General features: G+C 40.6%; 2 protein-coding genes across 4 annotated transcripts in view; both read right to left on the bottom strand.

The window, feature by feature from the left end:
* The window catches only part of SERPINB12 (serpin family B member 12), a 12,263-nt gene extending 10,274 nt beyond the window's left edge, over window positions 1–1,989 (bottom strand). For 2 of the 3 annotated variants that reach the window (XM_004422607.3, XM_087438833.1), the window contains exon 1: window positions 1,816–1,983. In XM_004422607.3, coding sequence (XP_004422664.1) covers window positions 1,816–1,983 — 168 coding nt within the window. Of the gene's footprint in view, window positions 1–1,815 lie in introns of all 3 variants that reach the window. The other variant, XM_087438834.1, reaches the window with a different exon arrangement.
* A 41,902-nt stretch (window positions 1,990–43,891) lies between these two features.
* Window positions 43,892–70,081, bottom strand: SERPINB5 (serpin family B member 5). The gene is made up of 7 exons (XM_004422606.3): window positions 70,026–70,081; window positions 62,535–62,709; window positions 58,846–58,983; window positions 56,134–56,251; window positions 53,945–54,087; window positions 48,495–48,662; window positions 43,892–45,648 (listed from the first exon to the last, which is right to left on the bottom strand). Exons 2-7 carry the CDS (start codon window positions 62,700–62,702, stop codon window positions 45,256–45,258), a joined length of 1,128 nt encoding a protein of 375 aa, XP_004422663.1. The 5' UTR covers window positions 62,703–62,709; window positions 70,026–70,081; the 3' UTR covers window positions 43,892–45,255.
* Between the last annotated feature and the right edge of the window lie 2,008 nt (window positions 70,082–72,089).

Raw genomic sequence — 72,089 nt, 5'->3', positions numbered from 1 at the left:
GGACGCCGCCACAGCATGGCCCAACAAGCGGTGCATCGGTGCGCCGCCGGGATCCGAACCGGCAAACCCCAGGCCGCCACAGCAGATCACGCGCACTCAACAACTTGCGCCACCAGGTCGGCCCCTGGCTACTAAAGATTTTAATTAAATACATGGCTTAAATTATATTTGCATTAGATAGCGCTGATCTGGAGCTTCAAATCAATCAAGCGAATGAGGACAGCAAAAGACAAGTTATTGCAGAAAGGTAGGAGACAACTGGTGCATCTTGCACTGCTCAGGTAGATTTTGAGCAGGTAAGGTTAGGTTTAGTGTTAGGGTGACAACCAAGTGCCTGGAGAAAGAATATCTGAAACCTGAACTGGAGGGTACCAAACACACTCTAAAGCTAAGTTTTACTAATGGAATAATATACGAAATCAAAGTAAATGAATAAAGGTAGAATAACCCTAAACACATTCTGCCTTAATCCAAGAATTCGCTCCTCCATATTAGGGACAGCAGCCATGGTCAAGCATAATCCCTGTGCTGTGTGCTAGATCCAGGGAAGTATAAGACCAGCCTCAGGAGCCTGTAGTTTGTTTGCGGAGTTGCTCTTGTCACTTTCATTCATTCATTCTTCAAATCTGTATTGAGTGTCTACTGCTATAATCCAAGCACTGTTCTGGGATAAAGAATCCTGCGTCTAAGAGATTATATTCTAGTGGAGAAGGCATGCAAAAAGCAGTGCACATAATAATTAATTACGGTATGCAGTATGTTAGATGATGGAAAATGGCATGTGGGGGAAATTTAGCTAGGATAAGAGGGAATCTTACAAGGTTGGGGGCCAGGAAGCAGTGTTAGATTGAGAGGTCAAGGTAGGCCTTATTAAGAAGGCAAACTCTGATCAACGTCCTGAAAGGAGAAAGTAAGTTATAGATCCCCTATCTGGGGGAAGAGCCATCAGACAGAGGGAATGGAGCTAGGGCCCTAAGGCAGGAGTGGGAATGGCTTAGCCAAGAAAGCTGGGAGGCCAGGGTGGCTGGAGCCAGTGAGGAGGGGGAGGGGAGAGGTGGAGTCTCCGGGTTATCTAGAATTCAGATCCCCAGACCCTCATAGGCCATTGTAAGGACTGGGTGTCTATCATTAGTGAAATGGGAAGTCTGGGTTTTGAGCAGATGACAAACAGGATCTGTCTTAGGTTTCCTAAGGATCTTTCTGGCAGCTGGGTTGAGAACAAACTGTCAGTGGAAGGAGAGACGCCCATTAGGAAGTTGTATTCATGTTAGAAGGGACGGTGAGGGGTCAGACCTCAGGGAGACGGTGGGAAATGCCTGAGTTCTGGATATATTTCAAAAGAAAAGCCAACAGGCTTTTCTGACAAATCTGATGTGAAGTGAGAGGGAAAAGAGAGGAGTCAGGGAGGATACCAGGATCTTCAACCGCTGGATACATAACTGGTGCTTACTAAATATATATTTAATGGAATGAGTGAGACAAAAAACACATACAATATCAAAAATCCTTAGCAATGTTAGGATCAATAATTATTGAGAGAAAGAGAGACAGACATACAGACAGACAGAGAGAGAGAGAAAACGAATGAGAAAAGTTTTCAGACTAGTGAGGTTGGAGAGGCTTCATAAAGGAGGTGAAGGTTTAATTGAGCCTTGAAGAATGTTTGGACTGAAAAGAAAGCAAGGCGAGGATATAAACTAAGGCTGCAGGGCAGACGCGAATCCAGGCAAGCCCAGGGTGCAACGAGCAGGTTGGCTTGCCAAAGCACGATTAGGGTCTGACTTTGCTCGTGGATGGGAGTTACTGGACCCGCACCTGGTCGATCTGATGTGCACTGTCACTTCTGGCCCCCAGTCGAACCATGCCAAGGGCAGCCGAGAGGCTCAGAGGACAGAAGAAGATGTTTTTATGACAATCAACTTTGATGATCTCTTGGAAAAGATCAAAGCAAAATTTGGTGTTTGCTGCAATGAGAGAATCCATCGTGAAACCGATGACAGTCTAAAACTAAAAAAACAAAAACAAAAAAGAGAGAGAAAATGATGATCAGAGGAAAATAGGTAAACAGATAGTACTCATTTTAAATAACTGAGATACAATCATATACAATTATTCAACATGTTATTAAAAACTGGAAGACTAAGGTCACCATCATCCTAGACAGATATTGATGTCAGTATCGATATTGATACAGATAGAGATCTATTTTCATTTAGTGGTATAAATTAGTTCGCTAAAACTGCCGTAACAAGTTACCACAGCTGGGTGGCTTAAACAACAGAAATTTATTCTGCCTCAGTTTTGGAGGCAGGTATCCAAAATCAAGGTGTTGCCAGGATTGGTTCATTCTGGAGGCTCTTGGGGAAAATCTGTTTCATGCCTCTCTCCCAGGTCTAGTTGTTGCCAGCAATCCTTTGCTTTCCTTGGCTTGTAGAGGCGTCACTCTAATCTCTGTGTCCGTCTTCACAATATTGGATGACTATATGTAAGCACTTATAAAAGGAAAATCCCTCCTGGCTTTATACAAAACTCTAAAATATAGAGAAAGTGAACATTTAACAACTTGATTAAAATGTCATCTGGGTTTTTTTTTTCTTTTTGAGTTTTTAAATTAGAAACTGGCTAAATCTGACAGTAACCTAATTATTCAATAAACATTTATGAAGTTCTCCCACTGGGTTAGTCACTGCATATAAAAAGATGAACTGAACGAGATGCAACCTCTGCCTTCGAGAAATCCACGACCTAACCGAACAGATACTGCAATATAGGCAGCTACAGCAGAGAGTCTAAGGAACGTGGAGGAGAAAGAAATTAATTTACAAATGAAATGGAAAAGGCAAAGGAATATTATGTAGGAAGATTTTTTTAAACAGCACTCATCCAAATGTAGTTATTCTAATAATTCAGATTCAAATAGACAATTTAAAACCATAACACTTTTAACATGTAAAGCTTCTTAACACTGTTTTTATTCACTAAAGGTAAACTTTGGGGCCAGCCCAGTGGCATAGTGGTTAAGTTCAAACACTCTGCTTTGGTGGCCTTGGGTTCACAGGTTCAGATCCCAGGCACAGACCTACACACTGCTCATCAAGCCATGCTGTGGCAGTGCCCCACATACAAAATAGAGGAAGATTGGCTCAGATGTTAGCTTGGGGACAATCTTCCTCAAGCAAAAAGAGGAAGATTGGCAACAGATGTTAGCTCAGGGCTAATCTTCCTCACCAAAAAAATAAATAAACTTTGGTGGTCAGTAAAAGTCATCTTATGATGTGTTGCTACAACAAAATATCAAATCAAGAGATTTAAGGTCAGTTTTCTCGTCCTTATCAAAAATCCCTTTATATCAGTACTAATTTGAAAACAGTAATGACTACACCATAGTTTCCAAATCCATTGGATTTACAAATAGGACCAACTTAGCAATAAATGGAAAAGGTAGAGATCTAATCATCATAATACTAAAATGTAACTGTAAGATATTTTTCTGAGGTATGTAGCAAAATAAGTCTCAGATTTTAAAAAACTGTGTGTAAAAACATGTTCATAGCAAGCCTTTCATAAGAGCCAAAACTCAGAAACAACACAAATGTCCATCATTGGTAGGATAAAAAAATAACTTCTGGTTTAGTCATGCAATGGAATATATACCCAGTGAGACTGAGTGAACTATAGTCAACATGTAAGAACATGGATCTCACAGCGTAATGTTGAGTGAAAGAAGACATACAGGAACACTTTCATATGGTGTGATTCCATTTACAAAAGTCCCCAAACTGGCAAAACTAACCTGCAGTTTTAGACATCAGGAGAGGGGTTACTCTTGGGGGTGGATGGGGGGAACTGTGGTTAGCAACTGACAGGACAGTCGTGGGCTAGTGAACTGACTCTCCAAAAGGCAAAAAAAGCCATGATTGGAAGTGTTTGCCAATGTCTATGGTGTAAATACCACACTGTGGTCAATTTCAAACTACCAACAAGACATCACTGCAGAGCTGGGAAAAGGTGAGCAGAATCTGCTCTCATGAGCTGGTAGGAGCTGGCTCCAGGACCCCACTGGGCCCAGGCATCAGACAGCCCTCTAGGAAGCTAATAATGTTTGGTTCTTGATCTGGGTGTTGGTTGCACAATAATGTACTTATTTCTTATGCACTTTTATATATATAATGTTATATATAACATATATGTTTATATATGTTATATACAACTATTTGTAAATATATACATTCATATACAGATATAGAACATATAATATATAGTTATAAAATTTATATATAACTTTTATATATGTACAATTACGTATATGTTTATATATATAAATTTATATAAAGTTTACCTTTAAGATGTACTGTAGATGTATTACTAAACGTGGCAGCTAATTTTAAAGCATTTCAAGTTTATTTGTGTTTAACACACGAAATAAGATTATACTGGACATTGAAGAACAACTTCTCGCAATGAAATTTAGGCTCCACATACAATTAGGACATGTTCCCCCAGCATTAACAGGAGGTGCTTTACATCTATTCTGGAAAACTTCCGCTTCACAAAGAAGTTACCATTTAGCTAGGTCTAAGTTTAAACCTAAAGGCTGATGGGTGAAGTAGGCTGCCTCTTAATAAGCTACAACTTGCAAATTTTGTACATAATGTACTTCAGTCATCACCATTTTCAAACAGACTTGAAATAACCTTTTAGAATAGTAAGGTCCCTCAAAAACGTATTCAGCTTGAGGAATTAGTACTACCTCAACCCACAATGACTTTATAATTAGAGCTAGCATTTAATTTGAGCCTACGATGTGCCTGGCATTTCACAAATATTGTGCTATAAGCTAGAAATTATCTTCATTTTACATCCAACCATTAAGTGATACAGCTGGTGTGCAAATCGGTCAATTCAGTCAGACTTCAAAGCCACGGTATTTCCTCCTACCCCACACTGCCATCTGGAGCAGATAATACCTGTGCTCTAAAAGCCCGTGCCCAGAATAACCCACGTACAGCTCTACGGCAGGAAGGTGCCTCCAGCGGGTACATGTTTTATTGGTGCCTCTGGCCAACAGCCATGGGCTGTAGAAAGGACTTTCCAACATTAAGCATCCGTCAGGACAGCTCTGAACTACCTCTCTGCCAAGGGGCATCTCAGGTACCAGTTTGTCCTCCCAAGACTCCCATGATCCCCATGGGGATTGTTGCTCTAGATTGAACATTGACTCAAAAATTGTTTTCAAATTGCATTGAAATCTATGCAAATGTATCATAAATATGGATTGGAACTTCAAGATTGCAAACAACCTTATCCCAAATTAGGGCTGACTTACATAAGTTCATATTTACTGTCCCCAATATCACCTCCTACTGACCACAGCTATAAAGGGAGGAGCTAATTGGCAATTTTTGTTCAGAAAAAATTCACTTGGATGTCAATAAAAATATTATTATAGTTTTGCCAATACTTCCCAAATAAGTGATTCATTATTTAACCTCTAACGAAGCAAAAGGAGGACTTTGATTCTCAAATTCAGATTTTGCTCTCACAATACTGACAAATCAACTTCCTTTATTTTTCCATGTGCTTTCTAATCTAGCAATCATAGCATATATATATATACACATAGATGTTCGTATATACATATATACATGAGACACACAACATTCATATTTCTATTTCCCTTATCACTTTGTAAGGTAATTGTTTTTTATATTTCTGTCTTTACTTCCAAAGCATAGTTCTCTTGAGCGTAGGTTCCACGTTTTTTATTCATCTTTGCATTCCATCAGTAAAGAATACAAATGGTAGCATATAAGAGCACTACTAAGTACTTATGGATTATTTGCTATCATCCCTTTTTCATTGTAAATAATTCTAATGTTTGAAATCTTAGATGATAATTTAATATTTCATATTAACTCTGTATACATTTTGCAAGCAGCTGTAATCAATAGAGATGTTACATAGTGAACTCAACTTTGGGTTTTCTACTATATTAGAAATAGTTCACTTATTAAATTGGTTTCCTTTATAGTGAAAATGTAAAAGTTTAGACTAGATAGGTTTTCTAACAACCCAAAATATTCTGGGTGAAATTGTTCTTTCCTAAATAGTAGGAAGAAAAACTTATATCCCAAAATATTTCATATCTTATAATTTCCACAAAGCTATTAATAACCCAAGAATGAAATTCCAACTTTACACAGGTAGATGCTATTCTGCTGGAATAAATATTCAAACCTGGTTCTACCTAACTAAATGAAAACAATATCTTAAAACAAAGAAATACTTGTGAAAGAGGCAATCAAAAGCATTTCCAACTTACGTTGCAAAAGAGAAATGTAAACTCATATTATTTAAAATATAGATATTCTAAATATTTTACCATTTTATATTTCAGAAATAATTAAGAAAAAGATGAAATACAATCTCTCAAGTATGTAAAGATTTAAAAATTATTCAAACATCCACATTTTTAAAAAATCAATCAGAGACATCAGACATCTGAGCAGGTGTTTGGGGGCTGGGGGAGGTGACAGATACTGACAATATCTCCTAGCAGGTATTGCCACATTTAAAAAAAATTCAAAACATCATAAAACAAATTGTTCTTTTTTTAAAAGACATTTAACTTAATAAAAATAGCATATCCTTTGGTTTCAATCAAATCTCCTTTGGGTTTCTATTATTTAAAGTAATTTTCCAATGCAGTGTTCATTGTTTAACATAAAATTAGACAATGCTAGCATTTACCTTCTTGCCTTCAGAGTTGCTGCTAACAGCTGGCCAGGTAAGTTTCAATCCACACCCTGTAGGGAATGGAAATATATGAACTTTGCCCCTCCCACAGTGACACTTTTCCAAGTGCCATTTTGGAATCCAAGATAAAATTGTCATTGACTGATTAAAGGAAAAAAGAGAACAGAAAGGGAATGTGTGGCATATATGTTTTTAAATAAATTCTCATACTAAATGTTTTCAACTAAATTAAATATTTAACTTACTATGTTTATATTTTCTTTGCTCTTTCCAATTGGGTCTCTTTTTAGAGGCCTCATAATAATATTTGACCCACACCTTTCAACCCAAATCCATAAACCAGATAAAGAGAAGCAGAGAATTATTTTACTTCATATACCAATGGTCTTGGACATTCTCTTATACTTGAATTTCTATATGATTCTACACTTCTTTTGACTTATTACATAGGACTTACAAAATACACTTTAAGCTATTTTCAAAGTTTTTTTCTTCCTGCAGCAGCCTTGGGGTGGGGGTGGGGATTACTAGTTAAATTGTCAACTAGAATAGCTGAATACCAATCAGGAGATAGAAATTATCAGGACCTACTGACAGAGAGATGGGGGAGGTGGGGGTACTTTCCAGAAGAGAACTAATTTTCTGGGAACCAAAGGACTGATCAACTGTGTACCAATATCTCCAGAAATTCTGTCTAATTTCACTTCCTGCAGTATGTGACCTTCTCATTTATTTATCTTATTTATCTATTCAAGGGATTTTAGAGCCCCACATACCCCTACTTCCTTCCTTTCCTCTTCCTTCCTTCCTTCCTTCCCTCCTTCCTTCCTTTCTGTTTTTCTTATCAAGCTTCTGATAAAGCTTTCATGGGACAAATATTTTCCACAACCCAAAAAAACAAAAGTTTTAAAGCGGACCCAAATAATTTTTGGTATTGCTTTTAGTTCTAACATTCCACAATCCTGATTTGTTTATGACTATAAACATGGGGGTCGGTGAAGAGGGCACAAATGTTGTAACTAGAAGAGAGTCAGGAAGAGTAAAAACTGTGGGAATCGACATGATTGGTGGACAAAATGAGGACTCCTCTCTGGCCCCCCTTTGGGCAGTTTTGTCTCCCTTTTCTAACTTCTTGTCTGACAACAACATTATCTGAGCTCCAAGTCCACAAATATGATTATATTAGACACAGGGAACTTCAAAAGCAAACTTGAAAGTGGGGGATATTGCCATTATGGAGAATACAAGCTGCTTATATATACTATACGTATATGTATATTTATATGGACAATGTAAGCTACTCATGCAGCTAGTGTATAAATGAAACAAGGAAAACCCAGTTTTATAAGGTAAAATATCAACCGACGGAAATTAGTAGCCAAGTATCAAGAGGGGCTCTCAATTATCAGTAGTAAACATAGAAAACAAATGCACTGTTAATTTTCTTCACTTTTTCATTTGAAAATGCTTGTGGTTTTTTTCTCTAAATGCTTCCACAAAATTCTAAAAACCATCATTTTCCTGTTGAGTTTGATCATTGGTTATGAATTACAAGATATTGGAAAATTTTACTGTGTGAATCAATTAATACTTCATGCCAGTTGATCAATAACTACTTCATGTGGTTGCTGTCCAGCATTGCCTTTCAAAAGGGTGCTATCTACATTTAGAACAGGTGACTTTTTTACCAGCTCCCTGGATTTCCGGTTGTCACGTTTGTTATTGTCAGCTGGTGATATTTACATGGCGCTAGGCTTCTGGATGCTCGTTTGAATATCTTTAATCTAGGATTGCATCTGTTTATCCTCTCAAATAATCCAACAGAGATCTGACTACAGATGCCTGTGCCCTACAAGCCTAAAAATTTGGTGTGGTATGATTATTCAACCAGCAATGATGAAACCCACCAGGAAATATAGCTAAATATTAAGATGATGTGATAAATCACTCAACAGGGCATGAGAATTCACAGAGCACTCACCATGTGCCAGGCACCATTTGGAACTTTGCATACATAGTCTCATTTGAGTGACTGAGGAAAATCAATCTCTCTAATATCAATGACTTAAAGCATCAGAGAATTACACTAGAGTTTGAAGGAATTTTGAAGGTCAACTAACCTGACAGTGCTATTCAAGGCAAGCTAAAAAGTTTTTCTGTGTCAACAGGCTGTAAAAATAGGGTTTCATCAAGTGTAAAGCCAGATGACTCCTAGATATATTATGACTCATCAGTAGTTATGAGCCAATCATTTAACCCTTCAGTAACTTTTTCTGCCTGAAATTAAAAATTCAGGGATGCCAGAATGACTCACTAGACAAAGTCTTTGCCAGTTGGTGATGCAAAGCAATATGATTAAAATTCTCCTGTGTGGTAAAGGCAGTATTTTTGAAATATTGTGAAGAAGCTCTTTTGCATCCAATTTTACATCACAATACTGAAGAAACACAATGTGTTTATGGGGAAAATGTCAGCACAGAGACTTTCGATCTAATGAAAAATGTATCTTTTATCTAAAGTAGACAGTTGACCTGATGTCCATCATTTTATCCTCCAGACTTAAAAGCCTGGGTAACAACATATAAAATCAAAAAAAAAAAAAAAAAGATTCCATTGAAATGACAAAAAGCAACAATAATAAAGACTAAAACACAGTAAAGTTGTTTTAAAACTTGCAATCACCCTTAAGATATCAACTACCCTTTCCATAAAAGACCTCAGTTCTCTTGGATCCAAAACTGAATCCTGAAGGCTTGGAAACAGTGCCAACTGCCTGCCTCGAGTGACAGAGACACAGGGACCAAAGACAGCCAAAGCTCTGAGATGGTAAAGAATACATCACAGAAAGAGCGGTACATTCACAATCAGAGGATCCAGCTCCTGGTCTGACTCTTACTAACCTGAGGTCTGGAGCAAATACCTCTTGAACTTCAATTTCTCACCTATAAAAAAATAAGGATAATAATATGGATTTTCTTGCTCTAATATGTTATACAAATGTGAGTATTATTATTATAATTACATAGAATTAGTACTGCACTAACTTTTTTTAATTTCTTAGCCAAATTTATATAACATACGTCTATTTCTTCTATAATTGTAAATCAGGGCTTTGTCCTTCAAATCAAGGTTCACAAACCATAGCCCACAGGTCAAATCCAGCCTATTGCCTGTTTTTGTAAATAAAGTTTTATTGGTACACAGCCATACCCATTCATTTACCACTGTCTATGGCTGCTTTTGAGCTACAATGGCAGAGTTGAGTAGTTGTGAAGAGACCATATGGCCTGTGAAGCCAAAAATATTTACTATTTGGTCTTTTCCTGAAAAGTTTGTTGATCGTTGCTTTAAATGATGAAACATAATTTTTAAAGCCTATGAAATTTTTATATCCTTAGATGTATAACCTTTCCTTACATAGAACAGTTGTTATAACACACATAACAAATACAGTTTTTTAAATTAAAAATATGCATTTCAGTTTGATCCTAAGCCCAGGAAAAACTCTATGACCCTTAAATATTGCACTAAAATAATAGCCCAGACATTCATTTGGTGAATAACAGTTTAATGAGTGCCTACTCTGTGGCAGGCGCTGGGTGTACAATGAACAGGAGTGTGATGGTCCCCGCACTCATGGCGCCTAGAGCAGTAGGAGCTTACAACCCAGACTGTATTACCAGCCTCTAGATATCATAAACATTCCTGAAGGACCTAATATGTAACAGGCCCTTCCACACCCATTATCTCACTCAGTCCTTCCAATAAGTCGGGGGAGAGACATTATTATCCCAATATGACAAATGAGAAAGCTGGGACTCAGACAAGTTAAGTTGCTCACAGGCTCACAGTCACAATGCTAGAAAATAGCAAGATGATAACCTTAGCACCTTCCTGTCTCTCTGATCCCAAGAACAAAGATCTGCAACACATATAGCTTCAATACCAGGACAACTAGCCCTGAAAGGGACCCCTGCCAGCAACAGCTTGTCCACCTCCCAGCACGTACCTGGAAGCCAGTGAGGACTGTCCCCAGCTAAAGTTGTGCTTTGATGAAGTCAATTCAATATCACACAGAGGAGGGGACAGTTGAGCCCTACAGCCTGTGGAAACTGGTAAGGATAGGTGTTGAGCAAGTGACTCGGTGACTTTTTATGACCATGAATCAGAATAATTAACCTATAAGGTAGGGGTCAAAAAAACATACATTTATGGTCATTAACTCAATGGATTTTAAATTATAGTAATTATCTCTAAGTCTCTCTTATCATTCCTTTAGAACAAAGCATTCCACTAGCACAGCCTCTCTTCACAAGCTATCCCACAGCCTGCTGTTTCCTGGAAGCCACAGGTTAGAGAGGAAACCTTTATCAAGGGCTGCTAGAACAGCCTGGACTTTTTATCTCTGTTCTTTATTCTCCCTAAACAACTTACAGAGCCCTTTAAGCACCATGAAACCCCATGAGTTCATAGTTTGTCAATGGAATATACAAAACCCAAGAGGAGTGGTTTTCATAGTGTGTCCCAATCCACTCCCAGCAAATGGACTGAGTGGTGACAGAACTGTATGGTCTGAGCCAAATGTGAAGCAAAGTAAACTGTAGCTGAGAGAGAAGATGTCAGGAATTGCAAATTTTCTCCATGCCCCTACACCTACTCAATCGTGACTGTAACTCCACAGCTGTCTAGGACAACTCACTGAGCATCCTCACCAATTATTTTTCCTTCTGGCATATCAGACAAAACCTAGGAAATGAACAAATTCTCTCCCCTCTTCCCTTGTCTCCCTAGTTCCTTCTCTTCATCTCTGTCTTCCACATCTCCTCATTCCTGATCCCTCATCCCCACCATACCCATTTCCCCATGGCGCACACTCGCACTCTTGCTCTCTCTCTAATCCTATTTCAGAGGAATTAATTCACCTGCAAAACATCACATACTACTTATCATCATAGAAGAATATTGACGCTTTTTCAAAACATGGTTCCTATTTCATTAAGGAAAATAAGCATCCTTGGAGGATTTTTGAGATATTTAGAGGACAGTTAGCTCGTTTTGCAGCCTTAGATCAAAGCTATGACACTGAATTTCCATTGGAAGGCTCTTCTTTTTCATGTAAATTTCAGGACTTTACACTGGATGTTCTATGGAAACCCCGGGCCATGACTGAGTGAGAATCATAATTTGAGGAGCACACACTGTCTGTAATTACATTAAAAATGAAGACCTATCCCACTACATAAGAAAAACCGGGGCCGGCCCCATGGCTTAGCAGTTAAGTGCGTGCGCTCCGCTACTGGCGGCCCAGGTTCGGATCCTGGGCGCACACCGACGCACCACTTGTCCGGCCATGCTGAGGCAGCGTCCCACGTACAGTAACTAAGAAGGATGTGCAACTATGACATACAACTATCTACTGGGGCTTTGGGGAGAAAAAGGGAAAGAAAAGGAGGAGGATTGGCAATAGATGTTAGCTCAGGGCCGGTCTTCCTCAGCAAAAAAAAAAGAGGAGGATTTGCATAGATGTTAGCTCAGGGCTGATATTCCTCACCAAAAAAAAAAAGAAAAAGAAAAAGAAAAACCGACTGTTCTGTGGGATGTTCAAGTTGTGAACTCCTAACCTATAAACCAGAGAATCTAAAGGAACTTAAAGTAGCATATAACTTGCACATATGAAATTGGGGTGAGTCAAATTTAACTCACAGAATAATAGTATAACTGAGAATATAACTGTAAAGGCAATAACAGTTTTGAATTAAGGAAATGGCCAGAAATTTTGGGTAGTATGGTATAAATGAATTTTAAATAATACATGTCATTTGAGAAAATTCAAGATATTTAGCAATATAGATAAAAAATAAAGATAATTCCAGCCCATCAAAATCTAGAGTTTCCTTTTTTTCTATACACTCTCTTTTTACATAATTGAACTTATACTACATTTGTAATTTTCTTTGTTGTTTTTTTTCATTTAATACCAAAACAGCATGGTACTGGCACAAAAACAGACACACAGATCAATGGAATAGAATCGAAAGCCCAGAAATAAACCCACACATCTATGGACAGCTAATCTTTGACAAAGGAGCCAAGCACATACAATGGGGAAAAGAAAGTCTCTTCAACAAATGGTGTTGGGAAAACTGGATAGCCACATGCAAAAAAATGAAAGTAGACCCTTACCTTACACCATACACAAAAATTAACTCCAAATGGATTAAAGACTTGAATGTAAGACCTGAAACTATGAAACTTCTAGAAGAAAACATAGGCAGTACGCTCTTCGACATCGGTCTTAGCAACATCTTTTCAAACACCATGTCTGACTGGGCAAGAGAAACAATAGAAAAAATAAACAAATGGGACTACATCAAACTAAAAAGCTTCTGCACAGCAAAGGAAACCATCAACAAAACAAAAAGACAACCTAACAATTGGGAGAAGATATTTGCAAACCATACATCTGATAAGGGCTTAATCTCCAAAATATATAAAGAACTCATGCATCTCAACAACAAAAAAACTACCAACCCAATTAAAAAATGGGCAAAAGACCTGAACAGACATTTCTCCAAAGAAGATATACAGATGGCCAACAGACACATGAAAAGATGTTCAAAATCACTAACTATCAGGGAAATGCAAATCAAAACTACAATGAGATATCACCTCACGCCCGTCAGAATGGCTATAATTAACAAGACAGGAAACAACATGTGTTGGAGAGGATGTGGTGAGAAGGGAACTCTCATACACTGCTGGTGGGAGTGCAAACTGGTGCAGCCACAATGGAAAACAGTATGGAGATTCCTCAAAAAAGCAAGGATAGAACTACCATATGATCCAGCTATTCCACTGTTGGGTATTTATCCAAAGAACTTGAAAACACCAATTTGCAAAGGTACATGCACCCCTGTGTTCATTGCAGCGTTATTCACAATAGCCAAGACTTGGAAGCAACCTAAGTGCCCATCAAGGGACGAATGGATAAAGAGGCTGTGGTATATATACACAATGGAATACTACTCAGCCATAAGAAATGATGAAATCCAGCCATTTGTGACAACATGGATGGACATTGAGGGTATAATGCAAAGTGAAATAAGTCAGAGGGAGAAGGTCAAATACCGTATGATTTCCTTCATTAAGTAGTAGATAATAACAACAATAAACAAACACATAGGGACAGAGATTGGATTGGTGGTTACCAGAGGGGAAGGGGGGAGGGAGGAGGGTGAAAAGGATAATTCGGTACATGCGTGTGGTGATGGGTTGTAATTAGTATTTTGGTGGTGAACATGATGTAATCTATGCAGAAATAGAAGTACAATGATGTACACCTGAAATTTTTACAATGTTATAAACCAATGTTACTGCAATAAACAAAAAATTAAAAAAAAAATACTTCAACTTAAATATTTTTCCATATTTTAAAATTCTATTCATAGGGATTACTTTTAATGACTATGTTGATGTGCCATAAATTACTCATCCATTCCCTTATTAATTAAACATTTCAATGGTTTCCAATTTATATAAGTAGTGCTATTAAAAATCTTTGTTTTGGGGCTGGCCCAGTGGCATAGTCGTTAAGTTCAGCATACTCTGCTTCGGTGGCCCTGGTTCACAGATGCGGATCCTGGGTGCAGACCTACACCGCTCATCAAGCCATGCTGTGGCAGCGACCCACATACAAAATAGAGGAAGACTGGCACAGATGTTAGCTCAGGGCCACTCTTCCTCAAGCAAAAAGAGGAAGATTGGCAACAGGTGTTAGCTCAGGGCCAATCTTCCTCACCAAAAAAAAAAAAAAAACCTTTGTTTTTAGCCTTTTTATCTGAACTTCTGATGGTCTCCTCAGCATAGATATCTAGGTGTTGAATTAGTGGATATAATTCATGACCATTTTTAAGCTTGACTACATCATGTCAAATGTACTCCAGAAAAATCCCACCAATAATGCATGGAAGGGGCTGCTTTTCTGCTCTGTTATTTACTAACCAATTTTTCTCTTCTAAAACCTGGTGATTAAAACTTTTCTTTCCTAAGAAAGGTCCCTGAGAGAGGAATGAAAAAGATCAGCATTCTTTATGACTCCTCTAACATAAATCATGGGTGACTATTTACACCATTTATAATTCTTTCAAGTCAGGTTTTGAACATCCTTCAACTAGTCTCTCACCTTGGGGTGGCGACAGGGGGTGACCACCTAATTTTCTGAGTATTCTTAAGGGAACTCCAAAAACAAGTTGGAGCGTACCTTTCTTGTATTTTTCCCTGTGGCTCTTTTACCTTGTTGCAATTCTTTATGTCCAAGTATTAAGTTTCTCCAGTGGCACCCAGTAATGACTTACATAGGATGTGCCATTGCAAAACTTAGAATACAAGCATCAAAAATGTAATTTATCTGGTTATATTAGTACACAAAATTAGACTGAAAAAAACAAAGAACATAGATATTATCCATGTGGCAAGTGCCCCTGGCTAACGTCCAGCTGGTTCTCCCTTCTACCACAAGGATTTCTGGGAGAGCCTTGCCCCACCACCATCTGTCTGTCTCCCAGTGTACTTGGGGAATACAACTCACTTTAGAAAAACCCTACACTGGACATTGATGTGAGTACCCAAACAGAATGACAGGACATTGCCTGTGTTTTACTTGAAAGTGGAGGGAAGGGGGCCTGGTGAGTGGAGGGAAAAGATGGAGAGGACAGACGTTAATTCCTTGACACAGCCAAGCAAGAAAACAAAGCCTTTGGCATCTTCCCATGTCCCTTTCTGCTGCCCTCTATTCTCCCACGTGCTAGAACCTCTCTTTCCACTTTTCTGAAGGTAATAGCAATAAAAACATTGTGCAGCCCCTCCTAGTGCTTACTCGGCTTTGTTGAAGAAATGTGAACATTTTGTGCATGCTTTCTTTCCCTTTTTTTTTTAAATAGATTTTATTTTTTTAGAACATTTTTAAGTTTACTGCAAAATTGCACAGGAAATGCAGAGAATGTGCTTTCTGGTTTCACACTTCCTTATCAGCTCTAACTGCGCCTTTGGAAGGGCCTTGGCTGTGGCTGCTGATGACAATTACAGGAGCCCTTGAGAAGAGCCATGGTCATGAGGAGTAAACAATGTTAGGAGAGAGGAAACGACTCTGGTAAATCTGGAACCTTGGTTCTCTTTTTCTCGTAGAGAGAATGGCTGAGAGTCCCAGCCATCTTAGTTAAATGAGTGTCCATAGTTTAAATATTGGCCAGAAATGAAGAGGAAAATCTCAAGGAGAATTCATTTCAGTTACCTTGAACTTTTGAGAAAAGAGTAAAGAGCTATGTGCCAAGTCAGGGGATTTGCCTCATTTTCTTTGTCTCACGTGAACTTCATTGTTTCAGATAGTGTGAGGTCCACAGACAACATCGGGTAAATCTAGGGCACAGGGCTATGCATAAAACCCCAAGAACAGAAAATATGTGTATCAGTTCAGTTTAATAATTATGCTCAAACTTAAGGGAAGGATCAAGATATTTGCAGAAAATTTTCTGACACACTGCCTCATGTAACATTGACCTAGTCAGTAAATCTCATTAAGTCTGTTTCTTCACCAAAATTTATTGAGTCTTCTGATTTCTTCAAAGCCAGATGTTAAAGGAATGTACAAAGTAGACGCACAATATATGTCAGCTCCAAATTTTGGCACCACCAAAAATAAGGTCACTAACAGTGGAATTTAGGGTGGCAAAGGAGAGGGCAACAAATCAAAGTTGGTGGGACAGGGACCAGGGAACCCCACATCTCTGTTTGGTCCTTCATGATACAACGAGAGCCTTGAACGATTGCCTTGCCGAAGCCAAGATGTATTTGTCCTTGTAATTCAAGAAATCCAATCACAATAAGAAATTAGATTCTTTATGGCCTGACTTGTTCTCTTCCTTTTCAAGTCTACAATTATCTATTTATTCATTTTTAAACCCCTTTATTGAGATATGATTGACATACAAAAGAGCTGTACAAATTTAATGTATATAACTGGTTGAGTTTGGAGGTAAGCATACACCCTTGAAACCATCACAACAATCTATGCCTTAAACATCTCCATCACCTCCAAAATTTCCTCCTGCCCTCATCAGTTATTAGGCCTGACTTGCTCTTAGAAGATTCTTGGTGGCTCAATGACCCACTTTCTTTCCTAAAGGCAAGCAAGCTACCTTATAATCTCTCTGTACTTTTTCTGGGTATACACATCAGCCTTATCATTCTCTCATTTCTTCAAGCTTTACTTCATTCTGGCTTTAGACTTCTTGGGATTTTTCTTATAAGTTGGTGCAACACTCACTTTGGCTTATAGAAGCTGCCTTTTGTCTGTTGCACATGGTACTTTAAAATCTGAGCTGATCAGCAAGCTCTTTTGTAGCTGCCCATGTTTCTTTAAATATTTTGTTCTTTTTCCTTTCATCAGATTTCCTGGTTATTATGAAGTGAAAATTTTATTTTTAGTGCTCTTGAGTCATAATCCTTTCTAACGTCTCAGAATAAACGGTAATTTTTTTGTTTTTTTTAAATGTGCTTAGAAAGTCCTTGCATTCTTCACCTTTGAACTCTAACTTTTGTCCTCACATTCCTAGGGCTTCCATCATACCAATTAGATCTTTTCCTATTTGTCAAAATTAAATCCAGAGTATTGATTCTCCTTCTTTTATTCCTTTGTTCATTATATTAACATTAAGCCATTGCTATGTCCCACCAATGATAACATGAATATTTGTCCCTTAAAGAGTTTATCCACCTAAAAGATTAATTTACCCTTAAGGACAATGAAAAATGTATCAGCTGTCCCAGCACCATGTGTTGAAAAACTACTCTTTCTCCATTGAATTGTCTTGGCACTCTTGTCAAAAATAAATTGACCACAAATGTGAGAGTTTATTTCTAGAGTCTCAGTTCTACTCCATTGATCTATATGTCTATCCTGATGTCAATACCTCATTGTCTTGATTACACAAACAATAAAGTTGGACCCTACCTGACACCGTACACTAAAATTAACTTAAAATTGATCAAAGACCTAAGGAGATATGTAAATGGCCAATAAGCACATTAAAAGATGCCCAACATCATTAGTCATTAGGGTAATGCAATCAAAACCACAGTGACATACCCCTTCATGCCCACTAGGATGGTTATAATCAAAATGACAGACAATAACAAGTATTTATGAAGATGTGGAAAAATTGGAACCCTTATATGTAGCTGGTGGGGATAAAAGATGATGCAGCTACTTTGGAAAACAATCTGGCAGTTCCTCAAAATCCTATACATAGAGTTACCATACGACCTAGCAAGACTACATATGTCCAAGATAGGCAAATCCATAGAAACAGAAGGTAGATTAGTAGTTGCCAGAATGAGGGACAGGGGGAATGGAGATTGACTGCTCATGTACAATGTCTTTTGCGAGTGATGAAAATTTCTAAAACTGATTGTGATGATGGTTACAAAACTCTGTGGGTATGCTAAAAACCACTGAATCATATACTTTAGAAGGGTGAATTTGACCACATGTAAGTATATCTCAAAACAAAGCTATTTTTAAAAAAATATTAGACATGTTGCTTTCAGCAGATCAAGACTTCCAGCACAAGTCCAAGTGCTTGAAGTGCTTTCATTCTTCCATATTTTGTTTCCAGTTACTTTTATACTAAAGTATCATTCAACAAATAATCATCAAGCATCTATTATACACTAAGGTGGATGCTTCTAGAAATAAGCAAGACAGATCCAAAGTTGACATCTGATGGAATTCCATTATGTATTAGAAAAGCATCAACCATAGCCTCCATCTCGTTCCCTTTCTACTCACCCAAATGTGCTGCCTTGTGCTCCAAACCTCATCTCTAAGTGCACAAGTGTAATACTATTTTTAAATAATAGTAAAATATTTCTAAAGACTAGTCATTAAATGTAAATTGATACATGTGACCTATCTTCTTGGGGTTTTTTTAACCATGCACAAGGGGGTTTCCGTATGATAACATTTAATTCAGATAATGTTATAAATTGATTGCTTGCAGTTGCCTCTCTAGAAAATCAGACTTTTATTGATTTGTTTTAGTCTCCCAAGCTTCCAATAACAATTTATGGGGCACAAAAGAATAGTCATACAATTCACCCACATTCCTAATGAATTTAGAAATATGGGTGTAGAACTCTGTCAAGCAAATCATCTTTAAAGCACTAAACTCCTCCAGCTCTGTCATTACCCACGTTGTGTCATCAGTCTAGAATATGCCTGTTGTGCCTTTCTGTTATTCTCCTTTGGCCACACCTGAACATCATTTCTTCGTTTATTCGGTCTATCAAAACAGAGATCAGAATGCGTATGATGGACCAGGTCAGTACGAGACGCTAAGGACACACGGTGAGCAGAACACAGTCCCTCCCTGGGGGAACAGGTAGTTTAGTAGGAGAGACTCAGAGGGCATTGGGTGTCAACCTGCAAATCTCTGCACACTAGTTCTCCAACAGAGCCTTAACTCTTTTCTCCAAATAAATCATAGTTGGTGATCCGTCCATGATATAGATACGGACTGGTTGATCCAGATAAACATGCTTCTTTATGTGATAAATAGATCTTTTCCTTGATAATTTCTTGTTATCTTATATTTATAAAGTATTTCCCCTTCCAGAGAACAGGTGATTATTCATCTACGGTGTTCTGTAGGTTTTATTTTTAACTTTTTCTTTTTGGTCCATTAAGAATTTATTTTGGTCTATGATGCGGGGTAGTGATCTAAATTGAGTTTTCTCCCTAAATACCTAGCCAATGTTCCCAGCACAACTGGTGGCTTACCAACTCCTTCCCCTTTGATTGGAATTGCTTCTCTTTTCATCTAATTAGTTTTAATATATGATAAAGCTAAAACATTGATAAAATACAAATAATAATAGTACCAACTTTATAGAATTGTTTTAAGGGTTGAATGAAATAGTGTATGTGTATAATGTACTCCATATAGTGTCTAGTGCACAAGAGTTCTCAACAAAAGACATTGATTAGGTTAGCCCAATGGAGATCAGGTTCTGTTCAATCTAACAATCCTCATTGAGTGGAATGGGTCGGGAGTAGAAAGAGATGAAAGTTTTAGTGCATCTATGCTTCCTTCATGGGAGTAGAAAAAAGGAAGCCCCCAATTTCTCCTAACGTTACCTATTTTTATAAATTTGCCAAAAATGGTAAAAATGGAATCACCCTTGTTTTAATTTAATTTGCATTTCTTTGATTAGTTATAAATTAAGCATGTATTCATATTTATTGCAATTTGTATTCTTTTTCTGTTAAATGCATCTTTGTATCCATCACACTTTTAAAATTTGAGTTATTTATATTTTCTTATTGATTTATAGACGCTCATTTGGTCTTTTATATATATATATATAAACTCTATCTGTTGTTTTTTTCCATTTCTGTCATTTGACCTTTAAATTTCATTGCTATTTCTTTCAGAGTGTAGTCATTTTTAATTTTTATTATATCAAGCCTCTCTTTTTCTTTATAACTTTTCCTGGAAAACTTTTTCTTTTTTTTAACTGTTATTTGGAACTAATTTCAAACTTGCAAAAATTGCAAGAATGTAACAAAGAGTAACTATGTACCTTTTGCCCAGATTTACCAATCACTAATATTTTGTCTCATTTGCCTTGTAATCCTCTCTCTCTCTCTCATATGTAAATATATATACACACATACATATATTCTGAGGTATTGGTGAATAAGTTGCATACATTATGCCCTTTTACCCCAAAATATTTTGTTATATGTTTCCAAAGAAAAATTACATTCTCTTACATAACCACAGTACAATTATTGAAATCTGAAAATTTAACATTGATACAATACTTGATCTATAATCCATATTCCAATTTCACCAATTGTCCCCAAAATGTCCTTTATAGCAATTTTTCCTGGTTCAAGATCCAATCCAGGATTACATGCTGCATTGAAGAGTTATGTTTCTTTTGTCTTCTAATCTGGAGCAGTTCCTCTGCCTTTCTTTGACTTGCGTGGAATTGACATTTTGAAGAGTGCCAGCCAGTTATTTCGTAAAATGTTTCTCAATTTATGTTGGTTTTCTTTTTTTTTTTTAAGTTTCCTCATGATTAGATTCAAGTCATGCATTTTTTGGCAAGAACAATACCTAAGTGATATTGTGCCCTTCTCAGGGTATCACATCAGAGACCCATGATGTCCATTTGTCCCACTACTACTGATTTTAACTTTGATCATTTGGTTGGGTGATGTCGTCTAGATTTATCCATTTTAAAGTTACCAATGTCCTTTTTATTTTATAAAAGAAAAAGGGAAATATTTTGAGACTGTAAATATTTCTGCCTCCATCAAACATTTTCAAATTTTAAAGATTTTATTTATTTAATTTTTCCCCCCAAAGCCCCAGTAGATAGTTGTATGTCATAGCTGCACATCCTTCTAGTTGCTGTATGTGGGACTCGGCCTCAGGATGGACGGAGAAGTGGTGCCTCGATGCGCACCCGGGATCCGAACCCGGGCCACCAGCATTGCAGCGCGCGCACTTAACCACCAAGCCACAGGGCCGGCCCAAACATTTTCAAATTTTAGCACCCATTAATGATTCTTGCTTAGATCAATTGTTACAATAACTGTTTCAAAATAGTGATTTTCTAATCAGTATTCCATCTATATTTATTAGTTGGTATTCTAGGAAGCCATTCTTAAAATCAGTTAACCATTAGAAAAAACTCTGATTGAGCATAGCTTATCTATATTTTGCTTTCAACCTCTCATCCGAAATTTTTTAAGAAAAAGAATGTCGTTTTGGGGGACATTGGCCCTGTTAATAGAAAATCTACAGATGTCCCACGTGATTATGTGACTCTGGTCTGCATTACTTCATTGGTCTTAATGTGACGTGAATGAGTCCATGTTTTGCAGTTTTCATTTGCAAGTAAGTTTGATCGCAGGCACTCACCTTCCTCAGCCACCCAGTCGTGATAGCAGGAGAAGCCATTAAGACGAAAGCACTGTTGTAGTCTTACCAATACTGGAAAAGCAACTCAGGACAAGTACTGATAACTAAGATACAGAGACATCGTATTCGAATATGAATGAGTACAAATTACTGGAGATTTTACTTGGCTGGGTTTCTCCTAAACATCTATACTTTCTGCTAGGAGAAAGAGGGAAAAAAAAAAGCTCCAAGTTCTTTCCATGTTCCATTAGATTTAATCCTCGGAATATAAGTGTGCCATCAAAATCAGTAATGTCTAGCTCTTCTGTGCTGGCCAACGTCGTGCTTGTTCATGGAAGATCACAAAACAAAACAAGTGAGTAGTAAGTAATTTGGAAAATCTGTTCCTTTTGTGTAATTGATCCTACTCTAAGGCAGGAAGGACGCAGTATGAAAAATTCAGAGCCTTCTCACTTTAGTAAGTCCCTGCAGGTCTCCACAGATAGCTTTGTTTCTTAATGAGTTGTCTCCTTCAAAAATAGATTATCAATAACTATGGATTTTACAATTGCTTTTGATGACACAAAAAAACCATGAGCTCCTATAAATCAGGTCATCTTCCTACCAAAATTATGTTCAATCAAATGGATCTTCAGACTAGTGTCTCTTCCTTCTACAGTGAGTTTCTCAGTTATATCAAAATATTTTTTAAAAACGTATCTTTTGCAACTTTAGCATCATTTTTCAAATAGCTTTTGGAAATAAATGCTTTGAAATTTAAATTTTCAAATCAGAATTTAGGTGAATGGTTAAAAAAATGGAAATTAAAGCAAAAGTTTGACCTAAAGCATAAGCTTTAAACAAATAAAAACACAATAACTCAAAAGAACCTCAAAATCATCAATGGTTGTGGTTGATATATTGCAATCTCTGGACTTCCCCACGTGGAAACTGACTACCAAGTAGGTGAGAGGGAAGCACAGTTGTAAATCTGAAACTGCACTTAGAGGCTTATCTTTAAAACTAAATTCTTACTATATAGATACAAAGAAATGTGAACCTTGGTGTTTCTTTTGTGGAAAAAATACCCTATGTCATATGGTGTTTAAACGTACCTTAAATGTATAAAACCACTAGTCTTACAAAGACATTTAAAATTCAGTCATCACATTATGAAGGAAAGTGTTTAGAATTTTTTTAATGAAGATGAGTCTTAGCTAGAAAAAAAATGCAATAAAAAAATACCATCAAATGAGCAGTGAAAGACTACTTGGAGATTCCCTCAAGGTCAGGTTCAAAATCAACTGGAAGGTGAAACTCATATATATGATTGAAAAAACCGTGGTAGGCCCTGAGCTGAAGACGTGGTCAAATCCACTTGAGGGTCAAAAAGAGGCTGGAGAAGTATTTCCATCAAAGAACACATTTTAATGTGCTCAATAAATAAATAACTGATTTAGTGGCTAAAGTAAGCCCAATTTTTTAACATATAGTTTGATGAAACATAATCGGGCCATTTTTTTGGGTTTTGTTCTTCATTTAGATACTGAGAATGTTGGTGAAGACACATTAAGTTGAAAATACTGTTGAAGAATTTTTCAAGAAGGCGCATGAATTTAGCGATCAAAGTATCAACTTAAAATATCATTCAGAAAAGGAAAAATGGGACAAAGTCCATGATGAGGAAAACTAGAAGCAACAGCCTGTGTCACTGTGATTCCAAGCTCTGAACACAGCGGTCTCCCTGCACATCTTAAGACCACCTAACCTCACAGACTTTTTCTCTAGAGGTGATATACACAGTGGAGAAATTACTGAAGAATTCAATCCATTCTCATTCAGCCACTATTCTCTTTATCTAAGCCTATTGTATAGCCCAAAAATTTCAAGAGGCCGTAAAAATTTAGACGTAGAAAGACATTGGGGAGGAAAAAATAGCCCCCCTCCTCCAAATATGTGCATTTCCCATGGATCTGTGCAGATTGCTATAATTTTATCCTTGTAGATATGTTCTTTTGGCCATGGAAATCCAAGAATTGGGAGGGTGCACTGGAAGGTGAGGGGAGAGGCTGCCAAAGTGACAAATATGTCATTATAGATGGAGTTGTGCAAACTAATCTTTAAAACCCCAGCTCTGGGTCAGCAATGAACATTAGCACCTATTCATTACAGTCATGAGGGACTCTGGAGTAATATGTTTTCAAAAGGATTAAAACTATGCCTCTGTTTCATTTTCTGTAAAATTAAAGGGTTGGACAAAGGGAACTATCAGCTCTGACATTTCGTAATTTCAGACTTGGCGTAAGGTACAATAGGGTGCCATATTTGTTCATAGGATAATTGAATAGGAGGACAATGACTGGATTGACTGGTGATCATACCAAGATATCAAAGTTGAAAGACCTCATTAAATGCCATATTCATGAGTCAACCACCTTGCAAACCTCAACCTCAAGACCTTAGCTTTTCATTCGTTTATTTAATAAACATGTATGAGTGCTTACTATACCCCAAGAATTTATGTCATAAGGAGTTTCTGGTGCTCCCAAGGTCAACTTTTTTGGGCTCAGGAAGGTTTAGGGACACACTACAAACATATCCTGGTCCCTAAAAAGCAAGAATGGTGATGGGGTTTGCTGTTGCTGCTGTTATTGGTGGTGTTGCCATTGTTGTTTTCCTTATTTTTCATCATCCTCACTTTCAAACACCATCCAGCAGCCAGAATTTGTACCACTTGATTTGTAGACACACCCTTAGAGGCAGCACAGTGTTGTTCATAATAGCAACCATTTAGCAAACTCTTTCACACTGAGCTTCAGGAATCATTTGCATCTACCACGGAGACAATCTCCTGCATCTCAAGCAACCCTGGGTTTGAGGATCAGTACAGGGTGGGGTGAAAGACAACACTGTAGACTAGGCAAACTTCATCCAAGGCGTTCATCTCCACCTCCAAACTCCCCACTGCTCCTGGGGACACTCAGCCCAGGACTCCACCAGGTCACACCCATTCCTTTACTCAGCTTTCTCCTGCCGTATCCCAAACCCCCAACATTCAGGCCTCAACCGGAAACTGACCTTTCCATCACTCCCTTTGAAAAGGAAGGTGTGTCAACTAGCTAGTTGATAAACTAGTGCTAAGTGGAACCTTTCCTATAATATATGTGACCTCTCTAGATAGCCTGGCTTTGATGGACAGCTATTAATATATCAATGGGAGTATTTTGAAACCTGTGAAAGAGGATGTCAGGGCTCCGGCAAACTTGTAAGTAAAAGCTGGCGATAAGCAAGCCCTGAGTGTCTTGAATTAAAATGTGTGATTGAGTCCTATATCTGTGTAGGGTGTCTGCCACCAAAAGGGTGTCTTCAGTCTTACCAGGTAAAATATAAGGAACAAGGAGGTAAAAGTGGAGGTTAGAGGACCTTGAGAACCATCTGATGGGTTTGTATTAATTACAAAGATACTATTCCCAAGATCTCAAAAATAACTTTTTAAATCAGTGGGTATTATGTGATTACATGGTTACCACATCATATGGAAGGGCACCATTCTCAAATCACACTGGCTGGAGGTTCTCGAGCTGTGCTCCCACAACGTCCTGGGTGCCATATTTGGATCAAAATGTTCCTCGACTACAATTAAATAACAATGTTTCCCCAGTTCACAGAAATGAAATACTAATAGATATAATTGTTTAAATTTAAACAATTTCTGAGCCAGCTCTGATGGTATAGTGGTTAAAGTCCAGCACGCTCCACTTTGGTGGCCCAGATCTGGTTCCTGGGTGTGGAACCACACCACTTGCTGTCAGTAGCCATGCTGTGGTGGCAGCTCACATAGAAGAACTAGAAGGACCTACAACTAGAATATACAACTATGTACTGGAGCTTTGGGGAGGGGAAGAAAAAAAAAAGAGGAAAATTTACAACAAATGTTAGCTCAGGGCAAATCTTTCCCAGCAAAATAAAAAAAAAATTAAATGATTTCTTCAAGTTATTTATATTAGAAATAGGTATGAGACAGTATTTAATTTAGGGACTAGAAAAAGCAGAAGTAACAAATACTTGTTGAATGTTTACCATCACCAGGCACTAACCTAGGTATTTTATTAGTTTATCTCATTTAACCCTGAATAGGAGATAGGACATATTATCTCTCTGTTTCAGATTAGGAAATGGAAACTTAGAGAGGTTAAGTGACTTGCCCAAGGTCACTGAACTCTAAATAGTGTGATTCAAACCCACACCTTTCTTACTCTGAAATCTGTGTTGCCTCAAAAACTATATGCCTGGATTTTGCATCCAATAAAGAATGTTATTTGAGTTTAATAGTGAAATTGCGTGGTGGTCCATCCCTGAACAAGTTTAAAAACCATAGACTTGGCCCATATCTTTGGCAGTTTTTCTTCCCTCCATGTGAAGTTGGCACAAATTACTAATCAATATATTGACTAGAATTTAAGAAAGCCTTCAGCAATTCAAGCTTAAAGAGCCCAGGATCAGTAAGGTGAGAGAAGATTAAAGAGAACACTCAATCTATTTGTGTGCATGGATGCATTATTACCAACAAACACCGACTGAACTCTCCCAAGTATTGGGGGTTAGGCAAACCCCAGCTGCCAGCCCTGGCAGACCCTGCACATTTGGGCCAGCATGCTATGCCCTTCAGGCTACAATTTCATAATAAAAGATCTAGGTCTATAGTTCCTTGGGGAACCCTAATGATTTTAAAGAATTATTGTTTCTCCCTGACATGTAGCATGTACCTAAGCATGAATTCCATTTCTTGTTACAAAAATAATGTATGTGGAAGTGCCTCGCACTTTTAGTAGCTAACCAGTACATGTTTATTAAATATAATTTGAGTTTCTGAACTGGTCAGAGTCTACCGCCTCCATAAGGCTTTACCATCTCATTCTCCCCCTCTCTAACCCACCTCTCCCATTTAAAGATACTGTTCTAATTATTGTCCTCTTTGGACACGCACTTAATTATACACTTGTCCCTGTATATCCTTGAGGGAGGGCCTGAGCCTATAAGAGCGATGTGTTACGTAATCTGTGGGAATCTGATAAGTACTTGCTGACTGATTATGTTGACAGATGTAACTTGATATCAGGCATTGAGGGCAACTCTTTGGAGGTAAGACATATTTTGAGGGCAGCAGCATGACAGCAATTTCTGATTTCACTAATATTGTTCTGATTGAAATCTAACAAGTTGAGTAGAGAATATCATTCATCCTAGGACAAGAAATGAAAGCAAGACCTGAATCCAAGGGAAGGGGGATCATCCTCTGCTTCAAAGGCTGAGACATGGAAGTTTGGGGAGAAGGGTAGCTCCAAACCTGGCCATCCTATGACATCCTCAAATGGCTGTGAGTGTGTATAAATTAACAAACAATAAGGACAGCCATAAAATGGCAGTGTAACTGAAGAGAGTCCAGACCAGTGGTGCTGTGGTCTTCACAACTGAGAAGAGTAATGGGGGCAAAGGCTTCTCCCACCCCATGCCCAAAACACTGTCACACCAGCAATGGTAGCTGCAGCCTTAGGCCATCAAAAAGCTTTGCTTCAGTGGACAGGGGTGACCTACCACTTTAAGGAAGGTAACCTGGCTCGTGCTTTACATGCCCAGGCCCCCTAGATCATTTGGTGATGGGTGAAGTAATGGCACCCAGGATGCCTGTATTTCAGCAGGGACGGTGACCATGATGACAGAATGGGACTCCTCTACAGACTTAGATGGCTTTCTTATTCTCTTTCCTCAGTGGTACAGTAACCAGAAATGACTCCTTGGAGTAAGTAAGCATGCTGCAGGTTTTAAAATTATTATGGGAGGGAGTACGTGAAAAAGGGAAGAAAGACATTCCTGTAATAAGTAAGATGACTAATAACAGAGTCTTTTAATTTGAATAGAGTTTTTAAAAAACGGTAACCTAATTTTGTGCCCCAAATTGATATTTTTGAATGATAAATTATTTTATTTTTAAATTGGCACAGTTGTGTTTTCACTGACTTGGACTCCTCCTCCCACAGCAAGCCGCCCTCCCCTCCCCCCATACACGCACAGCACTCCATCCTCTATGCTCTTATGAAAGAACATTCTAATATATGATTGTATTTTGAAGAGCTGATGTTTGAGCCAGTAGAAAACTGTCAACACATCAAATTCAACATCCAAAGCTGAATCCAATCTATTTCCTCCAAACTGGCTTTCCTCGTATGTGTCTTATCTTATAGAACGGCCTCACTGTCTGTTCATTCACTGAAGTCTAATATCTTGGAGGTTTTGTTAATTCTCCCTCTGTTTTATCCACCCCCACCTTCAACTGGGCATCAACAGCCTTTGCTCCTGCCTGCCAAATTTCCCTGCATTCTCTCCCTTGCTCTCTGCTCCTTCCAGCACTGTCCTGGCTTAAGCCTTCATTATCTTTAGTCTGTACTGTTGCGACAGCCTCCAATCAACTTTCCTGTCTCCTCCTGATTCCCCCTCATTCACTCAGTCTCCCCCTTTTCCTCAGCATGTTCGTCTGCAAGTGCACACCTGCTCACCCCCATAGCCAGCAGGAAGTATGGGCTTCTGTCCAGGCCCTTCCCATCCAGGCGCCACCCCGCATCTGTGACCTCATTCCCCACCCTTCCCACACACGTGCACACTCACCACACAGGCCTCTCCCATGCTCCCCAAAAACACGTTTGCCCTTTCACTATGCTTGCATTCTTCTGCCAGAAGTAGCTTCCACCCCACCTTTATCCTGCCTGAGAACTACTCCTCATCCTCCTGGGCTGGGAGGGAGCACCGCTTCGGTCATCATTTTCCATCCCGGTAACTCTGGTCCTGTGCTTGCTCCACAATTAAGGCGTTCTGTCACTACTGCACCCACACCATGGGTGAGGCCATGCCCTCCGTCACGTATAGGGGATGAGTCTCACCCAAAGGATGAAGTTACTCATGACATCCCTCTGAAAGCAGAGCTGAGAGGGAAGACGTTGGTCTGGATGACAGAAAGCCCCCCAGGGGTAAGACCCAGCCCCCTGATGGTCAGCTTGACGTGGAGTACCTCTCATAGAGCGGGGCAGGGAGCTAGGAAGCAAGGTATCTGTGAGGATGCACCAGCCCCACGGGGCTAACACAGCTTCTAGACACGCCATCCTCAAAAACTGCTTCAGAATCACTTGTGAGGCTTGTTTCAAAATACTCATTCTTGGGCCGGCCCTGTGGCTTGGTGGTTAAGTGCGCGCACTGCAATGCTGGTGGCCCGGGTTCGGATCCCGGGTGCGCATCGAGGCACCACTTCTCCATCCATCCTGAGGCCGAGTCCCACATACAGCAACTAGAAGGATGTGCAGCTATGACATACAACTATCTACTGGGGCTTTGGGGGGAAAAATTAAATAAATAAAATCTTTAAAAAAAAAAAAAAAAAAAATACTCATTCTTGAGCCCCACCTTAAATAGTAAATCAGAACCTACAGGAATGGGGCCTCAGAACCTGCATTTTAACAAGACTCTCAGGAGATTCTGATGCACACAAAACTTCTAGAACTCCTGGAATGAGCAATAGGACATCTCATGACAGCAAGCGAAATAAGACAAGCCCACCAACACCCAGCCTTCCACTCCGGATGCTGCCAAGGAAACCCAGTTCCCTGACATAAAAGGACTCATTATTTTCATCAGTGAATTGCGATAATGCACCAAATGGCACTGGAATCTAGGGAACAAAGCTGGGAAGGCAGTCATTGGTGTGTCAAGAGGAAGCAAAGGCCGATTAGCAAGAGATCAAAATACAAAGTGAGGATCAAGGTACCAGTTCCTGCCCGATAGGGTTTTTGTGCTACGAATAAAGGCAGTCATGCATAGAAAGCATTTGGCACATGTCTGGTACAGAGCACATTCCCAACAGATGTCAACAGCCCCAGGATTGTTTCCACTGGGTTTTCCTTTCATGTGCGTTTTGCTGAGCCTGGAGAAGGTGCAAAGGAAGCAAAACCAGATGGGCATCATCCCCAGCCCCACATATCTGGTGCTCACGGAGCTGCGTCAGGCAAGTGGGCCTGAGTTCACTGGTCCCGCCTGTAGATGAATACTCATGCAGAGGGGCAGGCTCTTGGGCAGAGCATTGCTCCTACTCATTAAGGCCCAGTGCCACTGGCCTCTGCAAGCCACTCTACCAAATATTCTGGTCTCCCCACCCTGAATTGTGGAGGTAAATCAGAGTAAAACAGGATGCAAGATGAGGGCCAGAAAGACTGAAAGTAAAGAAGCTGCAAAATCAAAAAGGGATGTACACAGAAGGCAAAAGATGATGGCGCTCATCACAGAATGGGTCCTGGAGCTGTCTTCCAGCTCTCCTTGGTGGCAAGTGGCTCAAATATGACAGGAGGAGGGTCGGAATAGGTTTTCACATCCCTCATGGTGTGCATGACCTGTTGGCTGGGGCTCCCTTTGGCCTAGCACAGGGTGATCTGTAGGTCTGTCTAAGTGATTCAAAAGTGCTTCCAAACACCACTGTACTGGGCTGAGCACCTTGAACACAAAATGTCCCAAGCTGAACTCATCTTCTCCCCTAAACTTGTTCCGTCTCTAGTATTGCCTTTTCTGGCTAATGGCATCACCATCTGGCTACTGTGATCCAATCAGAAATCTGAATCGTATTCCCCTCTTCTCTTCCTTTTTCTCTTCTATCCGAAACATCCTGTCAGTGTTAACCCTTATTAAATGTTACGTCTCTTTCTCCTCCCTACTTCCATTGTCACTGACTTAGTTCACGTCCTCAAGATTTCTCAGCTAGAATACTGCAATACCCTCCTGGCTGTATTTCCTGCTTCTAATCTTGCTCCCCTCTGATACATTTGCTACAGAGCTATGTTAGTGATTTTTCTTAATAAACAAGATGATCATACCCTATCTCCTGCTAAAAATCTCTACTATTTTCTTTACATTGTTTACTGTACTGGCATCCAGACAAAAATGCATAAGATGATCTTTGTATTATATCTCTGGTGGTGTGGAATACTGTGTACTCTGAAGGTCCCTCCCCCTACAAAACAGCTTGCTCCTATAAAGCACACTTTTTAATGCATTTTTGGGCTCCCATCATGTAAAAGTGATGTTCAAGAACAGCACTGTCCAGTAGAAATGTCTGCAGTGATGGTAATGTTCCATACCTCTGCTGTCCAATGCAGTTTCCACTTACATGTGGCTATTGATCTCTGGAAATGTGGCCATTGTGATTGAGAAACTATATTTTTAATTTTACTTCATTTTAATAACCACATGTGACTAGTGGCTATCATTTTAGAGAGCACAGTTCCAGAATCTAAAAAAAAAAGAAACAAAACAAACAAAAAAAGCTTGTGACTGAAATCTGAGCTTTAAAGGATAAGGAAACTCAAAAAAGTGGGAAATCTGATCCCTAGACTCCCACATTAAACTCTGGACTCTGAAAGGATGCTAGATCAATCACAAAACAGTAGTACTCCCTGGCTCTCAGAAAAGGAAAATGCAAATCATTTGAGGACAAAAGCATCATCAATTTAGGCCTCCAGGATTCCCACAAATGAACATCAACCAACTATGGTTTTATAACAAAATCACCAAACATACTAGGAAATAAGCCACGATGAAGGAAGGTCAGCAGAAACAAAAACAACAGATTTAGACATCCAAGATTTTCAGCTATCAGAATTATCATATACAGAATATAAAATAACCATGTGTGAAATGTTTTTAAAAAGCACAAAAGTTAGAATCCCAAAAATGAACAAGTACTAAGACCATCATATATGACCAGGCATATTTGAAAAGGAACCAAAAGAAATTTTAGAAGTGAAATATATATAAGTATTGAAATAAAACTGAATAGAGAGTTAAACAAATTAGACACAGCAAAAGAAAGAATTAGTGAAATAAAAGACAGATATAAGGAAGTAACCAAGAATAAAGTGTAAAGATGTAAGGAGATGGAAAATATAAAAGGAAGATTAATAGATATGGAAGACAGAATAAGAAGTTATATGTCTATTTTGAGTCCCAGAAACAGAAAACACAGAAAATGAATGAGAGGCAAATTTGAAGAGACAGTGGCTGAGAAATTCCCATAACTCATGAGATACATGAATCCACAGATTCTGAAAGCACAGCCTTATCAGCAGAAACAGACCTAAGCAAAATTACAAAATGAAAGTTTTTCTTCTCTGTCTCATCTATTCTTGGAAATGCCTGTCTTGTTTTCAAGGATCCTCTGCCAAGTTTCCAAATGCCTAGCCTCCTCACACTGCCTCCAGCCTATTCAAGTTTATTATACACACACCCTCATCCGAACTAGCGTCTTCAAGATATCAGAGGATGATAATGAAATGATCAGATAAACCACCTCGTGCTTATGTACTTTCTAGCTAATGAGTTGCCTCTCCCATTAGATAATGTTTTAAAATAATTTTACATTACAAAACTCCCTTGAGGAGTGGCACCATTATTGGAATTCAAGGCACAGTGCCAGAAAGACATTAGGAGGATAAAAAGACCTGAGTGTCTTCAAGTTACCTCAGTTGGAGGGCCCTGCCCACTGGATCTCTCCTGAGATAGATGAGTGCCTAACTGACCCACACATAAGATTAGCAACCCAATGTGGTGGATCCTTTGTCATTGAAGAGAACTGGCTTCATATTTATTATCAAAATGAGGAGGGTGGAAACAGTATTCGACGATGTCTCTCAGAGCACCCCCAGCCCTATAAGTAGCATATCTGACCAATATCTAAGACAACCAATGTACAGCATTGCCCTGGCCACAATTATTGGATCAGCAGGGAATTCGTCCATTCAACACATACTTATTGAGCACTTTCTATGTATCAGGCACTGTTGCAGGCACTGGGGATACAGCACACAACAAAATGGACGAGATCGCTGCCCTCCCTACACTGGGGTGAGGAGAAGATAACATATAAATAAATATATATATTTATATACATTTCTTTATAAATATCTCTTCATACAAGAATATATATAAACACATATATGCAGATATGTATACATATAGCTGTGTGCGTGTGTGTGTGTGTGTGTACACATGTGTATCTGTGTGTGGCTGCAGTGTGGAGAATGGATGGAGGAAAAGAAAGACAGGAGCCAGCTTAGGAGGCTGTTTCTGTTATCCAGAGGAGAGACCATGGCGCTTGGATCAGGATAGGAGCAGCAGAGAAGTGGGTGAATTTGAGAGATGTCAGGAAGTAGTGATGATTGTGTGGAGTGAAGGAGGGAAACTTGTGGAAAATGATCTGGGTCCAGTTTGGACCTCTGGGTTGATGGTGTGGCCACATGAAAGAAAGCGAACAGGAAAAGAGGAGGTGAATTCAGCTCGGGTGTCTGTGTCACACGTAGGTGTTCACCGGGCAGCTGGATATGTGGCTGGAACTCAGCGGGAAGACCTGGGAGAAAAAGGTTCGAGAGCAGTCAACACAGGGCTAGAACTGAAGCCAGGGAATTGTATCAGTAGCAAAAGGCGGCCCCAGAATAAAACTTAAAGGAATGTTAACATTTAAGGGGCAGGCAGAGGGGGAGCAGCAGTGTTGTGTCTTGGCGGCAAGGGGAAGAAAGCTCTTCAAAAACGTCGGAGAGAAGCAAGGGCAGGAGGTCTAAGGCACTGCCGGAGTTGATGCATCTTTTTTTTTTTAACTTGGTTGGGCTTATTAAACATCATTGAAAATGAAGCTAACGCACATCACTAGCATTATAATCCTACCACAGTGCATTAAGCTGCGTGATATTATATTAACACATCACATTAAGAAAGTTGGACCTGTGACTTGAGGTCTTTTGGAACTTCCTTTTACTTAAAAAAATACTACCTGCACCTACAGATTACAAACGACAGACCTCAGAAACACACATGAGTTCAAAGCTCAATTTTAAATGCAGTCCCAGGTGGCCCTTGAATGAGTGGAAGACGGAGCGGAGAAACACCAGCACGAGCACCGAGGCAGGTGGTCTGTTTGGAGAAACACCCAGCGCTGAGCCTGGCACGTAACAGGCGGCATTCAGAGCACGTTAAGTTACGCTTCCGTTCATCCGCTGCTGTCCGATGCAGTAATGCAGCCACCACCACGGCATGTTTGGGCTTCAAACACTTTCCACTCTTACCACTGTTCACCCTCCCGGGACACCTGCTGTACAAACCCAGGGCTTTTGACTTTTTGGATGTGTAAAGGCCGTTGGCTGCCCATCTACACCTGCTAAAAACTTCAGCGCCCATCTCAAATGCTACCTTCCCCAAGATTTTCTTGAACCTCTCCACCTCTCTCCAAATCTTCCTGTAACAGTATTGATGTAACGGAGTTGATGTGCATTAAAGAAAAGCTACTGCACCTGATTTGTTGGAGACGGAGAGCAGCAGTGATAGTGTGGCGAACAGCGCCATCTAGTGGAAGGTAAGATGAACAGACGGAGAAGAGCGATTTTCTTGATTGTTGACAGTCACAGCGAGTGGAGTTGGAATGAACCTCAGCGATAGTATTTTACAGAGGAAGGGTAGGCTACAAGGACTAAGCTTAATTCCCCCACAAGTTATGCCAGTTCTCCGGTGAGAGACCTAGGACTAGTACCTGGCTTGTCAGTTCTCAAGCCAGTACCCTTGTTATACTGCACTGCCTCCAAGGAGATTGTAGGTCACAGAAAGCACTCAAGCCTGGACGAACTGGGACCCAGGTGCCCTGGGGTCTCCCTGCTCCTCAGGACCTGCACGAGGTTTGCATCAAATCCTCATTCCCTGCCCTGCAGAATGTCCAATGCCTTCCCGAGATGTATATGAATTCCCTGACATGTCTGATTCCAGAATCTTCCTCCTGTAAATTCCATCCTCAATTCTACTTCTTGGGGCTCTTTTTTTTTTTTTTCGAATAAGATTGGCCCTGTGCTAACATCTTCCTTTTTTAATTTTTTCTCCTCCAAGCCCCAGTACATAGTTTTGTATCATAGTTGTAGAGTTGTAGCTCTTCTATGAGGGACGCCACCTCAGCATGGCTTGATGGGCGGTGAGTAGGTCCGTGCCCAGGATCCCAACCAGCGTACTCTGGGCCACTGAAGCGGAATGTGTGAACTTAACCACTACGCCACGGGGCCGGCCCCCAAGGTTGTATTTTATGATTAGTAAAATTGAATTTATTGAGAAAATAATCTCTCACAGGTGCTGAAGTACTTGGTAAGCTCAGAGCAAATTCTGCTGCATGAAGAATATTCTCAATTCAAACTTTCCACATTTCAACACTTAGATAATCCAGCTCCAATAGTGTCACAGGTACAGTACTTTTCCTCTATTCAGAGAACATTTCTTCAACAAACCAAAATGTGTCAAATAAGTTATCTCTATTTATGAGTCTTATGAACATTTCATCAAATTTACATTATGCAAAATTGAGGGCCTGGGTTTTATTCTATTCTGGTAAGAAATATAAATGTATCCAATTGAAAAAAAAAACAAGTTCTATCAAAAGATTCTTCCCACAAGTTGAGATATTCTGAAGTGCAATTATAGAATTTCAAAATTAAATCTTGTACACATTTCAGCAACTCCTGTTCTTAAATTTATTCAGCTTCTCCCTTTCTTTTCCAGTAATTAATTTAAATGTCTTCCTGTCTGAGAGTTTTGTCTTCAGTAATAGCAATTAGCTAAAAGCATCAAAAGCTGAGGTTTTGGGGTGCTCTGTTCATTAAATGCTTTGATTTGAGACTTCAATTGATAGTGAACAAAATACAGCCAAAAAATAAAGGATGCATTTGCCAAAAACAAGAACAAAACCTTAAGACTATTGTAGGACAGAAGTTGGTTTACGACATATTTCTTCAAAGATTCAAGCATTTCTAAAACACAACTGATGATGGCTACTCAAAAATTCTGTAGTTCCTCTGAGTCTACATTTAAAACTTTATAAATTTTTACAACTGCAACTTCTATTCTGGTATAGAGTGACACAGCATATTTGGACACAATTACGAATGTTGTGAGCATCACAAGCAATTCTAAGTCTATTGCTGTTTCGCAAGGGTTTTTTTAATTTGGGAAAGAAAATTGTTTTCATTATAACATTGAGGTCACTAAAGTTTCTATTTATGTTATCACTATGAAAATAAATAATTTTATCTTTACTATTGAACCTTTTAACTCAATTTCCAATCGAATTCATAATAACGTCAAATGTTTTTCATTTGATAGGCTGAAATTCCAAAAGCTTTAAAAACCAGACAAAAGACAAAGGGAACCATTGTTGAAATTGATATAAGTGATTGCCCATTTGAAACAGCTAGGGACACTGTTGTAAAGGTGCCATCATTTAACTGTTTGAGGCATTCTTCTTCTAAAGGAACCAACACATCTACAGCTATTGCTTCACTTGGCCTCTATGCACAAAAAACTTGGAATAGAAAATGAGTTAATTCAGAAAAATAGTCACATAATCTAAACGGAAAATGACACTTCCCAGAGTGCCTTCCTCAATGTGGTATACATATATATGTACACACAATGTATGGCATATACCATATATGGTATATATATAGTATATACATTGTATAGTATATATATACATACACACACACAACGTATGGTGTATATATAATGGAATATTATTCAGCCATAAAAAAGAAGAAAATCCTGCCTTTTGTGACAATATGGATGGACCTTGAGGGCATTACACTAAGTGAAATAAACAGCTTATACTCTCATGCGTCTCTCACATACATTCCACCCAACAACCATGCCTAACTGCATGCCTCTCTGCTTTGCATATGCTGTTCCCTCCCTTGTTTTCTTCACCTAATTAATGCCTGCTCGCTTTTTAAGACTCAGTTCAGATCCTGGAGGATTGCCACTCATCTTCCATAGGACTATGGCCTCTGTGTCTTATTCATGTTTTTCATCTGCCACGTTTTGGCTGGTGTCTAATACGATAAATGTTTATCCAATGAGTTAATGAATAAATGAATGATCAAGGTGATGAAAATTTTCTTGATAACTTTGTGGACAAGATGGAGATAGGAAATGATGGTCTAATTAAGTAGTTTCGTAATTAGGTGGGCAAACAGCTTTGCCTTTTGGATGTTCAATATAATTCTATTTAATGAAGAAATAAATTCATTATTGAGGCTGATGTGCTTAAAATTATTGAAAACAGAGGTGTAAAGCTCATTCACTCCCTATTGTAACTCTGTTATTGGTACCTGTCTTCCCACTGGGATGAATTTTATGGCAAAGAGAACGACACTCAGGATGGTCTCACAGCTCGGGCAAGCTGACTCTCCTGCCAGCAACCTCGCAATGATGCCTCCCCAAGGAGGGGAAAACCTGTTCTCTACCTGGAAAGCCATTGACCTAATTACTCTACCCATTTACTCTCTGCTTTCCCCTAAGTCAGCAAAGAAGATTAAGGGGGGGAGAAAACAGCTCCTCCCAGCTCCCCATAACCTGCCTTCCGTGTTTGATCCCACTTAGCAATCAACGCCAGGCTCTTGATAAAGGAAAGAAGGCCTGTTTATTTGGGTGGAGTGCACCAAGTGCCCAAGCTTTGGTCCTTTGTCTTAAAACTCGCTTTATCCACGTGTCCTCCCTAAGAAGTGATAGAACTAGACATCGTGATGGTAATGACCCCTTTTGAACCACAGGTTGACTGAGGAGGAGGCAAGAATGAAACCAAGGAGTCGAGTCAGATCTCAGCTTGTCATCACAGTGTGTAGGATGCTCGCTGCAGCAGTCCCGGCTGTACCAGCGCTCAATATACACGCAGAGATTCCCCGGCTCCTCACTGGCCCTCTCCCCCTGGGTAGTTACGTTCTCATAAGATGGCCTATTTCTCATCAGCTTATTTGCTCTTAAATCTATCTACTTCTTTTTATTTAATTGTGGTAAGAACTCTTAAGATGAGATCTACCCTCTCAAATTTTGAAGTGCACAATACGGTAATGTTAACTATAGCCACGATGTTATACAGCAGATCTCTAGAACTTACTCATCTTGCATAACTGAAACTTTACACCCATTGAACAATTCTCCATTTCCCCCTCCCCTCAGCCCCTGGCAACCACCATTCTACTCTCTGCTCGTATGAGTTTGACTATTTTAGACATCTCATGTAAGCGGAGTCATGCAGTATTTTTCCTTCTGTGACTGGCTTATTTCATTCAGCATAATGTCCTCAAGATTTATCCCTGTTGTCATGGATGGCAGGATTTCCTTCCTTTTTAGGGATGAATAATATTCCACTGTTTGTATATATCACATTTTCTTTATCCATTGAACCATTAATGAACATTTAGGTTGTTTCCATCTCTTGGCTATTGTAAATAGTGCTGCAATGAACATAGGAGTGTGAATATCTCTTCAAGATCTTGATTTCACTTCTCTTGGGTATATATCCAGCAGTAGGATTGCTGCTGGATCATTTGGTAGTTCTAGTTTTTTGGAGGCGGGGGGTGAGGAAGATTGACCCTGAGCTAAAATCCACTAGCAATCTTTCTCTCTTTTTTTTTTTTTTTTTTTTTTTGCTTGAGGAAGACCAACCTTGAGCTAACATCCATGCCAGTCTTCCCCCACTTTGCATGTGGGATGCCTCCACAGTGTGGCTGATGAGTGGAGTGTGCCCATGCCTGGGATCCAAACCCAGGAACCCAGGCCGCTGAAGCGGAGTGCGTGGAACCTCAACCACTCAGCCATGGCGCCGGCCCTATTTTTTATTTTTTGAGCAACCTGCATACTGTTTTCCATAGTGGCTGCACCATTTTACATTCCCACCAACAGTGCATAAGGGAAAATCTACGTACTTCCAATTGGCCTAATTTTACGTAAGGATCATTATCTTAACAAAGTAAAATATGGAGTCAATGATGATGATATTAGCAATAGTAATTATTAAGAGTAGTAATAATGATGGTGTGATTATGCTTTTATTTCTTTTGCAAATTTTACTGAGTTCAGAACAGGACCATTTTTAGCCTATACAGCAGCTTTGTGTGAATTTCAAAAGAGGTGACCCTTCCTCAGACAGACAAAGCCCCACACCCTGGTATGCTGCTGTGTGAATGGAATGCCTCTTACCCTCTTAGTAGGGTGCCCTTGTGCAGTGATCAACCTACATAACTGTATGCAGTGGTGCTCGTGCAGGGAGAAACCCAAATAAAGAGTGAAAAACTGGATAGCCTGCAGGAAAAGAGCCAGGTCTGTGTTTATGATTAGACAGGAAAAACACTATATAATGTCGGGGAGAAGAAGCTTGTTTTATTGCGTTGACACTTCCCACCTCCCTCGGTAGCCTTCTTCCTGGGATTGCTGGAAGAAGAGTCATTTCACCACTAATGCAAGGTCCTAGAATTGGCACAGGAGAGTCTCTGCCTCAGGTGTTTCCGTCCTTCTGCCAAAGTAGGGGCCACAGCAATCATGCCTCTTCACTTGGGGAGGCCAACCTTGGTTCCCAATGTCACAGGGCTCAGTCAGACCCTTGACCATACTTTTGGAGATGGAGGTGGCGGTTGGCTCCGTGTAGTTGGATGAGTAGGACAGGCTCAGGTAGAGAAGATTTGTCTTTACTCGGGGGACTATTGGCGTCGAGAGGAGTCTCAGAGATGACTAAGATAAAGGCATCGCTTGTATTAAGTAGAACCTGTGCCCCTGAGAGTGGCTTAGATGCTGAATCCAGGCTTTGTGCCTCCCACGCCAGCATTCTTTCCACAGCACCCACTTGGCAACTTGACAAATCTGGATTTTTCTCCTCAAGTTGATTTCCCAGCTAAGTTTACTTTTCCCAAAACTTGCTCCATGAAGCAATAGTCCTCCAAGATGCAGTGTGACTAGCAGGTTTAGAGGTCATATAAATTCAAGAAACAAAGCCCCACACCCTCTCCCAGAGTCACAAGGCACATTGACTTCTCAAGAGCTTAGAAGGTGCTGCAGAACCTGTTTGACTTTGTTCCACACAACCTTTTCAAGACTCTTTAACCATGGACTCCTATTTCATAGCAGCTGCTCAGCCCTACAGAACTACCATTCCTCTAGACACACTTTCAGAAATACTGAATTTTTTGTTTAAGTCAGCAAAGAAGCTTTTGTTAGATCTAAGAGACAACCAAGACAACTCAAATACATGGATTACCTGCCCGATCAGATGCTCTTTTCCCATCAATCAAAATTATGAATTGATATTTATTATTTGTGGGAGGCACAAGGGAGTCTACGGTAGAGACAGGGAGGGCTCAGTTCGTGAGCTCAGGCCACAGGAGTCTGACAAGGCTCCTGGAAGACGCTGAGCAGTTCCCGGGACACATCTGGATCTATCTCACGTCTAGTGGAAAATAACACCATCTTCTTTTTCCGTTCCAGGAATTGGGTCAGAAATAGTCGTTTACTGTTAGTAAAACATTTTGATCCCCCCACTTGAAAGCCCTCAGAAACTGGAGCAGCTACTATTGTCACGGTGGAGGACGGTGACAGGCTCAGAAGCCATTGAACAGGGAAACGCCTGGCTACTACATCTTCTGTGACGGCGATGGGGTTGAGAACAAGAATGTTGTGGAAGTGGTGTCAGCTCTAAGAGCTAAAACTAGAAAAGGGAAGCCTTTTAAATCTGGTGTGAATAGCAAATGGCATAGGGTTGACTGAATATGACCCCTGAGGAAAAAGCTCAGAATTTTCAAAAAATGTATTACATTTAACCAGAAATGTTTGAAAAGTAAGCATTCCAGAAGGTTGGCTTATTATTTAAATATTTAGGTAACATTTATCTCTATCTATATTCATTTGTCTTCTATTTAGCATAATATTTCATTTCTAATATAAACAGAAGAAAATCTGCTCTTGAAGTTAGGTGGTTTAATTCACCAAGTAAAAATTTTTTTATGTAATCAAATGCACAGGGATTAAAAGTGTAGGCTCTGGAGTCAGAGAGCTGGGGTTTAAATCCCAAGCCCACAACTTACTAGCCACCTGTGCTCAGCATGTTTCTTCGTGTCTCTGAACCTCAGTTCCTTTCACCTCAAACAGGTCCTCATGCGATTGTTGTGGAAGCTGAATTATAATATATGTCATGCTTAGCACAGTGCCCAGCTTGTAATTACTCCAAGAAAGGCAACGAGTTGATAAGAGTCATAGTAGGAAAAAGTAATCATTAATAGTAATTATTTAATAATAATAATAAAAGAGAGAGAGAGACTGGGAGAAACACTTCAAAAACTGTTTGGCAGTATCTACCAAAGCTGAATATTTGCATCATCTATGGCTCAGTAATCCCATTCCCTAGTATGTGTGTGCCTGGGTGTGTATAGATATGTAGATGTTATATATTTATATCCCCGTTTTATATGTGGCCGTCACAAGCAGCTCTGGCGTTAATACTGTAGCCGGGGGCACTGCTGTCGTGAGGCCATCTGGACGCCCGCTGCACAGTCACAGTTTCAGCCTGAGCTCCTGCCTTTTCCTTCAGGTTCCACAATAACTCTGAGGCCCCCACGCGTCGCTTCGTTTTTCCTTCCATGACCAGTGGGCACGTGCTTCTCCACTGTAGGATTCCCTGCCGCCTCTCTGTCTTTCCACATCTAACTGAGGCTCCAGGCCCGTATAAAATCGCAGTTCCTTCCCAATGCTGTCTGGGCCACCTCAGGCAGACGTACTGTCTTCTGCCAGTGAACACAAGGTAGCCTGTGCACTCCCACGGGGCAGGAAAGAGGTCTTTCTGCTCCTGGTGTCCTGGTGGGGACCAGCACAGGGTGTGGCCAAGAAGCTGTGTTTTGTTTTGTTTTCCTGAAGGACAGGGATAGACGGATTGCTTTGGCAACATCGAGTGGCCAGAGGTCCCATATGATGCACAAGTCAAAGCAAAGCCGTCCAGAGGGCGCCTGCCCCAGTGAGTGATCCAAAGGCCACGAGCCACAGTGGAAGGAGTGTGGGCTTTGGGGTCAGACAGAGCTGGAGCCAAACCCTGCTGTTTACCAACCTGGACGCTTTACCGAATTCTTTGAGCCGATGTTCCTCATGAAATAGATGGGCATAGCCCCTAACGCTGAGGTTATTGGGAGAGTGAGCAAATGGAGTAACATCCATAAAGCACCTTCACATGTAACACCTGGCCCACAAAAGATGCTCTATACATGGGCCTAATTGGGCCCATTGCATCTAGGGATGTTTGGGTTGACTGCCAGGATAAGATAAATATTAGGGAACTCCAAAATGGAGAAGGTATAGAGGAGAGAGGAATTCTTCCAGCTGTATTCAGTGTCCATTTGTCAAGTGTTAGTGCCAGTTGGAGGATGGTGGCATCAGGTACAAAGGTTAGGAGCCCTAGCTCTGAATTCAGTCTGCATAAGTTCAAATCCAGCCGTCAGCTTTCATCAGCTCTGTGACCTTGAACTGATCATAAATCTATTCTGTGTCTCAGTATCTTCCTTTATAAGATGGGATTTCCTCCTCATACGTTTGTTGTGATGATTAAATGAGACAATATACCTGTGACCAGTTTATTGGTGAACTGGACTGGGCAGGTGCTAGGAAAATGCAACTTAATTCTTTCTTTCCAGTGCCCTTGCAAGCCCAATCGATTGCATCTTCCTTCATCCCCTAGACCTAATCCCCTAAACTAAATGCCTTAGACTAACGCTTCTCCAGTCACTTTCACGTAATAAAGACATTTTCAGAAATGAAAAAGCCCAGAATTCTTCTGAGAACTTCAATCTCTCTTTTGATTTAAAGCGTCTCCATCCACTGCAGCTGGGGTCGGGTTCGGGCTCACTAGCGCACAGGGGAAAGGAAGCAGAGGTGGGCTTTGTCACCATTTACCCACCATACTCTTCTGCCCCTCCTACAACACCGACATGTGGGGCAAGGGAAGGAGGGAGAAGGGAGGAGCAGAAAGACCTTACTTGAGGTGCAATTGTAATCTACTTTCGGTATGAGAGGTGCCAAATGTTATCTCTTTGTCACAGGGTGCTCTTGTGGGTACTTTGGAGACCCCACACCCTCAATGGGCAGATCTTTTGAGCAGAGTCTCAAAATAATCAAGCCTGGCCACCTGCACGCGTCACTGTAGCTGACAGCAAGCAGGTACCTCCCTTCCGCTCCCGCTCTTTCTCCTTGCTCTGCCTTAGGGACTCCTCCAGGCAGCATCTGCCCTGCAGTTAGAGGCCAAGGTTTCTCAGCCTTGGCACTGTGTGACTACTCTTTGCTCTGGGGGCCTGTCCTGGGCATTGTAGGATGTTTAGCAGCACTCTTGGCCTCTACCCACTGGATGCCAGTAGCACACCTCCCCCTAGTTGTGACAACAAAAATGTCCCCAGACATTACCAAATGTCCCCTAGGGGGCAGGATTGCCCTTGGTTGAAAATTACTAGATTAGACTATTTCAGGCAAGAGCTAATCAATATTTTCAGTGCTTTCTAAATTCCAGGAGACACTTTAAGCTCCCTGAACACCTGACTTTAAGAGGCACTAATCTCTGCCCTCCTCTGAATACTCACTAAGCTTTTTCACAGTCATCCCGTACATTCTATTTCATAGCCTAGCAAAGGGGGATAACAAGCCAAGAGTGGGGAAACCTGGTTTGGGGCACCCCCAGCAATCCTGCCCAACTGGTCTTTTCTTTTTAGTGTGTGGGGGCATTTGTCACTCTTTGTACTCAACATTTATTACAAGAGGGGACACATTCTAGGGACAGGAAAAGGGCTATGTTGAGTATTAGGTTCAGAGACACCATAATTAATTTAAAACAAATGTGCACAACATTGAGAAAAATGTACTTAGTAAGAAAAGAAAACATTTTAAGCACACACAGCTTACTTGATAAAATTACATTTTGAGGCTGAGCCCAAAGTGAAAAAGGCTGGAAGAAAGTTCCATGTCCTCCTGCAAGGCTTCTCTTTTCATTATAGATGTTTATGTCGTTGAAAGCCATTCTAGCATTCGCCTGGTCCTTCCCTCCCTGGATGAAAGGGAAGGGGAGGAGGAAGCAAGAGCTGGTGGCAGGAAGAAAGGGAATAGGGGCAGAAACTATTCTCATTCCTTTCTGTTCTGCATCCGTCTCCCCACAAAAAGCATTCATGTATGGGAACACTTTTGTAAATAAATGGCTTGGTTCTATTTCAAAATAGTAAATCTAACTTCACGGGAAAAAACAAGACATAGTTCAATAACATTTTATTGTCAATAGCATAAATGAAATTCAATATTGAACCGTCAGAGCAAGGAGAAAGGTGAACCTATTTCCAATGAATGACAGAGAAGAGATGAGGCAAGGAATGTCACGAAATCTTCAGTAAATGTGCTCTTTTGGTAGCGAATTAATACACTAACTTGTGACGTAGATAACTTATCAGACCAACTTTAAGAATTACTATTAATGTAAGTTACCCATAGACTGAAAAAATACATGTCAAGGTAGCGTGAGCACTTCAATAGCTTTAGTGCTATTTTCTAAAGGATTACGTTCATTTTCCTCTCCCATTATTACATTAGACAGAGAGACAAGTTCCTTTAACACTCATCAAATTCCTTTATTAGCTACTGTGACAGTCCCTGTGCATTTTAAATTCCTGCTTGTCAGACATCCAAAACCTTGTGGAGTCAGTGAGAATCCCCTGCCTGTCATCTATTGCCAACCAAAGGACCAGGCGGGCCTTCTCTCAAAAATGCAAGTGAATGTTTAATAAGATAATAAGACCCGAACTTCCCCTTGAGGTGCTGCACTTCAGCTGTTATAGGTCTGCAACTCCTTATTCAATATTGCAAACTTGCAAAAAGTTCTGAAAACAAAGTTTTTTCATAAGCTGGTGGCACACTCATTTGGCAGCAAAACCTGACTCTTATGGGCTACGTAGAGTCTTTATTTATCCATTTTGTGTCAATATTCTACATTTCGTGGCAGAAATATTAAGGTGTTGATTTATAGGGTACTGTTCCCAGACTCCATCAATGGAGATCCATGACATACAGTATATGCAACATATTATCTTTCTAAAATCCAAGAAATCAGTTTGAAGAAAACATTTGTCCCCAGGGTTTAGCACGAGGTGCTGTGGACCTACAGTAGCCTGAACATGTGCCCAAGTCTCACTTGAGCCAGGACAGTTTTGCGGATCCCACACACCACAGTTTCTGTAGTCTTTCAGGGAAGTGAGAATGTCTGGAGCATTCTGTATCCCAGTGAAGGAAGGCAAAGCTCTGAGAACAAAATCCTCCAGACCTTCCTTATAGGAATTTTCTTTGTGAAAGATTGTATTCCTGCCAATAACCTTAGACAGTTTGACAAATAATGAATATGTATTTTTCCTCTAAGGTGATTCCTCTTCCTTAAAAGCATTGTCTTTTATGGGGGGTGGGGGGGGGGAACAAAAGAAAGGACTGGAAAAGAAGGGCCTATTAGTGTGAGGGCTACATATGACAAGTACCAGCTGATTTCTGATCCAGCAATATTAACAATTTATTATATTTAGAAAGTGATTCTCTAGATGCAGAGTTTACGGAAAAGTTAGATGGGACTTATCCTGGGCTCTGCCACTTAAGGAGAACAGAACTTGCCAAAGAAAATGATGTTTCGAGTTTTGTTGTGCCTGATGATGTAAATAAATGGGTGGTCGGCATTGAATTCATCCTTGTGTTGTAGGATTCGTGATCCTGGCACCTCTATAGAATCCCCACCATCCTCAGTTATTTCTAAGCACACTCTGTGAATAACATTTGAGAGGGCCACTCCCTTGGTCTCCGACATTCCAGAGAAATCAGATGTATTCTCATTAAAGATATTTTTCAGCCCTAGGTTTTCCAGACCAGGCTTGGGGTCAATAATCTTTTCCACTTTAAATTTTGGAATGGAGAGTTTCACTTTGGCGTTGGCCATGATGCTGGGATTGGTCCATTGCAAAAGCGCCTCTGAGTTGAGTTGTTTTTCAATCTGAAGGATAAAAAGGAGAAGAAATTATGTTTTTATTCCAATTGTAAAAGATCCTGCTTGATTAAAAACATAAAGTGTCACTGTGAGCTCAGTTTCAAAACAGCACAGATGGACCATCAAAGATGGAATCAGCCCTGTGGTTTTGGTATGTGACTAATTTCTCTTATAAAAAACTCACCTAACCACCTAACATTGTTTTCCTCCACCCCACCCTACAAGAATTGTCACTTTGCACTGAAATTTATGAGGGCATTTCTTTTTTATAGAGTAGCTCTATGGAAATGAATGCATGGATTATGATGTTGCATAAATAATAGTGAAATAAATATAAAATTAGAAGAGTTTTTATACATTTCTTGAATGCTTATTTTAATTTCTCTGCTAGGAAATCCAGAATATCCATGTACTAGGCATGGCATCAAATTTGATAACTCAAATTAAAACTGAAGTTTCTCTTTAAAATGAGAATTTAAACTGTCTATGATCATTCTTTAAGATCATAGGTGATGAATGCATCCATTTCAGTTGGCTATTTTTAAAATGAGAGATATGCAATGAAGCATAAAATAGTTTAGTCATAAAATTCTTCATCGATAAATCTTAAATTGCTCCTTGCCCTTCCAATATCCCCACTGGCTTGAGGAGAAACGTGTACAGCAGAGAATCATAATACCTTGACTGTTACTATCAAGGGTCAGTCCTGCACTGAAGTTTCTCATGTGAAACCTATGGAAATCAGGGAGATGGCAAGTCACAGGCTGGTCACAAGTTTGTTTGTTTGTTTTTTAATGGAGGTGGGAACTATTGGATTCTCTTGCTAATGTATGATAATTATCTTTTCAATGGATACTTTCATTTAGGACAAATTATTAGAACCAAAAGATGGTCATAAGGAACAAGAATTTTTGAACCAAGAGGTATATCCTCTTGCCTATTTAGTACCTGGGAGTGAGAAGAAAGGAGAAAATACATCCATAATTCAAAAAGATCATTTAGAAGGAAAAAAGCTTTTTTCTCCATAGTGTGTATTATGGGTCAAATTCCGTCCCCCCAAAATTCATATGTTGAAGTCCTAACCTGCAGTGCTTAGAATGTGACCTTACTAGGAAATAGGGTCCTTCCAGGCATAGTTACAGCCACACATGGCTTAACTACGAGGATGCTGTCTGAGAAAGCGGTCGTTCAGGAATTTCGTGGTTGTGCAAACACCACAGAGTGTACTTACACAAACCTAGATGGTATAGCCTACTACACACCTAGGCTATATCGTATTCATCCTTTGGGACCACTGTCCTATATGTGGTCCAGTGTTGACTGAGACATCAGTATGCAGTGCACAACTGTAGTTAAGATGAGGTCATTAGGGTGGGCCCTAATTCAATATGGCTGGTGTCCTTATGAAAAGGGAAAATTTGGACACAGACACAGACACACATACACAGGGAGAAGGCCATGTGAAGATGAAGACAGAGACTGAAGTGATGTGTCTACAAGCCCAGGAATGCCAAAGGTTGCCAGCAAAGCACCAAAAGCTAGGAGAGAGGCATGGAACAGTTCTCCCTCATAGCCTTCTGAAGGAGCCAACTTGCCATCGGCTTGATCTCAGGCTTCCCAGCCTCCAGAAATGCGAGAGAATACATTTCTGCTGTTTAACCCACGTAGTCTGTGGTACTTTATTATGGCAACCCCAGAAACCAATACAATATGTATTCTTGAATATCCCTTTCTGAGACTCCAAAGATCATTTTCTTTCACTCTGTACTTTAATAAGAAAAAACTTGGTATGAGAGTATTTTAAGTAAGATAAAGCTGCAAGAGAAAATGAGACCAAGGCATAAAGTGGAGTATAAAAGAGAGAGAACAGTTAATAAAAGAAGAATAAAGATAAGAATTATAATTAAGTCAATCAAGTGATGGATAAAACATAATGACAACTAAAGCAGCAGGTAGGATGGGGATGAAGGTAGACCATCACCTGGAAAGCCAGGGGGTAGCTGAGGTGGGATTGGAAATAAAGCAGGTGAGCCCTGGGTTCCTGAAGTAGCCCTCCTTCTCCTGCCAAGGGTTGAGGGCCAGGTGGAGGGGAGTTAGGAAGATGGAGGGGAGGGCTGAGGGGCAACAGGCGAGCCGTGGGTGGCTGGACAGGGCTGACAGAGCCAAGGGGAAGCTAAAATGTCACTCACAAGTGGATAAAACCTCTACTGGTATTCAACATTGTGGCTCTAATAACCTGTGTAAAAGATGAAGCATAATAAAATCTCATGTGTGTGTTTACATAAAACAACTTTTCAAAACCCATAGAATGTACGAGACAGAGTGAACCCTAATATCAACTGTGGACTTTAGTGACTCATGCATCAATACTGGCTCATCGATTGTAACACATGTACCACACTAATGCAAGATGCTCATACCAGGTACCCGAGACTAGAGTTAAGAACACAGATTCCAACTTTCTGGGCTCAAATCCCGATTCTACATACCATTGACTAGTTATATGACCATGGGCCAGTTACCTGCCCTTCTGTGCCTCAGTTCCCTTATTGGTAAACAAGAGTATGGTAACAGTTGCTAACTCATAGGACTGTTGTGAGAATTAAGTGAGATGGTACACCTAGGGAACTTATAGTTCCTGGCACATTGTAAGTGCCAAACAAATGTTGACCATTTTAATATTATGGAGGAAGGCCCAGAAAGGACCATGAAACGCTTGGAGACGACGAAGCAAGTGAAGTGTAAGGCAGAACTGCTCCGGCCTCCTTTGCACAGCCCCACACAGCACCGTCCACACATCTCCTTGCCACGCAGGCAGCACCTTCATGCTGAACACCCGCCTCCCTCCTCACCTTCTCCAGGCCCGTGGACTCATCCTCCACATCCTTGGGTAGCAGGATGAGCATGCTGAGGTGCTTGTTTTGAAAAGGAAGCTCGATGATCTTACAATTAATACTGTCAATGTTGCCCATACAGAACGTGGCCTCCATACTCATCATTTGTACTGGTTTGGTGTCCGTCTGTAAAAAGAGAAGAAATATGGCCTGCATGCTTTTCAATTTACACATATACATACACACACACATATACATATACACACACACATACATATACACATATATACACTCGTACACACATATATACATATACACACACATATACACACATATACACACGTATATATACACACACATATATACTACAAACACATATATATTCATACACATCTATGTACACACACACACATATATACATAAATGTGCTTTTGTTATAGTTTCAGATCATTATGGCTTAATGATCCATCACTGGGATCCAAACTGTACTGTACCCAAACCATCAGAGACTGTCCTGTGAAGAGCTTATGACTTCCTTTGAAAAGTTATTCACATACTTTATAATTCCACATTTTATATATTACAGGAACTATACCTAATATAATACTTAATATATAAGCAAATATATATTTGCTTATATAAAACATTAAAAATAAGACAGTATGACTGAACATATAAGCAAATTTTAACTTAGTCTTTGTAGATGCCCATAATGACAAGGTCTTTAAACCGTTCCTGGCGGAGCTGACTTGAAAGTAAATTCTAGTACAAACCTTCATGTCATTTATACAGCTTTTCCTAATAAAACACCTGATAAAGAAAACTTAGCATCTAGCAGGACAAAATCACGCCGATTTTGTCCTCTGTCACCTTTGGTTTTGGTCACCTCTCCCTCAGTCCCCTCCTCTCTGCACTGCCACCTACTGCAATCTGAGCAGATGAGGAGTCTGGATTCGAGATAAGAACCTTGGGTTTTAGTCTCAAATGTGACATAAACAGATGTTGTGACCTTGAGCAAGTCACTCAACCTCTCTGGGCCTCAGTCTCCTTGTCAGTGGAATGAGGGAATCGGAAATTTCAGAATGACCGTTACCTCTGGAGAGGAAAGGAGGAGAGGGAGATGGGGGGAGGGGGCTATACGGGGAATGCAACTGTTGCTATATTTTTTCTTTAAAATATCTGAAATAAATAAGGCAAAATATAAAGATTTTACAAAGGTGGTTGTGGGATACATTGGTGTTTGTTTTATTATTCTCCATAATTTTCTGTATACTTGAAATATTTTATGATTTTTAAAAAATGAGAACATTAAGGGGCTGGCCCGGTGGCGTAGTGGTTAAGTTCACGCGCTCCGCTTCGGCGGCCCGGGGTTGACAGGTTCGGATCCCAGGCACGGACCTATGCACCTCTTATCAAGCCATGCTGTGGCAGGTGTCCCACATAAAATGGAGGAAGATGGGCACAAATGTTAGCTCAGTGCCAATTCTCCTCAGCAAAGAGAGGAGGATTGGCAACAGATGTTGGCTCAAGGCTAATCTTCCTCACCAAAAAAAAAAAAATGAGAACATTAAAAAAAATCATTTCCAAGTCCCTCCAGCTCCAACACACCCCACACCCCTCAGGCAGGGAGCCCATGAAAGAGTCTTGTCCTCAGGCCTTTCTCTCTGGGCAGCACTCCAGGCCTTTTCTCCTCTCTGTCCCCATTAATAACTGACCTTGTATATCTGATACAGAGGTGATTGATTTTCTGAAGGAAAATTAATTCATACTAAGGAGTAAAAGACTGATAGTAATTTAGTGTAACTTATTATCTTGACCTATACCCCCCCATGGGATATTTGCCTGTTAACTGAATCTCTTTTAGGGGAGATTTCAAACTTCGTCTCAGGCCTGCAGGGATAATATTGCAGTAAAACTTTTATCTGGGATCTTCAAACAGTAAACTGAATCTTACCCAACAACACTCTCAGAGTTAGACCTTACTTATTTTATTTTTTGTACGTACCTCTATTTTAACACTTGTCACATTGTTAGAAATATCTATTTGTGTGACTGTCTTTCCACCCCCACCCAACCACACTATAGTCAAAGCAGAAACCATGTCTCATTATTTGGTTTATCCCAGCACAGAGTAGTTGCTCACTAAAGATTTGGTTGATAAATAATTGAAGACTTCGACTTGACACATAACCAGAAACAGAATTATGATGGAAAAACATACTACTTTTGAAATTAATTGGGTAATTTTTCCATTGATTTCTCTTAAAGAAGATATTGATTTGTCTAAAAATCCCCATCAAGTTAGACTGCTAATACTTTCTGAATTTGCATACAGTTGTGACCTCCAAAAACTGTCATCTATTTCATTTATCAGCACTGAAAATGGATACAATAATCCCATTTTCTGAACCATAAATCGAGACGTATATTCTGAAAACAGGATTAAATAAAGACTATCTCAGAAAATACAAGATTTATATACCTAAATGTGGGTGTGTGGGTGTGTGTGTGTGTGTGTGTGTGTGTGTGTGTGTGTCCACCTTTCTTGGAATAGGCACCATGCTAAACTGTTAATGATATAACTTCATCAGTTTAGTCTAGCCCTTAAAGGGGACACCACAGGGCAGGAGAAAGGTTTAGTAACATCACTGAAAAAAGTCAGGGGCTGACAGAAGCCATTCAATCAAACAGAGGACAAGTAATGGCCTCTGCTTTCAAAAGGAGGGCGTCTCCCCACGCAGCCTTGAGCAGAGTTTTATTGGTTTGTTAGATGAAACACTGAGAGATCAATGACATTTCAAACCCTAATTAATTCTCTTCCTAGAGTCTGAGTTTCCAGGATCTGATGTGACCTACTTTTATGACTTATAACAAGAATAAAGGAAGAGCACACATTCTTCCTCCCCTCTCAAAAGACACCCATTAACACTTTCTTAAATGTAAAAACAACAGGGGCCAGCCCAGTGGCATAGCAGTTAAGTTCGCACGTTCAGCTTCAGTGGCCCGGGGTTCACAAGTTCAGATCCTGGGTGCCGACCTACTCACCGCTCATCAAGCCATGCTGAGGCGGCGTCCCATATAGAAGAACCAGAAGGACCTACAACTAGGATATACAACTATGTACTGGGGCTTTGGGGAGAAAAAAAGAAAAAGAGGAATGGATGTTAGCTCAGGGCCAACCAACCTCAAAAAAAAAAAAAAATGCAAAAACTATAAATCTGAGGGTGGTGAGCACAAAAGTCCTTGCTGTACTCCCCGGCCATGACAAGGTTTTGATGATGTTCTGGGCTGGCCCTGTAGCCCTTAGGAAAGGTACCATCATCAACATGTTTCAAGTTTCATTTAAACATACTTAGGGCCCCTCTTGTCAGCCCTTCCCAGGAAGGAGAACCACCAGCGACCAGCCAAACACTCGGGGAGGGACACTCTGTGTCAGGGTCACTGGAGCCAACACTCCTCCCTCACTCGTAGCAGAGGCCATGTACAGTCATGGTCCACTTCAGCTCCAAATAAAACTCAACACTAAGAAAGTCACAAAGCCGTGTTTGAAACCCAAGCACCCGTATGTGAAAAATCAGAGTCTAAAAAGTCTAATGTTGGGCCGGCCCGTGGCTTAGCGGTTGAGTGCGCGCGCTCCGCTACTGGTGGCCCAGGTTCGGATCCTGGGCGCGCACAGATGCACCATTTCTCCGGCCATGCTGAGGCCACGTCCCATATACAGCAACTGCAAGGATGTGCAACTATGACATACAACTATCTACTGGGGCTTTGGGGAGAAAAAAAAGGAGGAGGATTGGCAATAGATGTTAGCTCAGAACCAGGCTTCCTCAGCAAAAAGAGGAGGATTAGCATGGATGTTAGCTCAGGGCTGATCTTCCTCACACAAAAAAAAATTAAATTAAATTAAAAAATAATAAAAATGAAAAATAAAAAGTCTAATGTTTTGTGCCTGGTATCTGAGACACACCCCTGTGTGCAGACATGCCCCTGGAAGGCAGCTTTGAGAAGACCACTGTAATCCAGGAGGCTAAACTGAGGAAAAGGAAGTGGAAGGAGGACCTGGCTCCCTCCTGAGGACCCACAGGTATTTTGAGTAGGTAAAGAGCACTCTCAATGGTTGCTGTCCTCTCCCAGTGTAAATGCCCAAGGATCTTGTGTAGGGACCCAGGCTGGTCCCAGGTTTTGTCTGCTATTGACTGTTTATTCAAACCGACCCTTAGAGATTGGTCATTCATTCAACAAATATTTGCTGAGCACCTACTAATGTGTCAGGGACTGGGCCAGGAATTATAGAAACTATAATTATAGAAATCAATAAGGCATTATCCCTGCCCTTAAAAAGCCCACGTAGTAGTGAGGGATCTAGATTAACAAATAATTCGATTTCACTGTGGAAAGCACACTTGGGGCGTGGGGTAGGGGAAGTAAAAATAAAAACTCTATGAGTACAAAGGAAAAGTAATGGAAGCCAGCCCAGCTAACTCAGGTACAGAGCATCTTGAAGGTCTTTTCCTCTTGAGTTCTAGCATTAAGAAGGTGCTATTATAATATTTAGCAAAAACAAAAGTGATTAATGCTAGGTACTCTAGGTGCTGGGAGAAACTTGAAAACTAGAATTGACACGTAGGAGCTCCAAGGTAAATAAGCTACCTTCAGGTATTGTGCTAAACGAAGAATTGGTTGGAGTCTGTGTTCTTAACACAAGTCAGGTCTCATCAAAGGAGAGCAAATCACATCATCGTATAGATTCCTGGGATTTCCTAGGTCCTCTAATGAAAGGAGTCACTTTTCTAGTCTCAGTTCTTTGGTTTTATTTATAGAAGAGGTACTTTACCTACTTATATGAATTATTTTTGACATGGGATATGGCTTTGTTATTCACCTCAATAGTATTAATGAGACTTCCCTGCAAAACAGGCTTCTACTTCTTCCCCGTAATGACTCCCAGTGCGGCAGATGAGGAAGCTATACTTTTCCTTCACGGCCAATAAGTACTTCAAAGCATCTTATAAATTATAGTATCAGAACTATTTACTTCACTATTAACAGGTGAGAAATGAGATTACAGAGGAGCTAATTAATCTGGAACAAAATTCTCAAATGGTCAACTTTTCATGATGATCCAAAGGCCTCTGATGTTGGGGTTTGGTTTCTTTCTTTTCTTGTCCCTTCTTGCTATGATCCCAAATATTTGTAGCTATTCTCCAGTTGATGATTTCGCTCTACCCACTGGGTTACAAGTTCTATAAGATCTCACTCAGCTCAGACCCTGAGGACTTTCTGGAAGAGTGAGAGTCTCTGGATTATGGTTCTTTTTCTCCCACTTACCTCCTGGCTGTTCATCTCAAGAAAGATATGCTACCTCCCGTGCCTTCATTTTCCTCATTGGAGTGAATTCCTACAGTCCCTTCTATTGCTATAATTTTTCAGATCTTAGTTGAGATCCTTTGACACAAGGCCCCACATACCTTGTTGACTCTGAAAAGGCATTCTTTGGTTTCTAATTCAGGAAATTTCTTCATCCACTTTCCAACAAAGTAGGCGGCATTAACCACAAGGATTTTGGTCTGGTCATTTACACTGCTGTCAGTTAAAATGTTCTCGAAGCGGCCTGCAAACGATTTTAGGAAACCACAAATTGCACAGGGTTATGCTTCCAAACCACATCTGATGCTCACACGCATGTCCACTCACTGACTATTTACACTTGCTAGAGCCACCGCGCCCCCACACACTGCGCTGTGGCAGGCAGCCTGTTTGCATCAAGGTCAGCTGTAATCCCCACCATGGACTCACTCACAACTGTAATCACTACAGAGCTCAGAGCCCCGACAGCCGAAACAGTGCAATGGCGATAATCCCTTAATAAAACAAAGTCCTCACAGTTGAATAGCACTGACATTTTTTGCAAAGAATTTTTCATTTCGTAATCTCTCAGATCTTCACGCCACTGCTCAGGGCCCACTTCACGGGCCTGTGACCTGTGTGTGAAGGAGGGGCCCTGCACTGGTTGAATGCTCTGCTGTCACCACCCTAACATTCTTAATACTTTTTTTAATAAAGGTCCTGCATTTTCATTTTGCTCTGGGACCTACAAATGATGTAACCGGTCCCGACGATGCTATATGATGTGTTATATACATAATAATGTTACTGAAGAAACTTGAAGACCCGAGAAGTAAGGGAGCTACAGAGTGGCAGAGCTTCGACTTAAATCTCAAGCTTCTGATTCCACGTTCAGAGGTGTTTTCACTAAACTACCTTCTCCAGTAAAAACCTTAAATTTATGAAGATTTTAAAACAAAGCCCCTTGGAGAAAAAATACAATAATTTAGCAATTCTAAACACATAACTCTTTACACAGCAATTTAAACAGGACCTGCTTTTTACTTAGAAATATTAAAATTCTGCTTAACCTGGTGTTACTTATAGCAGTTTTTACTTTACATATGAAGCCAAAGAAACTTCATTTCAAGAATAAATATATATGTATTTATACATTTGTGTGTGTGCACACGTATCTATGGCTATCATATATCATCTTGGCTATCATATATTATTTGTTAGCGTGTAATATCTAATTTGATCCTCATGACAACCATGGAAAAATTAAATTAGATACCATATGCACCATTTTACAGTTCAGTAAACTGAGGCTCCGTGCCCAAATACCTCAGTTAATAAGTGTCAGTGTCTGGATTTGAATCTAGGTCTTGACTGACTCCAAGACCATGTTCTTCCCATGTGCTCACTCTGCAATTATAGCGTGGACTCTATCATTCCTGAGTCAGGGCAGCGAGAGGGCCGCTCTGGCCCTTCTCATGGGATGTGTCTCTTGCCCCAGAAGTGTGTCCCTCCCTAGACTATGGTGACTGCAGTGGCGCCTGAAAGATCCATCTGTACAGTTCACTCTTTCACGGTTAGGTGCTGTGTCCCAACAGGTCCCTCCCTATACACATACAAATATGTCCCCTGGGAAGGAGGACATGGTCACTTATTTGCACTCAATCACATCTCAGCTCCAATTCCTTTCTAGCAAGGAGGACAACTCACAGAGAATTTTAATGGAGGGAGAAGTCAGGGGAGGGAGAGGCCTGAGGGAAGCACCTAGCAAAGGGCAGGACCAGGTGGATGCTCCAGAAGAGATCTGGGGCTCTCAGAGGCTGACTGGGACGGGAGTCGTGGGACTGAGGACAAGTCTCCACTGAGGTTTGTCTTGTTTTGTGTTTTCTATATGTGTATTTGATTGCCTAAGACCTTTGGTCTTTTTTTCCTTCATAAATTTGTATAATTTTTTAGCTGAAAGTGGCCTCAAGGATCATCAAGTTATAGCCCAAGCCCTTCATTTCCAGACTGAAAAACTGGCTGGTGACTTTCCCAAACCAAGTATGGTGGCTGAAGCTCCAGGAGGGCGTGTGGCAGCTCGCTAGAGAGCACGCAAGGAAACTAAAATCCAAGCACCAGGAATTTCTGCCAAGTGATGAGATGACGCAGGAAATGCCCAGAAATCCAAGTGGCTGAAATGGCAAATAGCTTCTGTACTAAAACATCCAAGGAATCCTCCAGCTGTTCAATTTCATGCTTAGCAGAAAGACTCATGTGAAGGCAGGATCTGTTTTCATAGCAATTTATAGCAGAATCAGTAAAGGATACTTGCCATCTGAGAGATCCTTAATTGAGTTGTTGATCTGAACTTTTGTTTCTTCTAATTTATCTTTGAAGTCAACAGTTTCCATTTCCTGTGCGTAGGGTCTCTTTGTAGAGCTGATGAACTCCTGAAAAACATCCAGTCCACAAAATCAGAGTCCTCAAAGTCTGTAGTCAAACCATCGCATTGTTACATGGTTCTAACAAAAGGATTTTTCAATATCTATTGCTGTAAATATACTTTTGAACTCTGTAACACTATATAAACTGAAACCTCATGTAGAAATCAATGAATTTTCTTTGTACGAAGTGTTTCATTTCTTCAATTCTAAGATAATATCAATTAGTAAATGCCTCCATCAATTTAGTATCAGCTTTGGGGAAAACAGAAACACGACGAACGGTCGGCTGGCCCCGGCATTGTGGTTAAGTTCGGCACATTCTGCTTTGGCGGACTGGGTTCACAGGTTTGGATCCCGGGCACAGACCCACACCACTCATCAGCCATGCTGTGGCAGCAACGCACATATAAAGTAGAGGAAGATTGGCAGAGGTGTTAGCTCAGGGCTAATCTTCCTCAGCAAAAAAAAAAAGAAAGAAAGAAACACGGTGCTAAACGTATACAACAATTAATTATAATATGGATTCCAATTTCAGGAACACTAACATGTAACTATATGTGTATATATCTTAAAACAGAAGAAATGTACAGAAAACTTTATGAGCAGAAAGCTCTTATCCTCACTGAAATAAAGATTCTATAGACTCTTGCTACTCAGAGTGTGGTCCAAGGACTAAGAACTGCAGCATCACCTGGGATCTTGTTAGAAATGCAGAATCTCAGGCCCCATCCCAGATCTACTGAATCAGAATGTGCATTTTAACAAGATTCCTGGATGCTTCAAATGCACAGTAAAGTTTGAAATACAGTGCTATGTAGAACATAGCAGCAATTCTAATTCTAGTGCTTGTTAAAAATGCAAAATCTGCGCCAGCCCTGATGGCCTAGTGCTTAAAGTTCTGCACACTCTTCTTCCGTGGCCCAGGTTCTATTCCTGGACGCGGAACCACACCACTCGTCCGTCACTCGCCATGCTGTGGCAGCAGCTCACATAGAAAAACTAGAAGGACTTACAACTAGAATATACAAGTATGTACTGGGGTTTGGGGGAGGGAAAAAAAAAACAGAGGAAGATTGGCAACAGCGGTTAGCTCAGGGCAAATCTTTCTCAGCAAAAAAATAATAATAAAATGCAAAACCCTAAATCCCGTCCCTATTGATCTTGATTCAAGTGATCTGAGGCCAGGAATTTGCACTTTTAACAAACACCCAGGTAGCTCTGATGCAGGGGTCCCTCCTCGGACCACACTTGTTTGCGCTATTACCAGCAAGTTTGCAGATAATACACAATCAACATGAGCAATGCAACTTCCGGTTTGGTTGAAATAGTTCAAAATATTGAGTGGAAGTTCAACCAAACTAAACATAGCTGATTAAATGTCCTAAGCACAGGGCTCCTTGAATTTCTTTAGAGCAGCTACAGCCTTAGCCAACTTGATTCCGTTCATTGTAACCCAACCTTGGGACTGGGTGTTGCCATTTACTGAGAGAGCTAGGGCCCCCTATGAACATCAGAGAACCTCGGCAGGATGCAGGACCTCCACTGTCCTCACTGCCAGCAACAAAATGTATTAAGCATCTCTTTAAGGACTGCCTAGGAAGCTTTTAAAATTTTCCCATGCCCAGGCCTCAACACACATCTCAATATTTTTTTCTTAATTCACCGAGTGATTGTTGAAGAAAAATGGCTTTGTATATGTGTCTTTAAACAATAAGAGTAAACTCACAACAATATCTGGTGATCCATGTCCTCAAAAGTTCTCAACCAGAAAAACAAAGAGCTACTGCTGAGAATGGTAAAACTATGGAAAACTATTTAACTGGTAGTCTACCTTTTAGATTTGCAGAGCTTGAAATTTTGACCCTCCGAACACAACTGAATCGACTCTATATGACTAAACTAGAGAATGAACCTCTATGTAGTCTGGGACGTTGGCTATGCGTTTCAAATATAGATTTTTTAAATATTATGTACTCTGGGGCCAAATTTAAGGACACCACATTGTTCTTTACATGATTCTTTCAAGAAATGACTGAATTACCAAAGCTACGTTATAGAGACACCCACATGACCAGCCTAGTAAAACAAACAAAACCGCTTTGTGACTGATGAAAACTGTTAATTCATACCATTATTATTTTTCTTATTGATTTGAGAAACATCAGGAGAACACTGTGTGCATAAACAAGTGAGGTGGAGAACTTAAAATGTTGTCCCAGGCCATATGCCCTCCTGTTTAAGGAGAAAGAGATTTAAATCATGAGCTGACTTGCACCTATGGAGATACATTTATTAGACAGGCAATAACTCCATTCTCTATTTCTCTCAGTGAGGAAGCTAAGAGGAAAGGTGGGATCTATGAGTGTTTGAGAGGGAAAAGGGAAGTTTACAAGCTTCTGTATATTTTGAACTTGAAGGTGTGACTGCAACTGATTCCCCTACATTCAATCTCTCCACTAGGACTGTTTTATTTTAATAAGCCTCAAATTGTAACTGAGCATCCTAGAAGTGAATTTCACTGGAAAAAAAAAAAAAAAAACATGTGAAAATGCCACTCCTGGGAAAAAGTAAAATCTTGCTAATTGCTTTAAACCACTTACTGTAGAAGGATTCAGAGATTTGTCCACATAGAGCCGTTTGATTAGTTTCAGTGAGTAAAAGGAACTAAGTTTGTTTACATCTGATGTTACTGTTTGAAATCCAAAGGGCACATCTTTGACATTCTCAAAATGAAGGACCTGTGACGAGAAAAAATCCATTAGCCAGGAAGCATCGTCTCTTCCCACTGCGGTGGATACATGAAAGTGGTCCACCTCCTTGGGGATACAGCATCACCCTGCTCAATTGTTCCCATAAAGCAAAGCTTCTCAACCTTAGCGCTATCGACATAATTCTTTGTTGCAGGCAGGAGGTTGGCTGTCTTGAGTACTGCAGGATGCTTAGCAGCACCCCTGACCTACTGGCTACCAGTAGCACTCCTTCCTCCATTTGTGACAACCAAAAACGTCTCCAGACATTGCCAATGTCCCTGAGGGAAGAGTGGGGGCAAAATTGTCTCCAGTTGAGAAACACTGCCATAAAGATACTCTTCTCTTGACTTAACTATAGGGAAAATTTTCCCTTTCTTCAAAATGATGCCTCTAATGCTCATACAGAGGCTTTCCAAACTTGGAAAAGAGTGAAGCTGGGTTATAATTTCCATCCAATTTAGAGACAAGAAGAGAGAGACTAATACCAGGGGAGACAATCATTAGGCAGGTATCAGATTCCAGGACAGATGTATCTCTAGCCAGGCTCTATTGAGTCCCTTCAGTTGCTCTAACAAGTGCCAAATGGGCTGATGCATGATTTATGGTCAGCAGATACCATCAATGGTGGGCTGCCCTGGGTGGGCTACAGCCAGACAGCCCTGCCTTTGAATCCCAGCCTGTACCCACCAGAAAAGTACCTGTACCTACCTACCTTGCCCAACTCTTCAGAGCTTCACTTTCCCATCTGTATAATGAACTGAGAATACCTACTTTTCTGAGTTGCTATGAGGATTATGGATATTATATATAAAGCACTTAATATTACATGGATGGGCCGGCCCTGTGGCACAAGCGGTTAAGTGCACACACTCTGCTGTGGTGGCCCAGGGTTTGCCAGTTCGGATCCCAGGCGTGCACCAACGCACTGCTTGTCAAGCCATGCTGTGGCGGCATCCCATATAAGGTGGAGGAAGATGGGCATGGATGTTAGCCCAGGGCCAGTCTTCCTCAGCAAAAAGAGGAGGATTGGCAGATGTTAGCTCAGGGCCGATCCTCCTCATAAAAAAAAAATATATATTATATGGATTCAAAATATTAATAATTATTCTTATAGTAATATTCTAAGCCACTTAAAACTAGGATGCTATCTCTGGAGGACTTAAATCCTTTTATTTTGTTCCTAACCTTTCTTTTGTTCCAACCAATTGCCCAGCATCCCCTCTGCTGCACGGTGCCACAAAACATGATGTCAGTATAAGGTGATTCTCTCCTCACTCCTAATTCCTAATAACCATGCCCTGATGCCACACCTCAGGTAATGTCACTACATGGGCACATTGCGCCAATGAGTCACACAGCCTCAGCACTGCAGGGTCGAATTGGCTGGTCCGAGGCAGTGCATAACTCTCATGCCTAATGACAGGTAAAAAGACCAGAAAATTAAAGAACCTGGGGGAACAATTGCATGTACTGAAAAGACCTTTATTATTATTCTTGAGGAACAGATTCATTACCAGGAAGTTCTCTTTTCTGTCCCTTCTCTAACGGGAGATGAGAAATGAGGAATGGGAGATGGGGGAGTTGAGAGAGGAGGACAGATGAGAAGATACAGCTCCTCTTCCCACAACTGGAGTCTCCTTTTCAATTCCCATTCAATTTCAAGTACAAATTCTTCATCCTGACCCAAACAACATTTTGTGGGTCATACTTTCCAGGGATTCATGGATATAAGAAGATGTTCCATTTTTAAATGCTAATGAGCTCAAGGAAAGAAAGATCCTGTTGAACCTAGAATGATCAACAGAAGAATAATAATGGAATGGAATTGGAAGAGCCTTCACCTACTGTCTAAAAACAAATGAGGGGGTGGGAGAAATGGGTGAAGGGGTCAAAAGGTAAAAACTTCCAGTTATAAAATAAATAAGTCCTGGGAATGTAACATACAGCATGGCGACTATAGTTAATAATATTGTATTGCATATTTGAAAGTTGCTAAGAAAGTAGATCTTACAAGTTCTCATTACAAGAAAAAAAAATTTTCTAACTATGTATGGTGACGGATGTTAACTAAACTTCTTGTGGTGATTATTTCACGGCATATAGAAGTATTGATTCATTATATTGTACACCTGAAACTAATATAATGTTATGTCAATTATACCTCAATTAAAAAAATAATTTAAAGGGGCCGGCCCTGTGGCATAGTGGTTGGGTTTGGCGTGCTCCGCTTTGGTGGTCCAGGTTTGAAGGTTCAGATCCTGGGTGTGGACGTACACCACTTAGCTGTGCTGTGGTGGTGACCCACATATAAAATAGAGGAAGACTGGCACAGATGTTAGCTGAGGGCGAATCTTCCTCAAGCGAAAAAAGAGGAGGGTTGGCAACAGATGTTAGCTCAGGGCGAATCTTCCTCAACAAAAAAGAAAAAATAACAATAATAATTTAAAAGAAAGAAAATGGGAATCATCTCATTTGAAGGTCTAAGAATTTTACGAGGGGCTGGCCCCGTGGCTTAGTGGTTAAGTGCACGCACTCCACTACTGGCGGCCCGGGTTCGGATCCTGGGCGCACACCGACGCACCGCTTCTCCGGCCATGCTGAGGTGGCGTCCCACATACAGCAACTAGAAGGATGTGCAACTATGACATACAACTATCTACTGGGGCTTTGGGGAAAAAAAAAGGAGGAGGATTGGCAATAGATGTTAGCTCAGAGCCAGTCTTCCTCAGCAAAAAGAGGAGGATTGGCATGGATGTTAGCTCAGGGCTGATCTTCCTCACAAAAAGTAATAATAATAATAATTTAGGAAGCTAGATAGTCAACCATAGCCAAAAAGAAACTCTAAAAAAATTTTTATATATGTACATACATATACATTCATATACCTATATACATATATGTGTGTGTGTGTAACATAATCTTAGTTTACTCTTCTCAAATGGGATACTCAAGCCCCAGGGAGTATTCTAAAACATAAGTAAGCACAATACATCTTCTTATTTATCCCTGCCACTTGAAGGTAGATAATTTAAAATGTTATTTCTATATTGAAACAAGCATGAATATATTATAGGGTAGAATATATTATAGAGGAGAATGCAGTTGAAACTGCATCCTAAAATAAAGCCTGATGCTGTAAGTTTTGTGCATAAGACAGAGGGTGTGGATTTACACTCTTTCTGATCAGGGTATTTGCAGTGGAACAGTTAATAAATGCCATCTTGATTGATCCTCACAACATAGCAGATAGAAAGATGTCAGGTGACTTGCTAAAGGCCACTCATTAGTGGAAAACTTGTGATTACCTAGAAGATCCCCAGGTTCTCCACCATGACATGGTGCTTGTTCTAAATGTGGGTTGCATGACAGATAAATGTGCTTCCACATATAAAAATAAATCAAGAGAGTACTAGAAATGGCACAACTCTCCATCCTGAGCAATTGTGACCACAGAGCCCCCATTCGTTTTTCCCAGGCACAGCCTATGTGTTCTAACAACTTTGTTCCCACTCAAAGCAGACACACGGTGTGGGGTTTACCTGTCCAATTTCATTTGCTGTTTCACCTTTGGCGCCCACTTGAGCAAGTGACAGAGAGGTGGAGAGACAGATGGGAGAGAAGAGGACGTTGCCTGCTGGCTCTTTCTCGCATAGTTGTTTGAACAGGTCAACTGCAAAAGCCGAATTTGCCAGTCGCAGGGCATCCATTGTGGGCCTGGAACAAAGGACAAGGGTGAGGCTATTTCTAACACGTCTTTCAGGTGTTCTCAACTGCATTCTGCCAACATAATCAGGATTTTATTCAAACAAAGTAATGGTCTTGGATAGAAGAGAGGAAGGAACTTTTAGTAAATGCAATTTAAAAGCCAGTGGTGAAGAAACCTCTGGGCAAGTGTTCTAAGGCCTGACCAGTCCAGCATGTGAGGTCCTGTTTGTGTACAGCTCTGCCCAGAATCTCCAAATCCAGGCCTACTTGGCCACAATGGCCGTTGTCAGGAGCCCAGTGGTCATGCCTCTTCCTCAGCAAGTGATCAGAACAGTTGACATCACTGATCAAAATCAGTTGGTTTTATTTATCCATATTGTTTAAATCAGGATTTAGGTTAAACCATACAAAATTTAAAATTTTGCAGACCAAAACCTGTCATATCACAGTTTTGTGTGGTTCAATTTAATATTTAATAAGTGTTACTGGTTGAATTGTGTCCCCTAAAAAGATATGTTGAAGTCCCATCCTGGGTACCTGTGAATGTAACCTTATTTGGAAATAAGGTCTTTGGGTCCTTGCGGATTTAATCAAGTTGAGGTCATTAGGGTGGCCCTAATCCAATATGATTGGTGTCCTTATAAGAACAGGAGGAAGGACACAGAGACAGACATGCCCAGAGGAAAGATGATGTGAAGACACACAGGGAGAAGGCCATGTGACAACAGAGGCAGATAATGGAGTGATGCTTCTACAAGCCAAGAAACACCAAGGATCGCTGGCAACACCAGAAGCTACGAGAAAGGCATGGAACGGATTCTCCCCTAGAGTTTGCAGAGAGAGCATGGCCCCACTGACACCTGGATTTCAGACTTCCGGCCTCCAGAACTGTGGGAGAATAAATTTCTATTGTTTTAAGCCATCTAATTTGTGGTAGCCCTAGGAGACTAATACAGTCAGTAATGCCTTCGTAGGGCACCCAACATACAGCAATATTTAATAAACAGCAGCTGTTACTGTTTTTGCATTAGTACATACCTACTATGTGGAAGACACTACACAAAGTGTTAGAAGGATCAACTGAGCCCCTCCTACTCTGAGTTTGCAATCTCTTCTGGCAGATATATAGACAAACAAGCAGAATGCAGGGCAGTCCCTGCCACGTGAGGGATGTAACAAGTAACATGGGAATTCAAGAAAAGAGAGGGCGGCTTCAGCTAAAATCGTGGAGCCTGGTAAAGTGGAGACAGCAGCGAGTGGGTGTCTGTTTTGTCTGAGAACTCTCTTATTTTGACTCGGAGGTTCTCTCAGTGCTGTCCTAGACCCCTGGCAGTCCCTAAGACCCTTTCAGTGGGTCCATGAGGTCAAAACCATTTTCATAATACTTAGACTTTACTTGCCTTTTCACTCTCAATCTCTCCCACATGTACAGTGGAGTTTTCCGGAGGCTGTTACATTATGGTTATATCATTGTTATTTTTAACAAATTAGTAAATAAATATTGCAAAATTTTTCCAGTTTTAATTTCTAATTTGGTGAATACCAATAGATATAATCGACAGTTAAAAAGAAATAGCTCTTTGGGATCCTCAGTAATTTTTAAGAGTGTAAAGGGGTCTTAAGATTAAAAAGTTTGAGAGCTGCTGTTCTAATGAAAGATCTACCTATATATCTAGTCCAGTAGTTACTGATCAGATCTGAAGGTACCTGGGTAAAGGGAGCAGTTAGGGCATAACCCTTTCTAGAAGCCAAACTGAGCTCCATGGACTCTCAGGGCTCCGCCTATTCCCAGGATAGAGTGTTTCTAAGGGACATGGATTCATATTACTATCCCTGGATGACTAGTGCATAGATCAAGGCTTGAAGCATTCCCCCAAACAGTCAGGCACTGTGCCATCATGCACACAGATGTGAAGAACAAACATGACATTGAATGTCATCAGGTAGGACATAATCCCTAGCGTCAAAGCATCACCACTCAAGACAGAGGGCTTCCTTCAACCAGGACCCAAGGATGTGGCAGAGTCAAATGCATGAATAAGATCTCAATTCTGCAACCTACAGCTGAACAGAAATTCAAAATGTGAAGATGTGAGAATAAGATCAGGAAGAGGCCCCTGGTCTTCAAATATTTCTTCAGAATTCTCCCTTTTATGGGAAATGTAGCCTGTGTGTAAGATGGACTCGAAAAGATTATAATGTATCTCCAAATCTGTAAAAGCAAATTCATCAGCAAAAAAATGTTTTTTTGACCCGTTCATGCTCTCTGGTCATCTCCAGTGTCTTCCTCCTCCTTCACGTTATGTCCCTGATAAGCATAGCTAAGTGTACTCAGGTCATCTTCTCATTACAAACTTATTACAAGGTAACCTGCAGTCAGGTGGGCATCTCACATTTCTTTAAGGTCCATTACCTTGTCCTCTCTCCTCTGGGGCAAGGCCAGGACATGGGACGACATCACACCCCAGTTGAAGCAGACAAGCATGGGTATGCAGAGGGCAATGAGACAGAAATGGAATCGTGTGGAGTGTTTCAACCAGCATGTCCACCACAGGGAAATTAAAAGAAACTTCACAAAAGGTTTGGGGAATCTGTGTTGCAGACTTTTAGGACTAGAAGTCAGGCTTTCTCCAGCAGCAAATTTAACATTGATAATGCTAGGTTCGTCTACAACTAAAATCCAACATGAGCTATTTCTCCACCAAATAGAGAAGCCCGAATGAGCTGTTTCTTCACCAAATAAAGAAGCCTAAACCTGGATCCCTGTGAACCTATCAAAGCTTCAACAACTTGAGACCTAATCACATTAATAATAATATGAAAACACACAAACTGTGCTTTAACAAACACAAGTAGTTCTTCCCAGCATGTATTTCCTACCCTCCAAAAAGAGAAATTAAAATAATTTTGCACAGTGAACAACAAACTTACTTTTAAAATTTGATTTCTTTTGTGTAGAAAAACTGTGTGTAAGAACTTGGAGTAACCTGCTGAGGGAGTTTGACTGTAAACACCTAGAAATGGACCCTAGAAGTGGATCAGAGGAGAAGGAAATGTTCGTGTTACCATTTTGTTCCACTGAAGTATTATTCATCCATTCATTATAACATTTTGAGATACATTTAGTCTAAATTACTCTGTGTGAGTACCAGATCATAGAGGCTTTTACTACAGTTAATTACACAACGTAATTAACACTGTGTTGCAATTCAAGCCTTAGATTCAGGTCCCTGTAGGAGAATGCAAATCATCACACACGTGACAGCTGGGGCTTCACCATTGGTGGTGGACCCTCTCTTTCAGCGAGTCCCTTCTTTTTCATGAGTCCTCAGTGCACGAGTCCAAACAGGTCTGCCTTCCTGTTCACGTGCTGACTAGCTCCTTTCTCAGAAAATTCTCCTTCAGGTTGGGGAAGGTCAAGCAGCCCTTAATACCTGAGGTCTTGGTGACAACAATGTTTGGTACAAAGATATCAGCAAAGGGCTGTACATGGAAATTGTTGTAGGGGCAAACAATCACCAATTAGGTAATCAATCAGATATTGCAGGGTAAATCTGATCAGTTGCTCAGTGATTAGTCCCAAGTGACCTAAAAACACTGTTCTGAGGTAGTTCAAAGGATGACTGGCCACAGCCTATTGCCACCTCACTGTGGCTACAAGACAATCAAAGCATTTAAACAAATCTCAGCAACATTAGCAATACACGCCCAGGAAAATGCATCAGGTTCCTATATGGGCCATTTTGCATGAGCAAATGCTACAAAAATTATGGGTACAAGAGTAGAGATTAGCAATTCCTATATAGTAAATCTACACGTCTAATGACTTGTGTTCAGAGTGCTAATTTCACTGCAGATCTTTTTCATTTTATTATCACTTTGTTACAGAGATAACTTCTTTGGTTTTTATGAAAACCTAACAATTATAACAAATCAAGAGAATTTTGATTACAGTTCCAATGTAGAAAACACTACATCTTTTAGTCACTTAAAAGTTTAAAGGGCACTTTTATTTTAGCCAGGGAAAAGTGAAATGGAAATTTAAGTAGTAATACAGATGCAACAAACAACAAAAAGTTGTAAGGATTTATTGCAAAACTGCCTGTTTTTTGCAATATGTCCGAAAATCATAAACTTTTAAGGTGGGACAGTATCTTGGAATGGATCTAGTCTGGCCCCACCTTTTCGTTTTACAGATGAGGAAAGTGAGGCAGACAAAGATGAAGTGATTCTCCCAGGCCACCCACGCAGGGAGAGAGAGTGGTAAAACCAGACCCGGCGTTCACTTCTAGCTCCCAGCCTGCTCCTTCCCGACCACACCTTACCACCTTCCTGCACGGTAATTGTGTCTTTGCTGGCATCCGTTCTCTCAGAAGTCTTTAGAGTTCCCCAAAGTCCACCTGTCCCGAATTACCCCTTTAGAGATACCAAGATACCTTGTGTGTTTTTTTAATCAACACAATACTATTTTTTCTGATTTTCCCACTTAAAGAATCTCCTCCTTTCTTTCTACCATTTATGTTGCAAACTCTTAATCTTATATTGCTACTACTTAGTGAGTATTAACTTAGTACCTAATGCATGTCAAGCACTGAGCTAGACATTAAGAAATCAAAGGTGAACACAACATAGGGGGCTGTCAGCCTAGTGTCATGGTATACGTGACAGATGTGATGAGTGCTTTGAGGGAGGGCACAAGTGTCCATGGGAGCACTTAGGGGAGACAGCTCACTCGGAGTAGAAATCTCGGTGAGGTCTCCCCAGAGACAGTGACATCTAAGTCAGTCACACTAAAGGTGAGTCCTAAAGGACAAGTAGGAGTCAGCCATGCAAATGTGTGCCAGAGGGAACTGACACAACTCAGAGACTGCAGGTAGTCCCAAGTGAATGGAGACGCATGCACGAGGATGGGAGGAGGCCAGAAGGGCTCACTTCTCTAGACTTGCAGCTTCTCACTGGCCCTGCATAAAGATTTCTAAAGTTTTTAACACATCTAAGACAATGGTCCTCAAACTTTTCATCTGTAGACCATTTGGGTGAGATAAAGCCCCTATGGATAAGTTGACTGCATGTCTCCCTTTGCCTGGGACAGTCCTAGTTTATGCCTGTCATCCTGGCATTAGCAGCAGTACCCCTTTCACCCTCAAATATGCTGTGTTTTGAACAAGGTATGTTCACCCTACCTATAGATCACCCCTATCAAGTCTTCTATGTACATGTGCTCATGCACACACATACACAAACAGCTATGTGCATAGTTTTTTCTTTCCTTAAAAACTAATTTTTCACTGTGTCAGATTATTTTGGATATTATTTAGTCTAGCCTGCCTCATTTTACAGATTAAGAGAAATGTGGTTAAGGGGCCGGCCCCATGGCTTAGCGGTTAAGTGCGCGCGCTCCGCTACTGGCGGCCGGGGTTCGGATCCCGGGCGCGCACCAACGCACCACTTCTCAAGCCCTGCTGAGGCCGCATCCCGCATACAGCAACAAAAAGGATGTGCAACTATGACATACAACTGTCTACTGGGGCTTTGGGGGAATAAAAGGAGGAGAATTGGCAATAGATGTTAGCTCAGAGCCTGTCTTCCTCAGCAAAAAGAGGAGGATTAGAATGGATGTTAGCTCAGGGCTGATCGTCCTCACAAAAAAAATTTTTTTTAAATGAGAAATGTGGTTCAAAAAGTATTTAGTGTAGAGGGTCCTTAGGCAAGGCCTTGAGGAACCTTGCCTACTATAATAGCTATAATGAAATGCCTAAAAACCCAGCCTCTACTGTCCACATTCTAACCTCATATGGAGAAAAGTCAGAGGTAGATTAAGAAAATAGGAGATCTTGCAGCTTCTGCAGTGTGAAAAAATACCATGAGGATTATGAAGTGATGAAATGAGTAAATGTATATGAAAAGTGCTTTGTTAGCAGGAAAGAACAACGTAACTATTAGCAATAAGGTCAATTGCTTAATTTCCAATGGCAGGGGATCCTCTGCCTTGCTCATATATTCTGGGGTCATATCTGCTCCCATTTGTTTAGAAGCCTGATCTTGACCACTGAGCCATCCCACTGCTGCCTAACAGTAAACTAGAACCAGACTGGCCACCCCAGAATGACCAAAATTGCTGAGACTGCATACCTTCAAAGTCAACCCACAGCCCAAAGGGACTGAAGTGGCAGAATTCAGGGCGTTAGGAAGCAAAGATATAAACCTGCTGATTCACATGGAGAAGCTTTTCTTCAGACAGGCTTCCATCTCTCCAATCACCAACGAACCCATCAAACACTTGCCGGTACTGGTGGGGACTGAGGTTTGGGATTCAGCTGATTCTATCCCAAACCTCTTGAGGGATGTACTGGGTGAAAAAGCTGTTAAGAGTCCCCATGGTCTCATGGAAAAGTCCATGAGCTGTGAGTTCGAAGGCTTGGATTCTACTTCATCTTGCCATGTAATTGTAAGCTGTATGACCTTTGCCTCTGTGAACCCCCACTCCTCATCTGCAAAATGAGGGACTGAGCCGCAATATGTCTAAGGCCCCTCAGCTCTTCGAATCTGAGCCTAACCTGATTACAGGTCTATGGAACAGCCTGGCATGTTAAGTTGATCTCTAGTATGACACGCTTAAATAAAGCCATAAAAAGAGTAGCGTCTATGAGGAAGAAAACTATGAGCCAACTGATTTGAAAGGTTGCCCAAGAATACGCATTTGAAATCTGTAACTTGTTTCAAGTATCCTGAAACCCAGAAATAGGGAGGGAGAATACTTTCTGCCTCGAAGAATGTGGTTGCAAATAAGTGAACACTGACTGGATGGTTAAAAATGCCAAAAAAGAAGAACAGTTCCGAAGTCTGGATCTCAACCCCACACTGCCAAGCAGAAGGTGAGCCAGACGCTCAAAGACTTTTCCACTTTCTCCAGGTTTGAGTACCACACCCTTCCTGAAACTAACACTGCAAATTCACTCTGAAATCCAAGGGCTGGCCAAAAGTGTCCCCAGAAATACTTTCTCCTCCACGAATCACTGTTGTGCCCCCACCCCACCAACAACAACAACACCTCCTAGCCACGTTATTTCTTCATATTCTTACCTCGTATGGTTAAGTGATTTCACTCCCTACATGGCATTCCCGGTTCCCAAAGGGCTGAGAGCTGGAGATGCTGCCCACGTGGGGGGTGATGGGTGACAGTCCAGAAACCGACAGCCTATCCTTGAAAACGACTCATCATGTCGACTTTGTTCACCATCTCCAATCAGCTCAAACAACTACTTTGTTTTAAGACTTGCCAAAAAGAGGGAAACCACCAGCCCTGCCACCCCCACTTTGCTTACCTGGAGTTACGGTTCTCCTGGAAAACGCACAGCAAGGGAAAAGGAAAACGAGGCACAGAAGGACCTTGAGTGGAAGGAGCTCTGTGGGGCAGACGCAGCCTGCTGGCTCACCTGAACACCGGGCCCCTCCCGCTGTGACCGCACCCAATCTGCACTCTCTCTGTCCCTCCCACTTCTGCACTCTCCACTCTTACTCACGCCTCTTGGCAGCTTGTCCATGATTGAAAAAAAAATGATTCAGGCTGAAGTTGCTGTCGTCTGCACAGCTTCTAAAGGCCTCCGACAAGCTCAGGCAGGAAGGGCTTGTTGGTGGATCCTGCCTTGGGCTAAATCCATCCATACATACATAAATAAGGGCAACCCTAGTAGCCCACGTGGGACCAGAAGGAGAAATATTATATGAAATAGAAGGAATATGTGATGGTTGTAATAATTCATACTTCTCGAATATGGTGGTGCAACAAAAAGCATTCTAACCTCCATCCTTTCTACATAAACTGCAGTAGCTCATTCTGCTAGATACCAGAGGTAGCTATCGATTAAACAGAAAGTCAATCACAAAAGAAAGAAGAGGATGTACAAATTAAATAATTTATACTTAGCAAAATATGTAATAACAAATTAACAGAAGAAATTGTTTGATGGAGTTCCCAACAAAATCCGGTGATTAGGCTTATATAGCTTTGCTCTGAAATCCCTTTACATGTGCCAGTTTTCCTGCCTTCCTGCAGCTCCTTCATTTGGTGAGACCTACTCCCTTCCCATGGAATCCGTTCTCAGGAAAAGACCTGAAACTGAGCCAAATGCTTATCTGCTGTGTCCACCCAATATCCCCTATTGTTCATTTACCGCATTGTTTTTTATGATCTATTTACTTTACAGTCTCTATCTGACTATGAGAAGCTTAAAGGTAAGGACCAAGCCTCATTCATTTCTGTAACGCCAACACTTAGTATGGACTTGACAGACGGTGCACAGTCAATAAATGCTTGTCAACTAAATGAATGAGAACAACTCATTTTGCTAAACTAAGGTTGACTGATAGCTTCCCTTCCCCACGCCCTGGGTGTTTTATTATTAACCAGGATCAAAGTCATAAACTAAATGAGTGGAACTCCGAAAGTAGAATTTCAGGCATCAGTGGAGCAAGTGGAGGCAAGAAGGTCATAAGACGGTGCTGTGGACAGGATACCTTTCAAAAATTACGCTCTCCAGCTGCAGTGGGGAATGTGGGTTTAGGGGCAGAGTCATAGATTTGGAAACTGACTCTCCCGCTCATTGCTTGAGATGTCCTAGACAAAGTACTTAATCTCTCCAGTCTCAGTTTCCTCATCTGCAAAATGAGACACATAGATACATGAAGAGACTATACATATAAATTGTCTGGCACACAACATTGCTCCCGAATGGTGGTGGTTATTACCACTTTGCCTATTTCTCAGGCAGGCACAAGCTTAGGGAATTATCATGATGGCCAAAAGGCTGGTGCAGAATGTTCACATCTAATTTACTACAGTCACTTATTGAACACCTGCTGCATGCTTGTTACTGTGACCCAAAGATTTTCAGAGACTTGCACTTAAATCAGAGAACATGGTCCATTCTCTCTTTTGCTGTTCAAATTCCCTCTACAACACTCCTGTTCAGTGCTTGTCTAACCTGGACAGAAACACTTCCAACAACAGGAATTCAGCAACACCCAAGGAAGCTGGAACATAATTCTGACTGTTTGAAATAAATGTTTCTTTAAAAATATTTAGTGCGAAATGATACACCTGTTTGTAGGAAGAAGCATTTTCTCTATAATTCCAAAAATAATCTATAATTTTCGTCTCTCTCTTTTATTTGCCACAAAAACCATGTTATTGACCATATATTAAAAAGAGTAGATTTGTTTTGGAGGGAAGAAATACATCTTAAAGAATGAATTATTCATTCATTCATCATACAGTTTTATCATACAATAATTTCCTCTAGTTCAACAAAAGTAATCATCAGTCCAAATATTTTATAACCTAGGAGACTGTTTGGTGGTGCTCTTTCTTACCTATAGGCTGAAACATT

The sequence above is a fragment of the Ceratotherium simum genome, chromosome 14 (genome assembly GCF_057802395.1).
Source record: "Ceratotherium simum simum isolate JZ-2026a chromosome 14, ASM5780239v1, whole genome shotgun sequence".
In the NCBI taxonomy this organism is placed as follows: Eukaryota; Metazoa; Chordata; class Mammalia; order Perissodactyla; family Rhinocerotidae; genus Ceratotherium; species Ceratotherium simum.
The sequence above is the reverse complement of the archived record's forward strand: the minus strand, read 5'-3'. Positions and strand labels throughout refer to the sequence as shown.

Excerpts from the sequence above, each read along its gene's own strand:
- SERPINB5 (XM_004422606.3), bottom strand. The coding sequence starts at position 62,702 with ATGGATGCCCTGCGACTGGCAAATTCGGCTTTTGCAGTTGACCTGTTC. Across the intron at positions 56,252-58,845 it reads AATCTCTGAATCCTTCTACA|GAGTTCATCAGCTCTACAAA; the intron begins GTAAGTGGTTTA and ends GATGTTTTTCAG. Across the intron at positions 54,088-56,133 it reads AATTAAGGATCTCTCAGATG|GCCGCTTCGAGAACATTTTA; the intron begins GCAAGTATCCTT and ends AATCGTTTGCAG.